This window comes from Mus musculus, chromosome 10 (assembly GCF_000001635.26).
Source record: "Mus musculus strain C57BL/6J chromosome 10, GRCm38.p6 C57BL/6J".
NCBI classification, from domain to species: domain Eukaryota; kingdom Metazoa; phylum Chordata; class Mammalia; order Rodentia; family Muridae; genus Mus; species Mus musculus.
The window spans coordinates 130438816-130510904 of NC_000076.6; the positions used below are offsets into that span (position 1 = coordinate 130438816).

Genomic DNA, 72089 nt, shown 5'->3' on the forward strand with positions numbered 1-72089 from the left:
TCAATCTAATTTGACATTATAGAAGAGGATTAAGAATGCAGAGATATGAAACTAAGGAGAAAGATAGAAAGAAAAAAGACTATAAGATAGAGATTTTTAAAGGGAACCTGTTTTTTTTTTTTTTCTAATACCAGTGCCCTTGAATGAGAGAACAAATTTTCTGATAGTTCCAGAAAATTCTAGAAGGCACCAAGCTTTCTAGCCTAATGCTCACCATAGAAAAATGAAACTTTCAAAGCTGAGAGAACCTTTGTTTTTACTTGTAAGATGTTCACCAACGTTGGTCATCAGTTCACTGTGTAGCAAACAGTGCCTTTGATGAACTTATAGGCCTCCCATATGTTTTCTTCTTACAGTGATTACATGCATTTGGCAACAACTCCACCCAGCTTCCTGAAGAAGACCTATGTGGTTGTGGTTACTGCTGGTTTTCTTCTTATGTGGCTAATGTGTGGGATTGTTTGTTTATATCAAGAAGTACATATGAGAACTGTATAATTGCATGTCATAATCCCTAGGAATGCTTGGGTAGGAGAATTGAATATTCAAGACAAGTATGAGTTCTTGAATTTGAGCCTAAAAGAGGATAGAAGACTTTCTCTTAGGAGAAAAAAAGTAAAACTGTGAACTTTCTCAAAGTATTTTAGTTGTTGTTTCTTGGTTTGGTTTCCCCATTTAATTTAAATCATGTATGTGTTGTGGAAAGACGCACGTCCATGAATGCATGAGGACAGAAGGGGGCAATGAAAACAAAATAATTAGATTCAGGCAGTTGTGAGCCTGGTAACCAAATTCCCTTAAATTCCAAGCTATCTCTCCAGCCCCAAGCACAAAACATTCCAATATATATTCTCATATAAAAGGTAAAGATGCTAACAAATTCCACGTGAGATATAGGATTAGAGAACCTGACTTTGTCTTTATTTTCTGAAAGTCAGAAAATCCCTTCTTGTCTCTGCCTTTCTTTTTTTTTCTTTTTTTTTTGTGATTTTTTTTGTTCCTGTTTTATTAATTTCAACTCTGACTTATCTCTTGACATCTACTCTTTTTTTATTAGATATTTTCTTTATATACATTTCAAGTGCAATCGCTAAAGTTCCCTTTACCACCCCTCCTGCCCTGCTCCCCTACTCACCCATTCCTGCTTCTTGGCCCTGGCATTCCTCTGTAATGGGGCATATAAAGTTTGCAATACCAAGGGGCCTCTCTTCCCAGTGGTGACCAACTAAGCCATCTTCTGCTACACATGCAGCTAGAGACAAGAGCTCTGGGGGTATTGGTTAGTTCATATTGTTGTTGCAGACCCCTTCAGCTCCTTGGGTGCTTTCTCTAGCTTCTCTGCCTTACAATTGAACAAATTAATGTCATGTACCATCGTGTGTTGCTTGATTATTATGTTGTTATTAAAAAGAAATTACTAAAGAAAACACTTCACTCATACTGTTTTGTGCCTAAGATTCACTCCTTGATTTGTATTGAATTAGGCAAAAAGTTACAGCTTGATTTCTCTTGCTGTGCTAAATACTAACAAAAACAACATAGCGATTTTTCAGGTTCCTTTGGCTTCCTGGATATAGTCTGGCATAGAGAAAACCTAGACAGGAAGTGAAGGAGACCATGGAGGAATGCAAATTGCTGGCTTGTCCAGCATGATTTTCTATACTGCCCAAGGCTGACAGGCTAAGGTTAGCACCACCCACATTGGGATGGGTTCTGCTACACTGATCAGTAATCAAGGAAACAGCCTAAAGTCATGTTTTTATTCCCTCCTCTGAAGGGACTCTAATTTGTATCAAGGTGATAAAAACTAACCAGCACAATATTTTGCATATGTCTTACCAAATGAACCTGGGGGGGGGGGGGGCGTGTACATGATGTGCAATTCACAAAGAAGAGATTAAAAGGTAAAAAATTAAATTAAATGGAAATAACTTTGATGAAAAAGAAATTTGTGGATAGATCTTAACAAATAAGCAAAGGATTTGAAAATACTTGTGCCCCATGTAAAAGTTCATCAAAAGTTGACCTTTGCTGAGGATGTGCTCATTAACAAGTACAATTCTCCAAAAAGGTATTCAACACAGAATTCCACCAGACCAACACACTTACCTCATTGCCAGGGAAGTGTGACAGCAGGCAGAAAATGGAGATTGCATGTTTTATATCTCAAGTATAGTTGATCCTTTAATGTATTTCCTGGTACTACCTTGTCTTTGATTAAAGATATTTTTGTTTTCTTTCCTCAGTTTTTTCTAGTGGTGTAACATGAATATAGAGTACATCAATGATAATCATATTTTAAGTTCATGTTAACAAAAGAATGTTCCTTGACAGAAATTGTCATGTATTCTAAATTTATAATGTGTTTGCAGTTGTTCATGTCTCCTTGTTAATACTAGGACACTGTATGACTTGATTATGTACAGATCTTATGAATGCTGAGAAATCTCTTTGGGGTCATAAGATTATCAGTCCTTTTATGTCTTAATAATACTGTTTTGTTGAAGTCACCCAATACCTCTGCCACTTATACTTTTTGACATGCTTTTTCACATAGATTCCTGAACCCTGAGTGCTGTTTATGTTCAATATAAACTAGTAATAAGAAGATAGTCCTGGGCTGGTGAGATGGCTCAGTAGGTAAGAGCACAGGACTTCTCTTCTGAAGGTCCGAAGTTCAAATCCCAGCAACCACATGGTGGCTCACAACCATCCGTAATGAGATCTTACTCCCTCTTCTGGAGTGTCTGAAGACAGGTACAGTGTACTTACATATAATCAAAATAAATAAATCTTAAAAAAAAAGAAGAAGATAGTCCTAAAGACAAACTTTACTTATGTCATTAAATATGAAAAATTTGTGCTGGTCCCCAACTAGAAGCTTTAACTCTAATGACTAGAATTCAAGTTGCTAGAGATTACACTACATGCTACCAGAGGAAATGGTAAAGGAAATTAAGATGACTTAACTTTTTGCAAAATATTTCCTCATCCAAGTTACACAGAAATGTTGGGAGCCATTAAGACAACACAATTGTCCTGATCTCTGAATTGGGCCTCTACCCCCGAGAAGAAAAGGGGGTCAAAAGCGGGCCACCGACACACCGATTCCGAGAACAACCACAGAATGTTCCAGCCCTAAGTCATCGCCGATGTCCTGACCATACCCTGATACCACCAAGTTCCTGCTTCCCTGTGTAGCTGCCAAAAGAAAAAATTTCTATTGCCCCCCTCCCACTGATAAATACTTCTCCTTTTGCTTGTGCAATTCTATTGCCCCACCCCTCCCGCTGATAAGTACCTGTACTTCCCCTTTTGCTTGTGCATTTAAACCTTAGGCCTGGCTAATACATTGGGGTCTTGATGCAGCTCAGAACGTTTCCATGTTGTTATTCGCACAAGGTTCTTGTCTCTCTCTACCTCCTAATTTGGTTCTTAGGAGAAGGTCCCCTCGAGACCCTCGAATAACTGGACCTGCTGGACGGTTCACAGAAATATGAAGAAGATGGTGGGAAAGATCTTGAGAGTCAAAGTTTGAGGAAGTTGGCTGGGAATACAAATATTCTAGAAAGGGAATGGGTAGACCAAAATGTCTTACGAATATGACTCAAATGTACAATCAGAGGAAGGATCACTATACTATGCATACTATTATGGAAGGAAGAATGGTTGCAAAGCTTCTAGCCTATACAGTCATTTACAGAAAACTGTAAATATGGGAATGGGACAGGTTGTCATTGCAAGGGAAGGGAACAAAGATTAGCCATGGAGTAACAATTAATGAGCCATCAGTACATGAATGTATGCAGTTTTACATGGTATCGATTGTTTATATTTCAAAATGTATATGTATATACAAATACATATATGCACTCAGTAATAATGATATAAGGGTCATGTGCATTTTAGAAGTTCATGGTCACAAATGATGTGTTGGAATCAGGAAATAGAAAGAAAAAACAGTTAAAATGTACTCTCAAAAATAAGCTATCAAATAACAGTTCAAAAATAAAGTTACAAACATTACTCTGTAAAAGAATGACACTGTTCTTCAACAACTGATATGCTGAACTAGTAATGTGTATGTGGGGTTTTTTTCCTAAATATATCCTTTTATTGGATCTGGTCTTAAAACTACCTATTAAATGTCCACTGTGAGGAGCTGCCCTCACAGTCGCCGTTACAAGATGGCGCTGACATCCGTTGCTCGTAGTAAAATGTGCGCAGGCGTCAGGGTATCGTTCCATTACCTGAGCCCTGCCTCTCTCGTGGCGTTAACTGACTGATAGTGGGCAGCCAATCCCAGTGGTGCACGTCTCCAACCGTTTTTTGCAGCCTATAAAAGGGAAGGGTTTTCTGCTCTCTGGGTCTCCTCTCCTGAAGCTGATCATCTATCTCTCAAGATGTATTAAAGCTGTACTGCAGAAGGATCCCAGTGGCCTGCGTGCGTTTTGCTGGCGAGACAGTAGCGTGGGTCAGTCCACCTCATTGTGATCCAAAATAAAAACAAGAACAAAGGGCTTACAGCAAAAATCACAGGTGGCTAACTTTTTTTTTTTTTACTTTACATCTAATATCCACTTATAAGTGAGTACATGCCATTTTTATCTATTGGGTCTGCTTTACTTCACTCAGCGTGATCTTTTGTCACTTCATTTATATTTGCGCAAATTTCATGAAGTCATTGTTTTGAATAGCTAAATAATATTCCATTGTGTGAATGCACCACACTTTTTTTTTTTTTGAACTTTTGGTCTTCCAGCTTCCTTCTTCCAAGTGTTGAGATTACAGACTTTCTCCATCACACACAGTCAGTGAATTTGTTGATGTCAGGCAACCATTCTATCAACTGAGCTATACCACAGCCAAGTTTTTCTTCTGTGGTAATATCTAACAGCTTTTGTTGTGTAAATGAAGACTTCCAGTTTTTGTTCACAAGTATTACTTCTATTTCACTGAATTTATTACTGAGTAAAGTTTATTTTCAGTTTTTAGAATTCTCCGATTATCTTAATGTCTTTGAAGAGATCAGCTTGCCTTTTTACTTGCTAACTTTTCCCCTTTCGTTCATGGTGGCTAACATTTTAAACGTGACCTCATCTCTGTTCCTCAGGATACATTAGACAGCAGTTTTTTTAGTCCTTTAACCAGAACTGGATTGTGGTTTTGTGAAATTTTGCTGTGCCACTACCTCAGGATGACATCCTGCATTTTCAGGATTTTCAGAGTCATTGCTCTGGTCTTCCCCTTTTCCGTCTTTTTCAGAAGTTGGACATTCCCCTTTTCCTGAAGTATCAGTAACTGTTTTCTTGGGTGGAGAATCGGATTGGTCAGCAGCACTGTCTTTCTCTGTGTTTTTTGGCTTGGGATCTTCACTGCCAGGCTCTGGACTCCCTTGTCCACCTCCTCCCCAAGCACTCTGGATGCCCCATTTTTTTCCCACTGATTTGCTATTTAAGCAACTAGCTCCTGAGGAAATTTTGGAGTCCTTAGATTTCTTGTGTGTAGAAGTTTGACCACTGGAGCCCGACGCAGGTAGAGTTGTGGTTTTCTGGGCTTTGCATCGCTCTGGCTGTTCTTTCTTAGGTGACCCCAAGATGAAATTCTCTTATGGTGTGTAATGTTTCTGGGCAAATCGCAAGAGCTATCTCCTCTCTCTTCTGTCTCTAATTGTATAAACAAAGTACTCCGGAGCACTCTGCTTAATATTGGGAATAATATTCTCCACTAGAGCCTCGTGAAGAATGAATTTTACCAGAGGAGATTTAAAACTCTCGGCATGGCTTTTAAGAATTCACGTAATTCTTAAATAGTTGTGCTGAGACCATCTGGCTTAAATGGAATTTTGTTCTTATAAAAGCGAAGGTAACTCGAGTCCTTTTGATATCGGATATCTTTGAAGTTTGGGTACTTATGTCCTTGTACAGATCTCTCGCCACATAGAAGCTTCTCTTTGGTTTAGCATTTCCTTCAGTGGACTCGCTGCCCTGCTCCTCGCCCTGCGCCTCTGCGTGGTCCTTGGGCACGGGCTGGCGCAAGGCCGACCTCCAACTCTCTCCGGAGGTTTCTTGGGCTGCTCGGGCTCCGGCTCTAAATCGGTAGGCCAAGTGGAGTCCAGTCCTGCACAGTGGTGTGCTCGCGGAAGCTGACCCCGCCGAGCAGGTTGCCCATTGAAGAGACAGCGGAGGGCGCGGGCTGCAGTAGCATGCTAGGGCCCGGGCATGGCCTCACTCTGCTCGCTCTGGGCACAGGCTGCTGCTCACCTGGCCCACACCTCACAGCTCAGCACAGCCTCAGGCGCTCAGGCCCACAGACCATGTGTGTGTGTTTATGTCTTTGTGTGTGTAATATTAAACTGAATAATCTATAGTTAGTAATATTTTAACAAAATTTATAATGAGATCCTTCATCTAGAGTGATATATGTTCACAAACTTCACTGACCTAAATGTGATATAGGTATTTGTACTACATTATTTTCACTACCGATTTTCCTCACTGAATGAAACGTTTACATCTCATAATGAAATGGTGTTTTCACTTAAAGTTCAAGAGCCTTATACAGCAGGCACAATCTGAACCTCGTACTCTTTTACATATACTATACTCTTAGAAGTATGTTATCTTATATTATGAATATCTTCATAGAACATGGTAAATTTTTCCAACATCCTGGACCTCTGTGATGGCCCTCAACAATATGCAATGCTGTAACTAAGCACGATAAGCTAATAACATTCGATCTTGTTTCTCTTTTCAAATCAGTAACTTTGTTGAATCAATAATCTATGATATTCCAAATCCCAACAAATGCAATTTACCAATTTGCTGATGTCTTAGTTATTGTGGCTATAACAAAACACCATGGTCAAAAGGGATATATGGGAAAGTGTTATTTCTCTATGTACCTTGGTCACAGTTAACTGAAAGACGCCAAGACAAGAAAATGGATGCAGGAACTCAGTCAAAGTCCATGGAAAAATGCTGATTACTGGCTTCATGTCCATCCTATCTACAGTCTTCTTTCATATACCTTCTAGAACAACTTGCTTTGAGTTACTACTGTCTACAGTTAGTAGGGCCACCATATATTAATCATTAATTAAGTACATGTTTTACACACAAAACCACAGGTGAAAATGATGGTAGCCATTCCTCAATTGAGATTCCTGGATCTCAACATGTTCAGGTTTGTGTACTTATTATTGAAATCATTTTCCACCAAACTTTGGTACTAAGTATAACAATAGACAGTGCTGTCCTGTTTGTAAGTTCAAATTTGTATATTACTAAAAAATTATATATGATTAAGTACTTCTTTTGTTAGGAGGACAACGAAAAAGATATGTTGACTATCATGTAACATTTTGATACCATGAAAGTTTCAATAAAGCAATTTACCTTTGAACTTCTGTATATAATTTGAATCTGGCCTAACTAAAATAACATAACACTTTGGGACAAAGATACACCCTAGCAACCCTGCACTAGAAGCCAAGATGGAAAAGACCTCCACAACCACCATGACCTTCCCCCTGGTGCTGTGGTAGACAGGAAGGAAGGTGATCCAGACACTGCAGAACACCAGCATGCTGAAAGTTAGGAACTTGGCTTCATTGAATCTGTCAGGAAGGTTCCTAGCCAGGAAAGCCACAATGAAGCTCCCCAGAGCCAAGGAACCCAAGTATCCCAGGACAACATGGAAGGAAAGGACAGAGCCTTTGTTGCAAAAAATGACAGTCTTCCCATGTTCAGATTGTATATCTCTTTCAATAAATGGAGGAGATGTTAACAACCAGATTCCACAGAGAACAAGTTGGATTAGGGTACAAATGGGAATGACCAACTTAGGTGCCCCTGTCATCATCCCTCTCATCCTTTTTCCTGGAGTAGTGAGCTTGAAAGCCATGACCACAGTTATTGTTTTGGCCAACACTGTAGAAACAGCCACAGTGAAAAATAGTCCAAATGTGGTCTGCTGCAGGATGCAGGTGACCTGGTTGGGATGTCCAATGAAGAGCAATGAGCAGAGAAAGCAGAAAACTAGAGAGATGAGTAGGATGTAGCTGAGAATGCAGTTATTGGCCTTCACAATGGGAGTATCCTTGTACTTCACAAAAGTGACTAGTACTAGAATTGTGATGGCTGTGAAGGACAGTGCCATGCAGCCCAGAGCCATCCCCAATGGATCTTCATAAGCCAGAAATGACACAGCTCTTTGGAGGCAGTGCATTTGCTCTAAATTGGCATATTTATCATCTGGACACCTCACACACTGTTCCATATCTACTGGCGAAAAACAAAAAACCCTTTAAGATACCATAATTGTATAGTTAATAATTGGGATTTGTATTATTCAGAGGATATATCAATAAATAATATTGTTTTGAGCATCTGTTCCATTCATTATTTCTGTAGGAACCACTAACTTAAGATTTTTCTCTATTAACCTCTGCATTGTGAGGGAACAGATCACCATCATAGTAAATGGAACATTAAAAAAATTATTTACTCACCAAAATATACAATGAATAATTGTATGCATGATCTCAGATTATTTAATTCCTCAAACCATAAATTCACTATTCACAGACAAGGGTAGTGTGGAGATGTCGTTATTGATGTCAGTTGATGAAATACATTATGTATTGCTTTGTCGGTTGTGCCCCTTTGTCTCTATCTACACATAAGAACTAGAACATACGGGGCTGGTGAGATGGCTCAGTGGGTAAGAGCACCCAACTGCTCTTCCGAAGGTCCAGAGTTCAAATCCCAGCAACCACATGGTGGCTCACAACCATCTTTAACAAGATCTGATGCCCTCTTCTAGAGTGTCTGAAGACAGCTACAGTGTACTTACATATAATAAATAAATAAATCTTTAAAAAAAAAAATAAAAAAAGAACTAGAACATACAAATCCTCATGCAAATACAGTTTGCATAAATACAGTTTGGAGCTGTATGCCTCATAGACATATGCATGTCCTTCTTGTTGTGGTACAATTTCTTTCTTCACAGCAACACATTCCAAGATACATGGCATGAAGGTAATGGATGTTCACATTCATCCCTCTTTCCTTAGCTAGGTGATGATTGATGATAAGCACTATCACAACTCTTGTTGCATTCTGGACATCTTCACTCTTGGTCTAACTCTTTGACAACCATATAAGCTATATATATATTTGGTTTTTGAGACAGTGTTTCCTGTGCAGTCCTGGAACGCACTCTGTAGACCAGGCTGGCCTCGAACTCAGAAATCCACCTGCCTCTGCCTCCCAAGTGCTAGAATTACAGGCATGTGCCACCACTTCTGGGACTTTAAAATATATTTCATTAAACAACAACTGTTACTCTGAGCATCTGGTCTTTGTCAGGGACTAAGCTGGGTGATGGAGGGAAAGATTATGGACTGATCAGGTGGTCAAGTTTCTTTGTACAATGAAACAAAGAAAAATAACCATATGCATAGATTATGCCTAAAATATTACTTTTAAAAATTGTTAAGCATGGATGTCTCCCGAAACATTTTCTATATAATATAAAATCAGTAACCATCGTGATGTGAGAGAAATGCCTTGTTTGAGGAAGATATTGCAAGTAATTTGCTGGGTCCAAAAGAAGTTGACATTATTTAACTAATTAAGCTCTGACACATGGAGGCTTTAGGCCCTCAGTTTGCATCTAGGCCATATCATATTTCTAGTTTGGAAAGAGAAGATACTCAAATTCAGCACTTTTTCTTTTGCATGCAAGCATGTACCTGTTTCATTGGAAACCTCATTTTCTGGGCACTGAACACAATCAAAGCAGCAGTCTGCTGTTTCTTTCTGATGAATTTTCCTGAATCCAGGAGTACATGTCACACTGCAAATGGAGGAGGGTACCTGAGGCAATGCATAAATATTATAATGAACCATAAATTGATATATTAACATATATGGCTATACATGGTCCTCTGATAACCAGTAAAACTTGAAAAATTTCAGCCACATTATTATTTGTATTACCCTGCAATGCACTGAATGTCACACAATATTTACTACATCATGTAATATTATATATGCAACATTCAGGTTGTAGCAATTTAAAATTTTTTCTTACTAAACTGATTAATCCAAAAGGAATATTTTTGTGTCATCAGTGTTTCTCTCATGATTTGTATTTTTAAAAAGTGAACTGAGTTGTATGGAAAAAGAAGGTAGGGTAAATCAAGGAAGAGTTGTTTGATGAATATGACCAAAATATGTTTTATATAATACTCTCATAAAATTAATGAAGTTTTCCTAAGTGTAAAAGAAAACCTTGAACCTCCATCCCTTCCTCCATTTCCCCAGATTCTATGAGGGATCCCCACTCCTACCCACTCCTGCCTCACCACCCTAGCATTCCTCTATGCTGGGACATCAAGCCTTCAGAGGACAAGGGGACTCTTCTCCCACTGATGACCAATAAGGCAATCCTCCACAAAAGAGGGAAAACCAGGAAGTGGAATAATGTTTGAAATGTAAATAAATAGAAAATACATAATTTATAAATTAAAAAAGTGAAAACCTAGAATCTGGAGAAAGATTTATGTTAATGAATACATGCTATTTTTAATTAGGCTATAAATATGTTCACACAATTAGAAAATTCCATGCTTTATATGTAGTTAAAATTTTTAATTATATGTACATATATATTATACTATAAATTTAATAAATATATTCCTACATTGTGGGTGAATAGGCATGTGGGTGCTATTGGACATGGAATCCAGAGGCCTTTGATGCATTTATGACCAGATTTCATGAAGTTGAGAGTTATCAAATTTTGATGATTGTAACATTTGTGATTGGTCTTTTCGAAGAGTAGCAATTGGTCTTAACCACAAAGCTCTTACTTCAGTGCCTGATACTTTAAATTTTAGATCTCCTGAAAAAACAAAACAAAACAAAACAAAAAAAACAAAAATTGTGGTATACCCACTGATGTTCCTCCTGTGGCCCATTCCAAATCTTCAGATATATGAAGTTGTTGACTCCATGGGAAACAAGGAAAATAGCTTCCTATTTTCACTTTTAATCCAAGGCCTTGTGGAAAATTCCAAATGATGAAAATGTCATACTCTGCACACTGATATTCCCTATGATTCATGTTCACCATTTCTCCAACAGGGTTAGTAAATACCCTAGTTTTCAGCAAGAGAGCCAACTAAAAGAGATGCATGCATACACATGTATATCAAAAAAGGGAATGCAAAATTGAGAGTTTCCCTAATTTCTTAATGGCTTTCAGAAAAGACAGCTGTATTAAAATAACCCCGTGTAGTAAAATACAATATACTTCACAGATAATTGAAAATGTATATACTTCATATTAATATCTGATGATAAAATGTGCTAGAAAAAATGATTACCAAATATCAAGTAACATGGGTGTGTGGGTGTGTGTGTGTGTGTGTGTGTGTGTGTGTGTGTGTGTGAAAATGTTTGTCAAAAATACTTATTAATAAATGAAGCCATGTATGTGGGAATGAAGGGGAAGTCTGGATGTCTGGAAATTCTGAAAATAAAAAATATTTTTGGGTCTTTAATGTACATACAGAATACACATAAAATAAACATAAATTCAATAAAATGTGCGGTCTTAATCCTTTACTTTTGTAAATTGTAATTTAAATGAATATTAAACACAGCACGTGTATCAAGTTTTGAGAAATTATTCTTTAGAAAGGTATTCTAGTCTATTCATCACTTAAGGTTTTTATAATAAAACTCTTGAACACTATTACAAATTTTGAACTCTTTTGGTGAAATGTTGAAACATCTTTTCAAAAAACTCACTGATACTCATAAACGTGTATTGTCTCCTATCAAATGTTATCTTTGGCATGATATCCATCCATATAAAAGATTCATTAGGCAGTTTTGCAGTGTGCAAAGCATTAGACTGAGAGAACAATCTCTAACAAATGTACAATCTTTTCTTTAGGTCCATTTAAAAGATCACATTTAAGGAAAGAGACACTGTCAATAACACAAAAAGGCCACCAACAGACTGGGAAGGGATCTTTACCAATCCTAAATCAGATAGGGGACTGATATCCTGTAGATACATAGATGATAGATAGATAGATAGATAGATAGATAGATAGATAGATAGATAGATTGATAGATTGATAGATTGATAGAACTCAAGAAGAAGGACTGTAGAAACTCAAATAACTCTATTAAAAAATGGGGTACAGAACTAAACAAAGAATTCTCAACTGAGGAATACCGAATGGCTGAGAAGCACCTGAAAAAATGTTCAACATCCTTAATCATCAGGGAAATGCAAATCAAAACAACCCTGAGATTCCACCTCACACCAGTCAGAATGGCTAAGATCAAAAGTTCAGGTGACAGCAGATGCTTGCAAGGATGTGGAGAAATTGTTGAAAACATTGAAATCCATTGTTGTTGGGATTGCAAGCTCGTACAACCACTCTGGAAATCTAGTACTACCAGAAGATCCAGCAATAGTATTCCTGGGCATATACCAAGAAGATATGCCAACTGGTAATAGGAACACATGCTCCACTATGTTCTTAGCAGCCTTATTTATAATAACCAGAAGCTGGAAAGAACCCAGATGTCCCTCAACAGAGGAATGGATACAGAAAATGTGATACATTTATACAATGGAATACTGCTGAACAATTAAAAACAATGAATACATGAAATTCTTAGGCAAATGGATGCATCTGCAGAATATCATCCTGAGTGAGGTAACCCAATCACCAAAGGACACACATGGTATGCACTCACTTATAAGCAGATGTTAGCCCAGAAGCTTAGAATATCCAATCTACAATTTGCAAAACACATGAAACTCAAGAAGAAAGAAGACCAAAGTGTGGATACCTAATTCCTCCTTAGAATAGGGAACTAAATACCAATGGAAGGAGTTACAGAGACAAAGTTTGAAACTAAGACAAAAGGAAAGACCATCCAGAGACTGCCCCACCCAGGGATTCATCCCATATACAACCACCAAACCTAGACACTATTGCATATGCCAGAAAGATTTTGCTGACAGGAACTTGATATAGCTCTCTCTTGTGAGTCTATGCCAATGCTTCGCCAATACAGAAGTGATTACTCACAGTCATCTATTGGATAAAGTGCAGAAACCCTAATGAAGAAGCTAGAGAAAGAACCCAAGGAGCTAAAGGGGTCTGTAACCCTATAAGAGGAACAATGATATAAACTAACCAGTACCCCCAGAGCTGTGTCTCTAGTTGCATATGTAGTAGAGGATGGCCTGATTGGCCATTGGTGGAAGGAGTGGCCCTTGGTATTGTAAAGATCATATGCCCCAGTACAGGGGAATGCCAGGGTCAGGAAGCAGGAGTGGGTGGATTGCAGAGCAGGGCAGGGAGAGGGTTTTGGTGGCTTTGGGGATAGTATTTGAAATGTAAATGAAGAAAATATCTAATAAAACATAAAAGATCACATTGATATATCTAATCATAATGAAATGTAAGAAACTTTACCTGCTGACATTCTGTATACTTTCCTTTGTCTTCCACCATTTTTTGAGACTCTACTTGATGAAGAATGTGTTCATGGTAGGTGTGGGCCACAGCATAAACAGCATTATACAAATTGTAACCTTCATCACTCAGGGCCATGTCATAGTTGTGCAGTGCTGTCAATTCTAATGGGTTTTTGCATGTGAAATGATCCATTTTAATGCTGTTCTTAGAGACTGAACAATTAAAATAATTCCACCTCAGTATTGACTGAGAAATGTTTATTGGGTATTTGGAAGTGTTCATTGTTTGCATAAAATTCTTAAATTTAGCAATCCAACCTTTGTGGTGTGCAAAAGTGACAGTACCATGGAAGAGATCAAGGCTGAAATCTTTTTTATTTGTGATAACATCCCATTGTGAGGTTGTGATCCAGATCCTCCGAGCACCTAAATATACCCATCTTCTAAAGCTAATTTCTAGTGTAGAGTTCATTTCACCATAAATGATAACAACCTTTGCTGAAGATGTCATAATTTGTTTATCATACATATTACCCCTTGTCATGTATATCTTCATGGTTTCTGGGATCACATTCACAAAAGCTAAACAAATACCATGCCTTTGGCTTTCTTCTCTTAAATCTGAATGAAGCTGAATACCCTGGTCATCATCTGAGATGACCAGTCCTATCCAAGTCCATCTAAAATGAAGCATCAAGGAGACCATGCCATGGGACAAATGTGTGTCCTTGGTGGCTATCTGATGGACATTGGGAAAACGGTCATGGTCACTCAGGTTAGGATTAAATGGTCCAAAGAAAACCTAAATGATGTAGAAGAGAAAATGTAACATCCACATGAGATATATGATTATTAGGATATTTGGAATTATATATATAATTAATGCTACCCACCTTTAAGAACTCCTGTTAAGAATTGTAAGAATATTCTATAAGTATCATGTATTATTCCTATTAGATTCTAGGCTATTCCTGACAAGTATGAATTTCCTAGAACACAGTATTTGAGCAGTACATCTATGATATGATTATATATATAATGTGTCTCTGTGTGTGTGTGTGTGTGTGTGTGTGTGTGTGTGTGTGTGTGTGTGTGTTTGGCAGCACACTCATAAATTCATGCTGTCCATTTTTTCTTGTAGGTACCTGTAAATGTAATTTAATATTCTTAACTCATTCAGTGTCACATAATCTTACCGTTGGTGTCCAAGAATCAATTGCCAGTTTTAAGGATGTTTTCCATGATGGTCCTGTAAGGCCTATGGCACATGAATCATCTATGTCACAGACATAATTAACATAATTCAGACTGTCATTTATTAGCATATATTGTATGTCCAGATTTCCCAATGAATCTTGACATTTACCAGCCATGACAGAGAATACCAAAGAGGTGTTTGGTAAAAGATCAGGATTCTTGTTGATCTCATCAGTAGCAAAAAACATTACCAGAACAAACTCATATTCACTTGCTGGTATTCTAAAACAAGGCATAGTGATGATTAAGGAAGATGTTTGAAATATAAAAGTTCATTGCAGTAAAGTTTGTAGAATGAGACATGCTAACTTCTATCTAGATATCTTGAAATTAGCCTCATATATTAGAGATCGTTAGAGCAGAATACATTTTAAGAATTCATAGTTATGGGGCACTACTATATGATAAGTTTTGTAATCGTGAAAATCAATAAAGTTTGTTTTATCTCTCAATGCCATCCTTGAACTAGATTACAGTCCTACTGAGTAAGACTGCTATAAAAAAACCTTGGAGTTTTAATTCCACAGATACATGGAAAAGCTGACTTAAACTATATATGAAATACATAACAGATTCTCCTTAATTATTTTGTTATTTAAATGCAATTTATGAATCAAACATCTTAATAATATTGAGTATTTTCAGAATCAAATAATAAATATAAATTTTATTTAACTTTTATATTCATATCCTTTTGTACCTAAAAATATCATTAATGTGTATTTAATAATGTCCATTACTGAGAATCTTATATCTAATGTTGAGTACTAAATTGTTTCAAATCATACAAAATATTCTTTGGGAATTAAGCATAGTAAAACAGCACAACTTTTTTAAATGCAAATCATTAAGAAACATATTCAAAAGCTCTTATATGACACCACATGACATAATGTGAGAGTTTTCAAAACACATTATATACCTGTGTACATTGTCTAACAATGAGTTTACTTTAAAAAGATTATCAGTGTTTCTCAGAGAGAAATTGTTTTATTGGTAAGAATATTTTACTTATTTCCAAATAGCAAAAACTCTTAAAGCGAATCATTAAGAAAATGCTTATTTCATTCACAGTAAGAAAATTATGAATAATATTTCCATGATGGTTTTAGAACATGCTTTTAATATTTTCAACTGTTAATACCATCAAACAACATAATAATTTTAAGTTAATAATGTTACCTTTTAGTGTGTTGTTACTACGTCATTTTGTAAAAAAATTATCAGATTTCTTTTAAAACCTCAGTCTTCCTACTTCTTTGAGATCCTTTAAATGATACTTGAGCAAAGAGATTTTCTCTCTATAATAAATGTGTTCATCTGCCAGGCATGATTGGCAGTTTATCTGTTACTATTAGCTATTATATCTCATCAGGAGTAAAAACACCAAACATGCTCTAATGCTGAAATTTGCATTTTTCAATTAAGTGGTGGACACTAAGTTTTTCTTCTAATCCAGAATGGTGTATGACACCGTTCATATACTTATAATTTTAAAATTTATTATGTCTTATAAAATTGTCACCAATGAGAATTTCCACTACTTTTCCAATGAGGTGTGGGAAAATGCAGAATACATCAGAAATAAAATTCCTACACACCTAACACAGAAAAGTAATAATGTGAAGCAACCATCACTATCAAAGTATACAGTGTTCTCTGACTACCAATTGAAAAATGTATTCTTTTAATCCCTAAGACATGAAAATTAAATAAGAGATGGAATGAGAGGGAAAGGCAGAAAAGCATAAGAAACATTAGTTTATGAAAAAAAGAAGTCCCAGGCATATTGGTTAGCCTAATCTGAACAATTTCAACACTACTTCATTCGTAAACTGCAGCCACAAATGATAACACTTCACAGAATACAGATTATGTCATTGTCCAGCATTGTGAACTGGAGAACAATGTATTAAAACTAAACTAAACTGTCAACATTTGAAAGTATTAAAATAGTGATTGATGTAATAATTAATTTTCAGTGGTTCCTAAAGTTACAGGGGGTGAAACAGGACAGAACACACAGTTTGTGTACATGGCTAAATATTTCTAATTATTGACATTGACAAAGGAAATAAAGTTAATGACTTACCTAAAATCCAACCTTACATTATAAAAATCATCTTTCATAAGTTTCTTCATTGTCCAAAGGAAATAACCACACTCACTTTGCAAATCTCCATCATTATATTCACTACTTTTTATCCTCCAAAAGCAAATGGGTTCTTTCAAACAACACAAAAGGAGAGAAAACTTCAGAAGCAAAAATGAAATAGTTAAAGCACACATTTTCTTCATGTGTGCTAGAATCTAAGATGGAGCAGTTGTGAAGTCCATTTATTATGGAGACAAATATCACACATATGTAGACCTATGTGTCTGTTTTAAGGATACTGCTGTCTGGAGATCCACTTAATTATATTCAACAGTTCCTTTCCATTCATCCTATGTCATGCTCCCTGGATACATACAGAAAATTCTGGCCTCAAGCTCTACATCTGAGGTCTGAAAACTTTTGATCAACACATTTCTGTTTATATTTTGGACATCATGGTTTCCATCCTCAGATGGCATGATTTCATTAATGTACATTGCATAAATCCCAAGGACAATCTTCTCCTGGACACCTTGGACCAGACCATGTGTCAACAGTCATATGTATGAAAACAATGGATTTCATCAGCGCTTCCATGATAAGACAAGAGTTGAGAAGGTTGTAAATGTTAGGTGTCATTCAAACTTTATGTTTAATCATGAAGTATTATTTCTTCCATCGTCTAGCATAGGGAAGGGCAGTCTCACATTAAACATGAAGCCAGGAGTTGAACTTTCTCTCTGTTGTCCATATATTATTGTTTGCCAGTCACGTTTACAAAATCTCCTCAAACTTCCTGTTATTCCTGTCATTTTGAGAATATGTCATTATGCAAAATCCAAAAGTGCCTGGAATTATGAAGACTCAACACGCAACCTAATATCAGTACCTTTCCAGACATTCACTGAGTTATTATGCTAATCTCTTGCCTGACAGTCAGGGCCATTTGGTGAAACATTTCTTTGCTTGATGTTTGTTCGCACCTCATTAAGAAGTTTGGGAACAAGAATTTAGGTGTCATTTGTGAGAGAGAATTCTATTGCTAATGTTAGTATATACCTTATATTTTTCATTCATGTCTAGTTGGTATTTGTTTTGAAATAGTGCTGCCTTGCATTACATTGCAACAACACAAGTGTTTGTCTGTTATGCTAATTTGTGTAACTTGGTTACATTACAATGAGTTAAACCCATGGAGCATTGAATTTGATTTGTAATTCTTTGAACTACCTTATATTTCTGCCTATAATATTCACACTGACTTAAGTGGAGTCTTTAACTCCATTTTTGGAATGGTAGGTATGTCACTGGCTTATAATAGAATCTTGTTATGGAGTTTATTGTACTATCTTAGTTACTATGAATATACATTTGTTTCATACATTTGTTGAATTATGACTTTATCAGTTTACATTTCTTCAGTATTTTGGAGACCTATATATTGGATAAATTGAGTGTCTTGTTGTGATATCCTATAGTTTTTGTATACTGGATGGTAATTCCACATCAAATGAATTAGGAATGTGCATGGAAGCTGACCCTTCTCTCCATTGTGACTGCTATTGAACTATTGTGATGGTTTGTATATTCTTGGACCAGGGAGTGGCACCATTTGGAGGTCTGGCCTTGTTGGAAAAGGTGTGATCTGGTTGGAGTAAGTGTGCCTCTGTGGGTGTGGGCATAAGATCCTCACCCTAGTTGCCTGGAAGTCAGTCTTCCACTAGCAACCTTTGGATGACAACATAGAACTCTCAGCTCTGTCTGTGCCATGTTCCTGCCTTGATGATAATGGACTGAACCTCTGACCCTGTAAGCCAGTTCCAATTAAATGTTTTTTATAAGACTTGCCTTGATCATGGTGTCTGTACACAGCAGTAAAACCCCAACTAAGACAGAAGTTGGTACCAGGGACTAGGGTATTGCTGTGATAGGCCTGACAATGCTTTTATTTGAAAGAATGTGGATTTTGGAACTTTGGATTTGGAAAGCAGTGGAATGCTTTAAATAGGGCTTAATGGGTCATCCTAGTAGGAATATGGAAGACTTAGTTGCTAGGAGTTACTTGAACTCTGTTGACCTGGCCCAAGTGATTTCAAAGGAGAAGAATTTCAGAATGTGTTATAAAGACTGTTTTTGTGGTATTTTGGTGAAGAATGTGGCTACTTTTTGCCCTTGTCTGAAAAGTCTGCCTGGGGCTAAGGTGAAGAGACTCAGATTAATTGCACTGACAAAGGAAGTTTCAAAAAAGCTCAGCAGAGACTTTGTTCTCTGGTTAAGTCTTATGAAGAGAAGTTTGAACAAGCATAGCAAGCTTAGAAAGGAAAAATATAAGATATGGTTCAAGTATTAAAGGGGTACCAGGAAGTGAAATGGAGCAAAATCTTGTGTTTTAGGAGATAACAGATTAAGGGAGTGGGACCTTGGGGCAAGATCCTACCCAGCTAAATTTAGATCCAGGCATGGTGATACACTTTAATCTCCAGAGACTGGGATGCTGATCTCTGCGTTCAAGGTCAATCTCCAGAGCAAGATCCAGAACAGCCAGTCTTAGATAGTGTAGGAGAAGGGACTACTTGGACAATTGATGCTGGTTACCTGGCGTTAAGAAATTAGTGGTGATTAAGAAGAGACCAGCATCACTGAGGTGAAATCTTCTGGGAAGTGTTTTCTTTGAGCTCATAGAAGCTGTATTCCAGAGATAGCCAAGGTTGTACCTCCTGCTGCAGCTATACTTGGTAATGGGAAAGAGTCACTAAGGTGGAACTGGTTTTGAAAGCATGAAGGGGTTATGAAGAGCAGCTGAGGCTTGGCACTGTGAGAGGCCATGGAAGGCCATTGGTGAAGATGCAGCCTCAGTTGTACTTGATGGCTCAGGACTGAAGAGGTCATGCAAAGGTTTTGAGGCTTGGCACCATGAAGAGAGCCTATGAGAGATGTCAGCCTACTGGAGATATTGTAGATGTCAGTACCATAGGATGATCACCAAGAACAGAAGCCGTAGTAGAGTGGATCAACCTGAACTTAGAGTGCTACAGAGGGCAGAGCTGGGGAAGTGATGCCAGCCCTTAGCAGGAGCCCAAAAGATCAACTGGAATCCCAGACACAGAAACAAGAAGCTGTAACATTGAAAGACTCAAAGATGTTAAAGATGCCAGAGCCATGGGATACATGCTGAGGAAAGCTGCTAACAGGGAGTAGAACCAGCCCTGGAGAAAAAAAAGGAGTGGAGATCTGAAGACTGCTTTGACATCAGCCATGGAGATGCAGAGTTTGGAATTTGCCCACCTGGTTTCCTGTCTTTCTTTGAGGATTACAGTTAAGTGATTGGATGGATCTCAGAAGAGACCTTGAACTTTGGACTTTTTTTTTATTCAAACTACTACAGTGGCCATTTATTATAACAGCCTGAACGAACAAAGAAATACACAGAGAAAATACTAAAAGGGGAAAAGGACAGAAGTCTGAGTAACATAGAGCTGTATAAAGCCAAAGGAGACTCACAAAGCACAAGTGCATAGAGCTGCTCAGTGGTCATCAGGACTGAACCTACAGGCTTGCAAAAGCTAAGCAAATGCAGTAACACTGCAGTCATAGAGTGGTATCTTATTTGGAATTTGTCTTTACTCATTATCATTGATTATTCTGGCTATCATTCATATAAATAGAAATAATTTTAAATTATAGAATTTGTAACACTTAAAGAATTGAAAATCATTGTAAGAGAAGAATAAAGCCATAAGAATGGATTATAGTTCAGATACATACAGAGAGTTTTGCTGTGCACGGAGCACATTTGCTCTTCATACTGACAACTTCATTTACTTACATGAAAGAGGTATGATGAAGTTTAATGACAATGACATTACTCACCACCTAGAACTGTTTCACAATTCCACAATGAAATGAAAACAACAATACACTTATAAAATTGCTCGTAGTACTGGGGAAATAGGAACTGTCAAGATTTTCTGAACAGATCATAAAAAAGATGTTTGCAACTTATTAAATCACCATTGCATTCCTTATATTTATTCATTCTGAAAAGTGTCTTAGAGTCTATGATTTACTTCTGGGTTCTTTTTTTATTACTTATGCCAGATTTATTTGGAATACATTATATTATTTGGAATATATTATATATAACCCAGTGTTTATCTTAGTATGGTGGGTTTTTTCTTTTATTTTTTAATTAAGTATTTTCTTATTTTACATTTCAAATGCTATCCCAAAAGTCCCCCATACCCTCCCACCCCACACTCACCTACCCACCCACTCCCACTTCTTAGCCCTGATGTTCCCCTGTACTGAGGCATATAAAGTTTGCAAGACCAAGGGGCCTCTCTTCCCAATGATGGCCGACCAGGCCATCTTTTGCTACATATGCAGCTCCTTGGATACTTTCTCTAGCTCCTCCATTTGGGGCCCTGTGTTCCACCCAATAGCTGACTGTGAGCATCCACTTCTGTGTTTGCTAGGCACCGGCATAGCCTCACAAGAGACAGCTATATCAGGGTTCTTTCAGCAAAATCTTGTGGGCATAGGCAATGGTGTCTGCATTTAGAGGCTGATTATGGGATGGATCCCCGGGTGCAGCACTCTCTAGATTGTCCATCTTTTCGTCTTAGCTCCAAACTTTGTCTCTGTAACTCCTTCCATGGGTGTTTTGTTCCCAATTCTAAGAAGGGGCAAAGTGACCACACTTTGGTCTTCGTTCTTGAGTTTCATATTTTGCAACTTGTATCTTGGGTATTCTAAGTTTCTGGGCTAATATCCACTTATCAGTGACTACATAGCATGTGAGTTCTTTTGTGATTGGGTTACCTCACTCAGGATGATACCTTCCAGGTCCATCCATTTGCCTAGGAATTTCATAAATTCATTCTTTTTAATAGCTGAATAGTACTCCATTGTGTAAATGTACCACATTTTCTGTATCCATTCCTCTATTGAGGGGCATCTGGGTTCTTTCCAGCTTCTGGCTATTATAAATAAGGCTGCTATGAACATAGTGGAGCATGTGTCCTTCTTACCAATTCTTTGTTTAGCTCTGTACCCCATTTTTAATGGGGTTATTTGATTTTCTGGAGCCCACCTTCTTGAATTCTTTATATATATTGGATATTAGTCCCCTATCTGATTTAGGGGAGGTAAAGATCCTTTTCCATTCTGTTGCTGGCCTTTTTGTCTTATTGACGGTGTCTTTTGCCTTGCAGAAGCTTTGCAACTTTATGAGGCCCCATTTATCAATTCTCGATCTTACAGCACAAGCCATTGCTCTTTTATTCAGGAATTTTTTCCCCCGGTACCCATATCTTCGAGGCTTTTCCCTACTTTCTCCTCTATAAGTTTCAGTGTCTCTGGTTTTATGTGGAGTTCCTTAATCCACTTAGATTTGACCTTAGTACAAGGAGATAGTAATGGATCAATTCGCATTCTTCTACATGATAACCGCCAGTTGTGCCAGCACCATTTGTTGAAAATGCTGTCTTTTTTCCACTGGATGGATTTAGCTCCCTTGTCAAAGATCAAGTGACCATAGGTGTGTAGGTTCAAGGACAGCCTTGTCTAGTCCCTGATATTAGTGGGATTGCTACTTCTTTTAAATGAATACAAATATTTTCAAAGATTCTTTACTCAGGGCTGGACAGATGCTTTGTTTGGTTTTTATTTTTCATTCAATCATTAATTAATGTATATGTATGTATGTATGTATGTATGTATGTATGCATTCACTTTACATCCCATTCACTGCCTCACTCTTGGACTTCTCCTCTCATATATTTAATCTCCCATTACTCCCACTTATCCTATGAGAGGAATGAGTACCCTCTGAGTTTACTACCACCCTGGCACATCAAAACTCAGTGGGGCTACACATATCTACTCCAATGAGGACAAACAAGGCAGGCCAGCCTGTTGATGGTGCAAGCATTGCATCATTAGGAAGGTTAAGAATCACTGCTTTAAGTTATTTAATGACAGATAGGTGTATCTACCAACATCCAAATACAGCTGCATCACAGCTACTGCATCTATAGTTCAGCGAACATCATTGTGGATGTGGTAAAAGAATACCAGGTCACCTACTGTAAAGCATTCTCACCTAGAAAATGATAGCATAAAAAAATCCTGTAATATCAATTTACTTGTGAATATGAAAGGGAACAAATTTTATGGACTTCATGCTCATCCCACACAACAAGCAAAAGACTGTCAACAACTAAGGACAGCTGAAAAAGGAATAGTAACTTCTCCTACAAATTTGGAGTGTCATTAATTGGTTGTAGAATGCAGCATGGTCATCCTTGAAACCAAAAACACACCAACAAGTTATTCTCACTTTATAGCAGTGGTTATCCATCTTTCTAATGCTGTGAATATTTAATATAATTCCTATGTTGTGAAGATTCCTCCCAATAAGTGTTCTGTTCCTACTTCAGAACTGTCTTTTTGCCACTGAAGCACTTGCCCATCTTGGGATCCATCCCATGTACAGCCACCAAACCCTGACACTATTACTGATACCATGTTGTATTTGCAGACAGGAGCCTATCATGGCTGTCCTCTGAGAGGCTCTACCAGCAACAGTCTAAGACAGACGAAGACACTTATAGCCAACTATTGGACTGAGTACACAGACAACTATGAAAGAGTTACAGGAAGGATAGAAGGAGATAAAGCTGATGGAAACCCCATAGGAAGGACTATAGTATCAACTAACCCAGACCACTCAAAGCTACCAAAGTCTTATCACCAGACAAAGAACATACATGAGATGGTCTTTGTCCCCCAGCACATATATAGCAGAGGACTTCCTAGTCTAGCCTCTGTTAGATCAGATGCACCATATCCTGTAGAGACTTGATGACCCAGGCAAAGGGATGCTGGGGAGAGTGATGTTGTGGGTATGGGCGAGGGTCGGGGATGAGTTGGGGAATAAACACTCAAAGTCAAAGTGTAATGGGGATGGGCTGAAGAATTCTGAGAAAGGGGCCAGGAAGGAAGGCAATATTTTGAATTTAAATAAATAAAATACTTTAAGTAAAAACATTTCACTCTGGGGTCATACCCCACAGGTTTACAATTGGTATGTACAGCTTCTTGCCAAAATCTTCAATCTAATTTGACATTATAGAAGAGGATTAAGAATGCAGAGATATAGCTGGGCGTGGTGGCGTACGCCTTTAATCCCAGCACGCAGGAGGCAGAGGCAGGTAGATTTCTGAGTTCGAGGCCAGCCTGGTCTACAAAGTGAGTTCCAGGACAGCCAGGGCTATAGAGAAACCCTGTCTCGAAAAACCAAAAGAAAAAAAAGAAAAGAAAAAAAAAAGAATGCAGAGATATGAAACTAAGGAGAAAGATAGAAAGAAAAAAGACTATAAGACAGAGTTTTTTAAAGGGAACCTGTGGTGTCTTAGTCAGGGTTTCTATTCCTGCACAAACATCATGACCAAGAAGCAAGTTGGGGAGGAAAGGGTTTATTCGGCTTACACTTCCATACTGCTGTTCATCACCAAGGAAGTCAGGACTGGAACTCAAGCAGGTCAGGAAGCAGGAGCTGATGCAGAGGCCATGGAGGGATGTTCTTTACTGGCTTGCTTCCCCTGGCTTGCTCAGCCTGCTTTCTTATAGAATCAAGACTACCAGCCCAGAGATGGTCCCACCCACAAGGGGCCTTTCCCCCTTGATCACTAATTGAGAAAATGTCTTACAGTTGGATCTCATGGAGGCATTTCCTCAACTGAAGCTCCTTTCTCTGTGATAACTCCAGCTGTGTCAAATTGACACAAAACTAGCCAGTACAATTGATCCCTTGTCAACTTGACACACAAAAACATCACTAGTAAGCCTCAACCCTTACAGTCTTATTCATCCCCAAGATCTAAATAACTTTAAAAGTCCCACAGTTTTTACATATTCTTAAAATTTCAATCTCTTTAAAATATCTATCTCTTTTAAAATTCAAAGTCTTTTTACAATTAAAAGTCTCTTAACTGTGGGCTCCACTAAAACAGTTCCTTCAAGAGGGAAAATATCAGGGTACAGTCACAAGCAAAAGCAAAAGTCAATCTCCAACCGTCCAATGTCTGGGATCCAACTCACGATCTTCTAGGCTCCTCCAAGGGCTTAGGTCACTTCTCCAGCCAGGCCCTTTGTAGCACATGCGTCATCCTCTAGGCTCCAGATGCCTGTACTCCACTGCTGCTGCTGCTGCTCTTGGTGGTCATCTCATGGTACTGGCATCTCCAAAACACTGCATGACCCCTTCAGTCCTGGGCCTTCAATTGCAACTGAGGCTGCACCTTCACCAATGGCCTTCCATGGCCTCTCACAGTGCCAAGCCTCAGCTGCTTTGCGTGACCCCTTCATGCCTTCAAAACCAGTACCACCTGGGTGACCCTTACATATTACCAAGTCCCGATGCAGCAGGAGTACAACCTTGGCCATCTCTGGAACACAGCCTCTTTGTGCTTCCAGAAAACACTTCCCAGAAGATGTCACCTCAATGATGCTGGTCTCTTCTTAATCACCGCTAATTTCTTAGCTCCAGCTAACCAGCATCAATAGTCCCAGTAATGCAAAGTTTTTGCTTTGGTAGTTCTGGTATCTTGTTAATCACAGCTGATTCTTCAGCCCCAGCTAACCAGAACTACAGAATCTTCACAATCAAAACAGCAATGGCCCTGAAAAGAGTCTTTAATTTTCCCTCTGAAATTTCACAAACCAGACCTCCATCTTCTGCAGTGTTCTCAACATTATCTTCCAAGCTCCTACACAACATCCGACAGAGCTCTTAACAACGGATGGATCTTCAAGCCCAAAGTTCCAAAGTCCTTCCACAGTCCTCCCCAAAACATGGTCAGGTTGTCACAGGAATACCCCACTCCTGATACCAATTTGTCTTAGTCAGGGTTTCTATTCCTGCACAAACATCATGACCAAGAAGCAAGTTGGGGAGGAAAGGGTTTATTCGGCTTACACTTCCATACTGCTGTTCATCACCAAGGAAGTCAGGACTGGAACTCAAGCAGGTCAGGAAGCAGGAGCTGATGCAGAGGCCATGGAGGGATGTTCTTTACTAGCCTGCCTCTCCTGGCTTGCTCAGCCTGCTTTCTTATAGAATCAAGACTACCAGCCCAGAGATGGTCCCACCCACAAGGGGCCTTTCCCCCTTGATCACTAATTGAGAAAATGTCTTACAGTTGGATCTCATGGAGGCATTTCCTCAACTGAAGCTCCTTTCTCTGTGATAACTCCAGCTGTGTCAAATTGACACAAAACTAGCCAGTACAATTGATCCCTTGTCAACTTGACACACAAAAACATCACTAGTAAGCCTCAACCCTTACAGTCTTATTCATCCCCAAGATCTAAATAACTTTAAAAGTCCCACAGTTTTTACATATTCTTAAAATTTCAATCTCTTTAAAATATCTATCTCTTTTAAAATTCAAAGTCTTTTTACAATTAAAAGTCTCTTAACTGTGGGCTCCACTAAAACAGTTCCTTCAAGAGGGAAAATATCAGGGTACAGTCACAAGCAAAAGCAAAAGTCAATCTCCAACCGTCCAATGTCTGGGATCCAACTCACGATCTTCTAGGCTCCTCCAAGGGCTTAGGTCACTTCTCCAGCCAGGCCCTTTGTAGCACACGCGTCATCTTCTAGGCTCCAGATGCCTGTACTCCACTGCTGCTGCTGCTGCTCTTGGTGGTCATCTCATGGTACTGGCATCTCCAAAACACTGCATGACCCCTTCAGTCCTGGGCCTTCAATTGCAACTGAGGCTGCACCTTCACCAATGGCCTTCCATGGCCTCTCACAGTGCCAAGCCTCAGCTGCTTTGCGTGACCCCTTCATGCCTTCAAAACCAGTACCACCTGGGTGACCCTTACATATTACCAAGTCCCGATGCAGCAGGAGTACAACCTTGGCCATCTCTGGAACACAGCCTCTTTGTGCTTCCAGAAAACACTTCCCAGAAGATGTCACCTCAATGATGCTGGTCTCTTCTTAATCACCGCTAATTTCTTAGCTCCAGCTAACCAGCATCAATAGTCCCAGTAATGCAAAGTTTTTGCTTTGGTAGTTCTGGTATCTTGTTAATCACAGCTGATTCTTCAGCCCCAGCTAACCAGAACTACAGAATCTTCACAATCAAAACAGCAATGGCCCTGAAAAGAGTCTTTAATTTTCCCTCTGAAATTTCACAAACCAGACCTCCATCTTCTGCAGTGTTCTCAACATTATCTTCCAAGCTCCTACACAACATCCGACAGAGCTCTTAACAACGGATGGATCTTCAAGCCCAAAGTTCCAAAGTCCTTCCACAGTCCTCCCCAAAACATGGTCAGGTTGTCACAGGAATACCCCACTCCTGATACCAATCTGTCTTAGTCAGGGTTTCTATTCCTGCACAAACATCATGACCAAGAAGCAAGTTGGGGAGGAAAGGGTTTATTCGGCTTACACTTCCATACTGCTGTTCATCACCAAGGAAGTCAGGACTGGAACTCAAGCAGGTCAGGAAGCAGGAGCTGATGCAGAGGCCATGGAGGGATGTTCTTTACTGGCTTGCTTCCCCTGGCTTGCTCAGCCTGCTTTCTTATAGAATCAAGACTACCAGCCCAGAGATGGTCCCACCCACAAGGGGCCTTTCCCCCTTGATCACTAATTGAGAAAATGCCTTACAGTTGGATCTCATGGAGGCATTTCCTCAACTGAAGCTCCTTTCTCTGTGATAACTCCAGCTGTGTCAAATTGACACAAAACTAGCCAGTACACTGTGGTATTTTTTTCTAATACCAGTGCCCTTGAATGAGAGAACAAATATTCTGATAGTTCCAGAAAATTCTACAAGCCGCCAAGCTTTCTAGCTTAATGCTCACCATAGAAAAATGAAACTTTCAAAGCTGAGAGAACCTTTGTTTTTACTTGTAAGATGTTCACCAATGTTGGTCATCAGTTCACTGTGTAGCAAACAGTGCCTTTGATGAACTTATAGGCCTCCCATACGTTTTCTTCTTACAGTGATTACATGCATTTGGCAACAACTCCACCCAGCTTCCTGAAGAAGACCTATGTGGTTGTGGCTGCTGCTGTTTTTCTTGTTAAGTGGCTAATATGTGGGATTGTTTGTTTATATCAAGAAGTACATATGAGAACTGTATAACTTCATGTCATAATCCCTAGGAATTCTTGGGTAGGAGAATTGAATATTCAAGACTAGTAGGAGTTCTTGAATCTGAGCCTAAAAACAGTGTTTTTGCTGTTTGCTTGTTTTGTTTTTCCCATTTAATATAAATCATGTATGTGTTGTAGAGAGACTCATGTCCATGAGTGCATGAGGACAGAAGGGGGCAATGAAAACAAAATAATTGGATTCAGAGGCAGTTGTGAGCCTGGCAACCAAATTCCCTTAATTTCCAAACTATCTCTCTAGCCCCAAGCACAAAACATTCGAATACATTTCTATTCATATTAAAGCTAAAGATGCCAGCAAATACCACATGAGATCTAGGATTACAGAGCCTGACCTTGTCTTCATTTTCTGAAAGTCAGAAGATCCCTTTTTGTCTCTGCCTTTCAATTGAGCAAATTAATGTCATGTAACATCATGCCTGGCTTGAATATTATGTTGTTATTAAAAAGAAATTACTAAAGAAAACACTTCATTCATACTGTTTTGTGCCTAAGATTCATTCCTTGATTTGTATTGAATTAGGCAAAAAGTTACAGCTTGATTTCTCTTGCTGTGCTAAAAACTAACAAAAACAACATAGCAATTTTTAGGGTTCCTTTGGGTTCCTAGATATAGTCTGGCATAGAGAAAACCTAGGCAGGAAGTGAAGGAGACCATGGAGGAATACAAATTGCTGGCTTGTCCAGCATGATTTTCTAAACTTCCCAGGGCTCACAGGCTAAGTTTAGCACTGCCCACATTGGGAAGGGTTCTGCTACATTGATCAGTAATCAAGAAAACAGCTTAAAGTCATTTTTTCATTCCCTCCTCTGAAGTGACACGAATTTGTCAACCAGCACAATATTTTGCATATGTCTTACCACATTAACCTGTGTAGGGGGCAGTGTACATGATGTGCAATTCACAAAGAAGAGATTAAGAGGCAAAAATTAAATTAAATGGAAAAAATAAATTCGATGAAAAAGACATCTGGGGAAGAAATTTGTGGATACATCTTAACAAATAAGCAAAGGATTCGGAAATACTTGTGCCCCATGTAAAAGTTCATCAAAAGTTGACCTTTGCTGAGGATGTGATCTGTAACAAGTACAATTCTCCAAAAAGGTATTCAACACAGAATTCCACCAGACCAACACACTTACCTCATTGCCAGGGAAGTGTGACAGCAGGCAGAAAATGGAGATTACATGTCTTATATCTCGAGTGTAGTGATCCTTTAATATATCTCCTGGTACTACCAAGTCTTTGATTAAAGATATTTTTGTTTTCTTTCCTCAATTTCTTTTTCCAGTGATGTAAAACGAATATAGAGTACATTAATGATAATCATATTTTAATTTCATGTTAACAAAAGAATGTTCCTTGACAGAAATTGCCATGTATTCTAAATTTATAATGTGTTTGCAGTTGTTCATGTCTCCTTGCTAATACTAGGACACTGTATGACTTGATTATGTACAGATCTTATGAATGCTGAGAAATCTCTTTGAGGTCATATGATTGTCAGTTCTTTTGTGTCTTAATGATACTGTTTTGTTCAAGTCACCCAATACCTCTGCCACTTATACTTTTTGACATGCTTTTTCACACAGATTCCTGAACCTTGAGTGCTGTTTTTGTTCAATATAAACCAGTAATAAGAAGATAGTCCTAAAGACAAACCTTACTTATGTCATCAAATATGGAAAATTTATGCTGGTCCACAACTAGAAGCTTTAACTCTAATGACTAGAATTCAAGTTGCTAGAAATTACACTACATGCTACCAGAGGAAATGGTAAAGGGAATTATGATGACTGTAACCTCTTGCAAAATTTTCCCTCATCCAAGTTACACAGAAATATGAAGAAGATGGTGGGAAAGATCTTGAGAGTCAAAGTTTGAGGAAGTTGGCTGGGAATACAAATATTCTAGAAAGGGAATGGGTAGACCAAAATGTCTCACGAATAGGACTCAAAAATACAATCAGAGGAAGGATCACTATACTATGCATACTATTATGGAAGGAAGAAATGTCACAAAGCTTCTAGCCCTCACAGTCATTTACAGGAAACTGTAAATATGGGAATGGGACAGGTTGTCACTGCAAGAGAAGGGAACAAAGATTAGCCATGCGGTAACAATTAATGAGCCATCAGAACATAAATGTATGCAGTTTTAAATGGTCTACAGTTTATATTTCAAAATGTATATGTATATACAAATATATAAATGCACTCAGTAATATAAGGGTCATGTGCATTTTAGAAGTTCATGGTTACAAATGACATGTTGGAATCAGGAAACAGAAAGAAAAAAACAATTAAAATACACTCTCAAAAATAAGCTATCAAATAACAGTTCAAAATAAAGTTACAAACATTACTCTGTAAAAGAATGACACTGTTCTTCAACAACTGATATGCTGAACTAGTAATGTGTATGTGGGGTTTTTTTCCTAAATATATTCTTTTATTGGATCTGGTCTTAAAACTACCTATTAAATGTCCAACTCATTGTGATCCAAAATAAAAACAAGAACAAAGGGCTTACAGCAAAAGTCACAGGTGGCTAACATTTTAAATGTGACCTCATCTCTGTTCTGCAGGATACATTAGACAGCAGTTTTTTTAGTCCTTTAACCAGAATTGGTTTGTGGGTTTGGGACATTTTGCTGTGCCACTACCTCAACACAACAACCCGCATTTTCAGGATTTTCAGAGTCTTTGCTCTGGTCTTCCCCTTCTCCATCTTTTTCAGAAGTTGGACATTCCCCTTTTCCTGAGGTATCAGTAACTGTTTTCTCTGGTGGAGAATTTGATTGGTCAGCAGCACTGTCTTTTTCTGTGTTTCTTGGCTTTGGGATCTCCACTGCCAGGCTCTGGGCTCCCTTGTCTGCCTCCTCCCCAGGCTCTCTGAATGCCCCCCCTTTTTTTCCCACTGGTTTGCTATTTAAGTGACTAGCTCCTGAGGAAATTTTGGAGTCCTTGGATTTCTTTTGTGTAGAAGTTTGACCATTGGAGCCCGACGCGGGCAGAGTTGGGGTTTTCTGGGCTTTGCTTCACTATGACTGTTCTTTCTTAGGTGGCCCCAAGATGAAATTCTCTGATGTTGTGTAATGTTTCTGGGCAAATCTCAGGAGCTTTCTCCTCTCTCTTCTGTCTCTAACTGTATAAACAAAGTACTCCAGAGCACTCTGCTTAATATTGGGAATAATATTCTCCACTAGAGCCTCGTGAAGAATGAATTTTACCAGAGGAGATTTAAAACTCTCGTATCCAAGCTCGCCAAGGCTTTTAAGAATTCGTGTAATTCTTAAATAGTTGTGCTGAGACCATCTGGCTTAAATGGAATTTTGTTCTTATAAAAGCGAAGGTTGCTCGAGTCCTTTTGATATCGGATATCTTTGAAGTTTGGGTACTGATGTCGGTACTTGTACAGATTTCTCGCCACATAGAAGCTTCTCTTTGGTTTAGCATTTCCTTCCGTGGACTCGCCGCCCTGCTCCGCGCCCGCCGACTCCGCGTGGTCCTCCAGCACGGTCTGGCGCGGGGGCCCCCATCCAGCGCTCTCCGGAAGTTGCTTGGACTGCTCCGCCTCATTATGCTGCTGGCCCTCGCCACCGCCTGCCGGCCCCAGCTGCTCGGACTCGGGCTCTGAATCGGTAGGCCAAGTGGAGTCGCAGATCTCCACGGTGGTGGGCTCGCGGAAGCTGACCCCGCCGAGCAGGTTGCCCATTGAAGAGGCGGCGGCGGGCGCGGGCTGCGGCAGCAGGCTAGGGCCCGGGCATGGCCTCACTCTGCTCCCTCTGGGCACAGGCAGCTGCTCACCTGGCCCACACCTCACAGCTCAGCACAGCCTCAGGCGCTCAGGCCCACAGGCCATGTGTGTGTTTTTATGTGTCTTTGTGTGTGTAATATTAAACTGAATAATCTATAGTTAGTAATATTTTAACAAAATTTATAATGAGATCCTTCATCTAGAGTGATATATGTTCACAAACTTCACTGACCTAAATGTGATATAGGTATTTGTACTACATTATTTTCACTATCGATTTTCCTCACTGAATGAAACGTTTACATCTCATAATGAAATGGTGTTTTCACTTAAAGTTCAAGAGCCTTATACAGCAGGCACAATCTGAACCTCGTACTCTTTTACATATACTATACTCTTAGAAGTATGTTATCTGATATTATAAATATCTTCATAGAACATGGTAAATTTTTCCAATTTCCTGGGCCCCTGTGATGGCCCTCAACAATATGCAATGCTGTAACTAAGCACGATAAACTAATAACATTCGATCTTGTTTTTCTTTTCAAATCAATAACTTTGTTGAATCACTAAACTATGATATTCCAAATCCCAACCAATGCAATTTACTAATTTGCTGATGTCTTAGTTTTTGTTGCTATAACAAAACACCATGATCAAAAGGGATATATGGGAAAGTGTTATTTCTCTATGTACCTTGGTCACAATTAACTGAAAGAAGCCAAGACAAGAAAATGGATGCAGTAACTCAGTCAAAGTCCATGGAAAAATGCTGATTACTGGCTTCATGCCCATCCTATCTACAGTCTTCTTTCATATACCTTCTAGAACAACTTGCTTACAGGTGCTACTGTCTATAGACAGTAGGGTCACCATATATTAATCATTAATTAAGTACATGGCTTACAGACAAAACCACAGGTGAAAATGATGGTAGCCATTCCTCAATTGAGATTTCTGGTTCTCAACATATTCAGGTTTGTGTACTTATTATTGAAATCATTTTCCACCAAGCTTTGATACTTAGTATAATAATGGACAGTGTTGTCCTGTTTGTAAGTTCAAATTTGTATATTACTAAAAAATTATATATGATTAAGTACTTCTTTTGTTAGGACAAAGAAAAAGATATGTTGACTATCATCTAACATTTTGATACCATGAAAGTTTCAATAAAGCAATTTACCTTTGTACTTCTGTATAAAATTTGAATCTGGTCTAACTAAAATAACATAACACTTTGGGACAAAGATACACCCTAGCAACCCTGCACTAGAAGCCAAGATGGAGAAGACCTCCACAACCACCATGATCTTCCCCCTGGTGCTGTGGTAGACAGGAAGGAAGGTGATCCAGACACTGCAGAACACCAGCATGCTGAAAGTTAGGAACTTGGCTTCATTGAATCTGTCAGGAAGGTTCCTAGCCAGGAAAGCCACAGTGAAGCTCCCCAGAGCCAAGGAACCCAAGTATCCCAGGACAACATGGAAGGCAATGACAGAGCCTTTGTTGCAAAAAATGACAGTCTTCCCATGTTCAGATTGTATATCTCTGTCAATAAAGGGAGGAGATGTTAACAACCAGATTCCACAGAGAACAAGTTGGATTAGGGTACAAATGGGAATGACCAACTTAGGTGCCCCTGTCATCATCCCTCTCATCCTTTTTCCTGGAGTAGTGAGCTTGAAAGCCATGACCACAGTTATTGTTTTGGCCAACACTGTAGAAACAGCCACAGTGAAAAATAGTCCAAATGTGGTCTGCTGCAGGATGCAGGTGACCTGGTTGGGATGTTCAATGAAGAGCAATGAGCAGAGAAAGCAAAAGACTAGAGAGATGAGTAGGATGTAGCTGAGAATGCAGTTATTGGCCTTCACAATGGGAGTATCCTTGTACTTCATAAAAGTGACTAGTACTAGAATTGTGATGGCTGAGGAGGACAGTGCCATGCTTCCTAGAACCATCCCCAATGGATCTTCATAAGCCAGAAATGACACAGTTCTTTGGAGGCAGTGGGATTGCTCTAAGTTGGCATACTTATCATCTGGACACCTCACACACTGTTCCATATCTGCTGGCAAATGTCAATAAACCCTTATAAGATATCATGATTACATAGTTAATAACTGGGGACTTGTATTATTCAGAGAATATATCAATAAATAATTTGGTTTTGAGCATCTGTTCCATTCCTTATTGCTGTAGGAACCACTAACTTAAGATTTTTCTCTATTAACCTCTGCATTGTGAGGGAACAGATCACCATGATAGGGAATGGAACATTAAAAAAAAATATTTACTAACCAAAAAATACAATGAATAATAATTTGCATGATCTAGGATTATTTAATTCCTGAAACCATAAATTCACTATTCACAGACAAGGGTAGTGTGCAGACATCGTTATTGATGTCAGTTGATGAAATGCATTGTGTACTTTGTTTGCTTTGTCGGTTGTGCCCCTTTGTCTCTATCTACATATAGGAATCCGAACATACTGTGGGAAGCCACATGTGCCGTTGCAGAGTGGCACTGACTACTGCTGGCCACCACGCATAAGTTTGGACAAACAACTAATGTGTACATATGCAGTAAAGTTTTTTGCAAAGACACTGCCTGGCCCGGGCATGATAATGAGGCTTTGAGAGTATAACCAATCAGATGTGAGACATGCAAATGAGGTATGATAATGAGGCTCTGTGAGGTACAGAGAGAGAGAGAGTAGCCAATCAGATGAGGAACATGCAAATGAGGCGTAGTGCATAACCAATCCGGTGTGAGACACGCCTCTCCTAGGCTTATATAAGCAGCACCAGTTCTGGGCTCGGTGTCTTTTCGCCTCTGCAATCAAGCTCTCCCAATAAACGTGTGCAGAAGGATCCTGTTCTTGCTGGTCGAGTCCGGTGTGCGCAAGACATACAATCCTCATGCAAATACAGTTTACACAAAGGCATTTTTTCATGCTTGGAGCTGTATGCCTCATAGACATAAGCATGTCCTCGTTGTGGTACAATTTCTTTCTTCACAGCAACAGATTCCAAGTTACATGGCATGAAGGTAATGGATGTTCACATTCATCCCTCTTTCCTTAGCTAGGCAATGATTGATGATAAGCACTATCACAACTCTTGTTGCAATCTGGAAATCTTCACTGTTGGTCTAACTCTTTGACAGAAAATTCTTAATTTTTTTTAGTTTTTTTTTGTTGTTGTTGTTGTTTTGTTTTGTTTTGTTTTGTTTTTTGTTTTTTGTTTGTTTGGTTTTTTTTGTTATTCGAGACAGGGTTTCTCTGTACAGCCCTGGCTGTCCTGGAACTAATTTGTTTTTGTTTTTGTTTTTTTGTTTTTGTTTTTGTTTTTTTGTTTTTGTTTTTTCAGACAGGGTTTCTGTATGGCTCTGGCTGTCCTGGAACTCACTTTGTAGACCAGTCTGGCCTTGAACTCAGAAATCTTCCTGCCTCTGCCTCCCAGGTGCTGGGATTAAAGGCTTATGACACCATGCCCAGCGAAATTCTTAATTCTTTAAGCCATCTAAGCTCTTAAACTATGTTTCATTAAACAACAGCTGCTACTCTGAGCATCTGGTCTTTGTCAGGGACTAAGCTGGGTAAAGGACGGGAAGATTATAGACTGATCAGGTAGTCAAGTTTCGTTGTACAACGAATCAAAGAAAAATAACCATATGCATAGATTATGCCTAAAATATTACTTTTAAAAATTGTTAAGCATGGATGTCCCCTGAAACATTTTCTTTTTTTTTTTTTTTCCATTTTTTATTAGGTATTTAGCTCATTTACATTTCCAATGCTATACCAAAAGTCCCCCTTACCCACCCACCCCCACTCCCCTACCCACCCACTCCCCCCCTTTGGCCCTGGCGTTCCCCTGTACCGGGGCACACAAAGTCTGTGTGTCCAATGGGCCTCTCTTTCCAGTGATGGCCGACTAGGCCATCTTTTGATACATATGCAGCTAGAGTCAAGAGCTCAGGGGTACTGGTTAGTTCATAATGTTGTTCCACCTATAGGGTTGAAGATCCCTTTAGCTCCTTGGGTACTTTCTCTAGCTCCTCCATTGGGAGCCCTGTGATCCATCCATTAGCTGACTGTGAGCATCCACTTCTGTGTTTGCTAGGCCCCGGCATAGTCTCACAAGAGACAGCTACGTCTGGGTCCTTTCAGTAAAATCTTGCTAGTGTATGCAATGGTGTCAGCATTTGGAAGCTGATTATGGGGTGGATCCCTGGATATGGCAGTCTCTACATGGTCCATCCTTTCATCTCAGCTCCATACTTTGTTTCTGTAACTCCTTCCATGGGTGTTTTGTTCCCACTTCTAAGGAGGGGCCTAGTGTCCACACTTCAGTCTTCATTTTTCTTGAGTTTCATGTGTTTAGGAAATTGTATCTTATATCGTGGGTATCCTAGGTTTTGGGCTAGTATCCACTTATCAGTGAGTACATATTGTGTGAGTTCCTTTGTGATTGTGTTACCTCACTCAGGATGATGCTCTCCAGGTCCATCCATTTGGCTAGGAATTTCATAAATTCATTCTTTTTAATAGCTGAGTAGTACTCCATTGTGTAGATGTACCACATTTTCTGTATCCATTCCTCTGTTGAGGGGCATCTGGGTTCTTTCCAGTTTCTGGCTATTATAAATAAGGCTGCTATGAACATAGTGGAGCATGTGTCCTTCTTACCAGTTGGGGCTTCTTCTGGATATATGCCCAGGAGAGGTATTGCTGGATCCTCCGGTAGTACTATGTCCAATTTTCTGAGGAACCGCCAGACTGATTTCCAGAGTGGTTGTACAAGCCTGCAATCCCACCAACAATGGAGGAGTGTTCCTCTTTCTCCACATCCTCGCCAGCATCTGCTGTCACCTGAATTTTTGATCTTAGCCATTCTCACTGGTGTGAGGTGGAATCTCAGGGTTGTTTTGATTTGCATTTCCCTGATGATTAAGGATGTTGAACATTTTTTCAGGTGCTTCTCTGCCATTCGGTATTCCTCAGGTGAGAATTCTTTGTTCAGTTCTGAGCCCCATTTTTTAAGGGGGTTATTTGATTTTCTGAGGTCCACCTTCTTGAGTTCTTTATATATGTTGGATATTAGTCCCCTATCTGATTTAGGATAGGTAAAGATCCTTTCCCAGTCTGTTGGTGGTCTTTTTGTCTTATAGACAGTGTCTTTTGCCTTGCAGAAACTTTGGAGTTTCATTAGGTCCCATTTGTAATCAGTAACCATCATGATGTGAGAGAAATGCCTTGTTTGAGGAAGATATTGCAAGTAATTTGCTGGGTCCAAAAGAAGTTGACATTATTTAACTAATTAAGCTCTGACACATGGAGACTTTAGGCCCTCAGTTGCATCTAGACCATATCATATTTCTAGTTTGGAAAGAGAAAGTACTCAAATTCAGCATTTTTTCTTTTGTATGCAAGCATGTACCTGTTTCATTGGAAACCTCATTTTCTGGGCACTGAACACAATCAAAGCAGCAGTCTGCTGTTTCTTTCTGATGAATTTTCCTGAATCCAGGAGTACATGTCACACTGCACATGGAGGAGGGTACCTGAGGCAATGCATAAATATTTTACAATATTTTACAATATGTGTGTGAATGTGTTTATGTAGTTCATGTATACATCTTATGAATAATGAACCATAGATTGATATATGGAACATTAACAGATATGGCTATACATATTCCTCTGATAACCAGTATAACTTATAAATTTCAGCCACATCATTACTTGTATTACCCTGAAATGCACCGAATGTCACACAATATTTACTACATCATGTAATATTATATATGTAACATTCAGGCTGTAGCAATTTAATATTTTTCCTTACTGAACTGATTAATCCAAAAGGAATATTTATGTGGCGTCAGTGTTTCTCTCATGATTTGTAACTTAAAAAAAACAAAAGTGTTCTGAGGTGTAAGGAAAAAGATGGTAGGGTAAGTCAAGGAAGAGTTGTTTGATGAATATGACCAAAATATGTTTTATATAATACTCTCTTAAAATAATGAAGTTTTCCTAAGTGTAAAAGAAAACCTTGAACCTCCATCCCTTCCCCTATTTCCCCTGATTCTATGATGGAGCCCCCCTTTCCCACCCACTCCTGCCTCACCACCACTAGCATTCCTCAATGCTGGGACATCAAGCCTTCAGAGGGCCATGGAACTCCCCTCCCACTGATGCCAGATAAGGCAATCCTCCACAGAAGAGGGGAAGCCAAGAAGTGGAATAATAATAATAAATAATAATATTTGAAATGTAAGTAAATACAAAATACAAAATTTATAAATTAAAAAAGTGAAAACCTAGAATCTGGAGGAAGATTTATGTTAATGCTAATTTTAATCAAGCTATAAATAATTCACACAAAATCAGAAAATTCCATGGTTTATATGTAGTTTCATTTTCAATTAATTATATGTACATATACATTATACTATAAATTTAATAAATATATTCCTGTGTTGTTGGTGACTAGGCATGTAGGTGCTATTGAACATTGAATCCAGAGGGCTTTGATGCATTTATGACCAGATTTACATGAAGTTGAGAGTTATCAAATTTTGGTGATTGTAACATTTGTGGATGGTCTTTTGCAAGAGTAGCAAATGGTCTTAACCACAAAGCTATTACTTCAGTGCCTCATATTTTAAAATTTAGATATCCTGAAAAAAAAACGAAAATTGTGGTATACCTACTAATGTTCCTCCTGTGACCCATTCTAAATCTTCGGATATATGTAGTTGTTGACTCCGTGGGAAACAAGGAAAATAGTTTCCTATTTTCACTTTTAATCCAAGGCCTTGTGGAAAATTCCAAATGATGAAAATGTCATACTCTGCACACTGATATTCCCTTTGATTCATGTTCACCAGTTCTCCAACAGGATTAGTAAATACTCTAGTTTTCAGCAAGGGAGCCAACTAAAAGAGATGCATGCATACATCAATAAAGGGAATGCAAAATTGAGAATTTCCCCTAATTTCTTAATGGCTTTCAGAAAAGACAGCTGTATTGAAATAATCCCGTGTAGTAAAATACAATATACCTCATTGATAATTTAAATTTATATACTTCAAATTAATGTTTGATGAAAAAAAATGTTAGAAAAAATGATTACCAGATACCAAGTAACATGGTGTGTTTGTGTTTGTGTGTGTGTGTGTGTGTGTGTGTGTGAACAAGTTTGTCAAAAATACTTTTTGATAAATGAATCCATGTATGTTGGAATGAAGGGGAAGTCTGAATATCTGGAAATTGTGAAAATAAAAAATATTTCTGGGTCTTTCATGTACATAAAGTATACACATAAAATAGGTATAAACTCAATAAAATGTGTGGCCTTAACCATTTATTTTTGTAAATTGTTAATTTAAAAGAATATTAAACAGCACATATATTAATTTGAGAAATTATTCTTTAGTAAAATATTCTAGTCTATTCATCTCTTAAGAATTTTATGATAAAACTCTTGGCTACTATTTTAAATTTTGAACACTTTTGGTGAAATGTTGAGACATCTTTTCAAAAAACTCACTGATATTCATAAAAAATGTATTGTCTCCTATTAAATGTTATCTTTGGCATGATTTTCATCCACATAAAGATTCATTATAGAGTTGTGCAGCATGCAAATAGTTCCATTAAGAGAATAATCTCTAACAAATGTACAGTTGTTTCTTTGGGTCCATTTAAAAGATCACATTGATATATCTAAGCATAATGAAATGTAAGAGACTTTACCTGCTGACATTCTGTGTATTTTCCTTTGTCTTCTGCCATTTTTTGAGACTCTACTTGATGAAGAATGTGTTCATGGTAGGCGTGGGCCACAGCATAAACAGCATTATACAAATTGTAACCTTCATCACTCAGGGCCATGTCATAGTTGTGCAGTGCTGTCCATTCCAATGGGTTTTTGCATGTGAAATGATCCATTTTAATGCTGTTCTTAGAGACTGAACAATTAAAATAATTCCACCTCAGTACTGACTGAGAAATGTTTATTGGGTATTTGGAAGTGTTCATTGTTTGCATAAAATTCTTAAATTTAGCAATCCAACCTTTGTGGTGTGCAAAAGTGACAGTACCATGGAAGAGATCAAGGCTGAAATCTTTTTTATTTGTGATAACATCCCATTGTGAGGTTGTGATCCAGATCCTCCGAGCACCTAAATATACCCATCTTCTAAAGCTAATTTCTAGTGTAGAGTTCATTTCACCATAAATGATAACAACCTTTGCTGAAGATGTCATAATTTGTTTATCATACATATTACCCCTTGTCATGTATATCTTCATGGTTTCTGGGATCACATTCACAAAAGCTAAACAAATACCGTGCCTTTGGCTTTCTTCTCTTAAATCTGAATGAAGCTGAATACCCTGGTCATCATCTGAAATGACCAGTCCTATCCAAGTCCATCTAAAATGAAGCATCAAGGAGACCATGCCATGGGACAAATGTGTGTCCTTGGTGGCTACCTGATGGACATAGGGAAACCGGTCATGGTCACTTAGGTTAGGATTAAATGGTCCAAAGAAAACCTAAAGGATGTAGAAGAGAGGATGAAACATCCACATGAGGAATATGATTATTAAAATGTTTGGAATTATATATACAATTAATGCCACTCACCTTTCAGAACTCCTGTTAAGGATAGTAAGATTATACTATTAATATCACATATTAATCCTATTAGATTCTAGACTATTCCCGACAAGACTGAATTTCCTAGAACACAGTATTGTCTGTTTGCCCAGTAGATCTATGATATGATTATTTAATTCTGTAATATATGTGTATATATATGTATACATATATATAAGTATACATATATATACATACATACATGTGTATATATGTGTGTATATATATAGTGTGTGTGTGTGTTTGGGTGGGTGGGTGTGTGTGGGTGTGTGGGTGTGTGTCAGCACACTCATAAATGCATGCTGTCCAACTTTTCTTGTAGGCACCTGTAAATGGAATTTAATGTTGTTAACTCATTCAGTGTCACACAATCTTACCTTTGGTGTCCAAGAATCAATTGCCAGTTTTAAGGATGTTTTCCATGATGGTCCTGTAAGGTCTATGACACATGTATCATCTGCTTTACAGACATAATTAACATAATTCAGACTGTCATTTATTAGTATATATTCTTCGCCCAGAAGTCCCAAAGAATCTTGACATTTACCACCAATGACAGAGAATACCAAAGATGTGTTTGGTAAAAGATCAGGATTCTTGTTGATCTCATCAGTAGCAAAAAACATTACCAGAACAAACTCGTATTCACTTGCTGGTATTCTAAAACAAGTCATAGTGATGATTACAAGAGGTGTTTGAAATATAAAATTTCATTGCGGGAAAGTTCATAGTATGAGACATGCATGCTAAATTTCTGTCTAAATATCTTGAAAATAGCCTCTTATATTAGAGATCTTTAGAGCTGAATACAATTTAAGAATTCATAGGCATTGGGCACTATTATATGATAAATTTTGTATTTGTGAAAATCAATAAAGTTTGTTTTATCTCTGAATGCCATCTTTGAACTAGATTACAGTCCTATTGAGTAAGACTCCTATAAAATAACCTTGGAATTGTAATTCCACAGATAAATGAAAAAGCATGACTTAACCTACATGTGAAATACATAACAGATTCTCCTTAATTTTTTTATTACTTAAATGCAATTTATGCATCAAATATCTTAATAATATTGAATATTTTGAGAATCAAATAATACATCTATATTTTGTTCAACTTTTATATGCATATCCTTTTGTACCTTAAAATATCATTAATGTGTATTTAATAATATCCATTACTGAGGATCTTATGTCTGTTGAGTACTAAATTGTTTCAAACCATAGAATATATTCTTTGGGAATTAAGCATAGTAAAACAGCAAAAAGTTTTAAAAAGTGAATCATTAAGAAATATATTCAAGGCCACCCCTGGGCCATCTTAGAGGGCCCTAAGGTCCCCAGAGGACTTTGCATGCTGCAGGCACCCTAGCACACCCAGGTCCTTGAGATCATTGGTGAGTGGAATGTAACACCAGTTCCAAAAACCCCAGAGGGTCTTGTGCTAGCAGGAAAAGGGACAAAGGACAAAGGCAGGCCCTAGCACACCCAGAATCTTGGGATCACTAAGAACAGTCTATGCAGGAGAGCATGTGGGTGGCAGAAGCAACAGAGCTTCTTGGACAGGGTCCCTTCGGGCCTTCATCTTCAGCCAGAAGACAGAGCTGAGACCCAGACCCCTGGACACCTTCCCTGACAGAGGAGAGTCGGCCTTCAGGGAGGTCTCTGACCCCAGGAATCAGGAAGTGGATCTGAGCTCCAGACTTCTGTGCACCTAACTGCAAGAGGAGAGCTTGCCTGCAGAGAGTATTCTGACCACTGGGACAGAGGAAAGAGTTGGTCTTCCAGGAGTGCTGACAGAGGCTAAAGAATCACAGGAGGAACAAGTTCCAACCAGAGACATCTAGAACATCTAACACCAGAGATTACCAGATGGTGAAAGGCAAACAAAAGAATCTTACTAACAGAAACCAGGACCACTGGGCATCATCAGAACCCAGTATGCCCATCACAGCGAGTCCTAGATTACCCAACACACCCAAAAAGCAAGATTCAGATCTAAAATCATATCTCATGATGGTGGTAGAGGATTTTAAGAAGGGCATTAGTAACTCACTTAAAGAAATACAGGACAACACTGCTAAACAGGTAGAAATCCTTAAAGAATTACAGGAAAACAGGGAGAAGTCCTTTTTGAGGAAACACAAAAATCCCTTAAAGAATTACAGAAAAACACAACCAAACAGGTAATGGAATTGAACAAAACCATCCAAGATCAAAAAATGGAAGTATAAACAATTAAAAAAAAACCCAAAGGGAGACAACTCTGGAAATAGAAATCCTAGGAAAGAAACCAGGAACCATAGATGCAAGCATCAGCAACAGAATAGGAGAGATGGAAGAGAGAATCTCAGGTGCAGAAGAGTCCATAGAAAACAGGACACAACAATCAAAGAAAATGCAAAATCCAAAAAGATGCTAACTCAAAACATATCCAGGAAATCCAGGACACAATGAGAAGACCAAACCTACGGATAATAGGAGTAGATGAGAATGAATTATCAACTTAAAGGGCCAGTAATATCTTCAACAAAATTATAGAAGAAAACTTCCCTAACCTAAAGCAAGACATGCCCATGAACATACAAGAAGCCTACAGAATTTCAAATAGACTGGACCAGAAAAGAAATTCCTCCCAACACATAATAATCAGAACAACAAATGCACTAAATAAAGATAGACTATTAAAGGCAGTAAGGGAAAAGGGTCAAGTAACATAATAAGGCAGGCCTATTAGAATTACATCAGACTTCTCACCAGAAAATATGAAAGCCAGAAGAGCCTGGACAGATTTCATACAGACCCTAAGAAAACACAAATGCCAGCCCAGGCTACTATACCCAGCAAAATTATCAATTACCATAGATGGAGAAACCAAAGTATTTCATGACAAAACCAAATTCACACAATACCTTTCCACAAATCCAGCCCTTCAGAGGATAATAATGGGAAACCATCAACACAAGGATGGAAACTACGCCCTAGAAAAAGCAAGAAAGTAATCCTTTAACAAACCTAAAAGAAGGCAGCCGCAAGAACAAAATCCCAACTTTAACAACAAAAATAAGAGGAAGCAACAATTACTTTTCCTTAATATCTCTTAATATCAATAGATTCAATTCCCCAATAAAAAGAAATAGACTAACAAACTGGGTACACAAACAGGACCCAACATTTTGCTGCTTACAGGAAACCCACCTCAGGGAAAAAGACTAGAAAAAAATTTTCCAAGCAAATGGTCTGAAGAAACAAGCTGGAGTCGCCACTCTAATATCAAATAAAATCAAATTCCAACCCAAAGTTATCAAAAAAGACAAGGAGGGACACTTCATACTCATCAAAGGAAATTTTTTCCAAGATGAACTCTCAATTCTGAATATCTATGCTCCCAATGCAAGAGCATCCATATTCATTAAAGAAAGTATAGTAAAACTCAAAGCACATATTACACCTCACACAATAGTAGTGGGAGACTTCAACACCCTACTCTCATCAATGGACAGATCCTGGAAACAGAAACTAAACAGAGATACATTGAAACTAACAGAAGTTATAAAAGAAATGGATTTAACTGATATCTACAGAACATTTTATCCTAAAACAAAAGGATATACTTTCTTCTCAGCACCTCATGACACCTTCTCCAAAATCAACCATATAATTGGTCACAAAACAGGCTTCAACAGATACAAAAATATTGAAATTATCCCATGCATCCTATCAGATCACCAGAGACTAAAGTTGGTCTTCAATAACAACATAAATAATAGAAAGCCAACACTCTTGTGGAAGCTAAAGAACACTCTACTCAATGATACCTTGGTCAAGGAAGAAATAAAGAATTTAAAGACTTTTTACAGTTTAATGAAAATGAAGCCACAACATACCCAAAATTATGGGACACAATGAAAGCATTCCTAAGAGGAAAACTCATAGCTCTGAGTGCCTCCAAAAAGAAACTAGAGAGAGCATACACTAGCAGCTTGAAAGCACCCCTAAAAGCTCTAGAACAAAAGGAAGCAAGTTCACCCAAGAGGAGTAGATGGCAGGAAATAATCAAACTCAGGGATGAAATCAACCAAGTGGAAATAAAAAGAACTATTCAAAGAACCAACCAAACCAGGAGCTGGTTCTTTTGAGAAAAATCAACAAGATAGATAAACCCTTAGCCAGACTCACTAGAGGGCACAGGGACAGTATCCTAATTAACAAAATCAGAAATGAAAAAGGAGACATAACAACAGAACCTGAGGAAATGCAAAACATCATCAGATCCTACTACAAAAGGCTATACTCAACAAAATTGGAAAACCTGGATGAAATGGACAATTTTCTAGATAGATACCAGGTACCAAAGTTAAATCAGGATCAGATTAATGATCTAATCAGCCCCATATCCCCTAAAGAAATAGAAGCAGTCATTAATAGTCTCCCAACCAAAAAAAGCCCAGGACCAGATGGGTTTAGTGCAGAGTTCTATCAGACTTTCAAAGAAGACTTTATACCAATACTCCTCAAACTATTCTACAAAATTGAAACAGAAGGTACTCTACCCAATTCATTCTATGAAGCCACAATTACTCTGATACCTAAACCACATGAAGACCCAACAAAGACAGAGAACTTCAGACCAATTTCCCTTATGAATATCGATGCAGAAATACTCAATAAAATTTTCGCTAACCGAATCCAAGAATACATCAAAACAATCATCCGTCATGATCAAGTAGCCTTCATCCCAGGGATGCAGGGATGGTTTAATATATGGAAATCCATCAACATAATCCACCATATAAACAAACTCAAAGACAAAAACCACATGATCATCTCTTTAGATGTGGAGAAAGCATTTGACAAACTCCAACACCCCTTCATGATAAAAGTCTTGAAAAGATCAGGAATTCAAGTCCCATACCTAAACATAATAAAAGCAATTACAGCAAACCAGTAGCCAATGTCAAAGTAAATGAAGAGAAGCTGGAAGCAATCCCATTAAAATCAGGGACTAGACAAGGCTGCCCACTTTCTCCCTACCTATTCAATATAGCACTTGAAGTCCTAGCCAGAGCAATTAGACAACAAAAGGAGGTCGAGGGGATACAAATTGGAAAGAAAGAAGTCAAAATATCACTATTTAGAGATGATATGGTAGTATATATAAGTGGTCCTAAAAATTCCACCAGAAATCTCGAGGGACCTGAGACTGCATTAAGGAAGCAGATAACCCTGCCTGATCCAGGGCTCAAGTCCCTTCCAGCCCACTGCAGCACCGGGGTCCCTGGCCTGGGGAGTCTCCGTACACCCGCAAGGACCCACACAGGATCCACCACGGGATCCTAAGACCTCTGGTGAGTGGAACACAACTTCTGCCAGGAGGCAGGTTCAAACACCAGATATCTGGGCACCTTCCCTGCAAGAGGAGAGCTTGACTGCAGAGAGTACTCTGACCACTGAAACTAAGGATAGAGCTAGTCTTCCAGGTCTGCTGATAGGGGCTAACATAATCACCTGAGGAACAAGCTCTAACCAGAGACAACTATAACAACTAGTTCCAGAGAATACCAGATGGCAAAAGGCAAATGTAAGAATCCTACTAACAGAAATCAAGACCACTCACCATCATCAGAACGCAGCACTCACACCCCACCTAGTCCTGGGCACCCCAACACAACCGAAAAGCTAGACCCGGATTTAAAAGCATATCTCATGATGATGATAGAGGACATCAAGAAGGACTTTAATAACTCACTTAAAGAAATACAGGAGAACACAGCTAAAGAGTTACAAGTCCTTAATGAAAAACAGGAAAACACAACCAAACAGGTAGAAGTCCTTATAGAAAAACAGGAAAACACATCCAAACAGGTGATGGAAATGAACAAAACCATACTAGACCTAAAAAGGGAAGTAGAAACAATAAAGAAAACCCAAAGTGAGGCAACGCTGGAGATAGAAACCCTAGGAAAGAAATCTGGAACCATAGACGCGAGCATCAGCAACAGAATACAAGAGATGGAAGAGAGAATCTCAGGTGCAGAAGATTCCATAGTGTGGGGAGCGGGTGTGGCGGCAGTCCCAAAGGCGCCAGGGACTGCAGCTAAGTCATATGACTTGCACCTGACTTCCTCATATAAGACACAAACATCTTGAGTGCTGCGCAGGTGTACCAGGATACAGGTGAATCCAATTTGGTGGAGATTTGCCCCTGATGCCCTGATTAGCTGAAGCTGCGTGCCTGGTGAAGTGGTGTGGCCTGCTGTGCGTGGATGGGAACTGAGAGTATATAAGAGTGAGAGGCCCGGGTTAGAGGGAGGATTATTATTCGAGAGAGGATTACTATTAGGGGGGAGATATAAAAACAAGGGAGATATAAACAAGGGAGATATAAAAACAAGGGAGATATAAACAGGGGAGATATAAACAGGGGAGATATGAACAAGGGAGATATAAACAAGAAGAAACAGGACTGAATAAACGTGTTAGAAGGACTGGTGGTCGCGTCGTTCTTGCTGGCGAGTTGGGGGCGCGCGCAACAGTTGGTGCCGAAACCCGGGACAAGAAACATCTTCAGGCATGAGTGAAGACCCCCTGCTACAGGGAGGATTCAGAACTGCATAACGGGGAAGAAGGGGTTAATAAAGGTTCCCGTAAAACAGACTGTTGAGAAGGATCCGGCGTGGATTCAGAACTCTTCAGCTGGGGAAAGGTACTGATGAAGAGAAAGAAGAGAGATGAAGACTGAATAAACTGCTGTTAGAAGGACTGGTGGTGGTTCTTGCTGGTCGAGAGCGGGCGCGACAATTGGTGGCCCGTACGGGGAACCGACTCCCCCACCGAGTTCAGAACTTTCAGCAGTCAGTGGTTGCTGGCAGCGTAAGTTCACGGTGAGTGAAACTTGCGACCCCAGGAGTTTGGGAAGGACCTCGGATAAAGTAGAGGTGAGCATAAAGTTGCCAGGAAGTAGGCATAAAGTAACCCAGGAGTTTGGGAAGGACCTCGGATAAAATAGAGGCAAATATAAAGTTGCCAGGAAGCAGGCTTTGGGACAAGTTAAGGTTCCTGGCTTTGGGACAAGATAAGGTTCATGGTTTGGGGACAAGTTAAGGAACTATGATAACCTCAGTGTAGTGATCAAGAGATCCTCGCTGTGTAGTTATGCTTTTTTCTCCTATTGACCCTTTGTGGGTAGGTCTGATAGTTTTGGTCTTGTTTGTTCTGATATATGGACTCTGTTACTGTTTGAAACTGTGTGTAAAGGTAGTCAAGACAGGTCAGAAAATCCTTACAGAGCAACAAGAAAGTATGTCGGAAAAGGAGAAGGGCTTAAAAAGAAAAAGGAAAAAGAAGACACAGTAAAATCAGGTGAACAGAAAGGACGAAACAAAAGAGCCGAGGCGGAGGAGGAAGGCGAATTAGCTTCTGTGCCTCCTCCCTATGCCTCCTCAGCAGTGAAAACTTGACTTTCATATTGACTTCCGAGATGGACACACAGGTGATTGAGTTTATGGTCTCATCACCACGAGGTATTGTGTCCATCCCCCCTGGGGATCGAGTAGATCAGGTGTTGACTTGGGCGAGAAGGTCTGTTTGTGTTTCCACAGGACCAGACAGAACCTCTTTGGGTGCCGGAGAGATTGGTGAGACGCTACAAGAATGAGGCTCCTGATCCAGTTGCCCCTGTGGATGTGGTGGATGATCCCACAAGCACAAACGATGGAGCCGAGATGGGAGATCCTTTCGGTGTTCCAGAAGCCGATACCAGCTCAACATGACATTCAAATTTTTCCACGCTTTTTGATCCCTGAATTCCCCTTAAAGAAATAGCCCCGCTGGCTATCTATCCCTTGCTTCAGGGAAGATGAGCGGGGATGAGAGCCCTGGGATGTATGCTTGTTATAGTGTGTGTGTGTTTTGTGTTTGGCACATGTGTTAGGTGCAGAGTGTGCGGGTCCGCACTTTCGCCATGGTAGCATAGGCTTTTGCTGCAGTGGAGGCGGGACAATCTCCTCAGATTCGGTTTGCCACTCTAAAAGAAATTATGCTGCGTTATGCCGTGGGGTGCGAGGCTAAGCACTGCACAGAGGATAGCTTGCTGTTGGCATCCTGTGGAAGGCACGTCTGATTGCATGAAGGTTCAGTGTCCTAGTTCCCTTCCCCCAGGAAAAACGACACGGGAGCTGGCCAAGACCTCTCTGGGTGATGAGCCTAAGGGATGGTTTTGTGTAGGGCCCCTATGCTTGCACACTGGGGATCAGACCTCTACCTTCACCCATGAGGCTTGCTTGCAGCAATTAAGATCTGGCCATAAGTTAATTAACATCCTGGCCTTTGATGCACCTGCCACAAGCAAAACACAATCTCCCCAGGAGTGGCTTGGCATGATAGAGAGGTAGTCAGTGATAAGACTCCCTGGGCATGTCACCAACCTAAGACAGGGATCAAACCAATGCTGTTTGTCACCCAAGGACGGGTAAGGGGCATGGCTGCGGGGGGCTATCTACAGACATTCTCTCTGCCAAAAAAGAAAAAAGGGGGAATTGTGGGGAGCGGGTGTGGCGGCAGTCCCAAAGGCGCCAGGGACTGCAGCTAAGTCATATGACTTGCACCTGACTTCCTCATATAAGACACAAACATCTTGAGTGCTGCGCAGGTGTACCAGGATACAGGTGAATCCAATTTGGTGGAGATTTGCCCCTGATGCCCTGATTAGCTGAAGCTGCGTGCCTGGTGAAGTGGTGTGGCCTGCTGTGCGTGGATGGGAACTGAGAGTATATAAGAGTGAGAGGCCCGGGTTAGAGGGAGGATTATTATTCGAGAGAGGATTACTATTAGGGGGGAGATATAAAAACAAGGGAGATATAAACAAGGGAGATATAAAAACAAGGGAGATATAAACAGGGGAGATATAAACAGGGGAGATATGAACAAGGGAGATATAAACAAGAAGAAACAGGACTGAATAAACGTGTGCAGAAGGATCCTGTAGCAGCGTCGTTCTTCCTGGCCTGTTGAGCGCGCGCAACACCATAGAGAACATCTGCACAACAATCAAAGATAATACAAAACGCAAAAAGATCCTAACTCAAAACATCCAGGAAATCCAGGACACAATGAGAAGACCAAACCTACGGATAATAGGAGTAGATGAGAATGAAGATTTTCAACTTAAAGGGCCGACAAATATCTTCAACAAAATTTTAGAAGAAAAATTCCCAAACCTAAAGAATGACATGCCCATGAACATACAAGAAGCCTACAGAACTCCAAATAGACTGGACCAGAAAAGAAATTCCTCCCGACACATAATAATCAGAACAAAAAATGCACTAAATAAAGAGAGAATATTAAAAGCAGTAAGAAAGAAAGGTCAAGTAACATATAAAGAAAGGCCTATCAGAATTACATCAGACTTTTCACCAGAGTCTATGAAAGCCAGAAGAGCCTGGACAGATGTTATACAGACACTAAGACAACACAAATGCCAGCCCAGGCTACTATACCCGGCCAAACTCTCAATTACCATAGATGGAGAAACCAAAGTATTCCATGACAAAACCAAATGCACACATTATCTTTCCACGAATCCAGCCCTTCAAAGGATAATAACAGGAAAAAACCAATACAAGGACAGAAATCACACCCTAGAAAAAGCAAGAAAGTAATCCCTCAACAAACCAAAAAGAAGACAGCCACAAAAACAGAATGCCAACTCTGACAACAAAAATAAAAGGAAGCAACAATTACTTTTCCTTAATATCTCTTAATATCAATGGACTCAATTCCCCAATAAAAAGACATAGACTAACAGACTGGCTACACAAACAGGACCCAACATTCTGCTGCTTACAGGAAACCCATCTCAGGGAAAAAGACAGACACTACCTCAGAGTGAAAGGCTGGAAAACAATTTTCCAAGCAAATGGTCTGAAGAAACAAGCTGGAGTAGCCATTCTAATATCGGATAAAATCGACTTCCAACCCAAAGTTATCAAAAAAAGACAAGGAGGGACACTTCATACTCATCAAAGGTAAAATCCTCCAAGAGGAACTCTCAATTCTGAATATCTATGCTCCAAATGCAAGGGCAGCCACATTCATTAAAGACACTTTAGTAAAGCTCAAAGCACACATTGCACCTCACACAATAATAGTGGGAGACTTCAACACACCACTTTTATCAATGGACAGATCGTGGAAACAGAAACTAAACAGGGACACAGTGAAACTAACAGAAGTTATGAAACAAATGGATCTGACAGATATCTACAGAACATTTTATCCTAAAACAAAAGGATATACCTTCTTCTCAGCAACTCGCGGGCCCTTCTACAAAATTGACCATATAATTGGTCACAAAACAGGCCTCAACAGATACAAAAATATTGAAATTGTCCCATGCATCCTATCAGACCACCATGGACTAAGGCTGATCTTCAATAACAACATAAATAAGGGAAAGCCAACATTCACGTGGAAACTGAACAACACTCTTCTCAATGATACCTTGGTCAAGGAAGGAATAAAGAAAGAAATTAAAGACTTTTTAGAGTTTAATGAAAATGAAGCCACAACATACCCAAACCTATGGGACACAATGAAAGCATTTCTAAGAGGAAAACTCATAGCGTTGAGTGCCTCCAAGAAGAAACTGGAGAGAGCACACACTACCAGCTTGACAACACATCTAAAAGCTCTAGAAAAAAGGAAGCAAATTCACCCAAGAGGGGTAGATGTCAGGAAATAATCAAACTCAGGGATGAAATCAACCAAGTGGAAACAAGAGGAACTATTAAAAGAATTAAACAAATGAGGAGTTGGTTCTTTGAGAAAATCAACAAGATAGATAAACCCTTAGCTAGACTCACTAGAGGGCACAGGGACAACATCCTAATTAACAAAATCAGAAATGAAAAAGGAGACATAACAACAGATCCTGAAGAAATCCAAAACACCATCAGATCCTTCTACAAAAGGCTATACTCAACAAAACTGGAAAACCTGGACGAAATGGACAAATTTCTAGACAGATACCAGGTACCAAAGTTAAATCAGGATCAAGTTAACGATCTAAGAACAGTCCCATATCCCCTAAAGAAATAGAAGTAGCCATTAATAGTCTCCCAACCAAAAAAAGCCCAGGAACTGATGGGTTAGTGCACAGTTCTACCAGACCTTCAAAGAAGATCTAATTCCAGTTCTGCACAAACTATTCCACAAAATAGAAGTAGAGGGAACTCTACCCAACTCATTCTATGAAGCCAGAGTTACTCTGATACCTAAACCACAGACAGATTCATCAAAGATAGAGAACTTCAGACCAATTTCCCTTATGAATATCAATGCAAAAATACTCAATAAAATTCTCGCTAACCGAATCCAAGAACACATTAAAGCAATCATCCATCCTGACCAAGTAGGTTTTATTCCAGGGATGCAGGGATGGTTTAATATACGGAAATCCATCAATGTAATCCATTATATAAACAAACTCAAAAACAAAAACCACATGATCATCTCGTTAGATGTGGAAAAAGCATCCGACAAGATCCAACACCCATTCATTATAAAAGTCTTGGAAAGATCAGGAATTCAAGGCCCATACCTAAACATGATAAAAGCAATCTACAGCAAACCAGTAGCCAACATCAAAGTAAATGGTGAGAAGCTTGAAGCAATCCCACTAAAATCAGGGACTAGACAAGGCTGCCCACTTTCTCCCTACCTATTCAACATAGTACTTGAAGTCCTAGCCAGAGCAATTCGACAACAAAAGGAGGTCAAGGGGATACAAACTGGAAAGGAAGAAGTCAAGATATCACTTTTTGCAGATGAAATGATAGTATATATAAGTGACCCTAAAAATTCCACCACAGAACTCCTAAACCTGATAAACAGCTTCGGTGAAGTAGCTGGATATAAAATTAACTCAAACAAGTCAATGGCCTTTCTGTACACAAAGAATAAACAGGCTGAGAAAGAAATTAGGGAAACAACATCCTTCTCAATAGTCACAAATAACATAAAATATCTTGGTGTGACTCTAACTAAGGAAGTGAAAGATCTGTATGATAAAAACTTCAAGTCTCTGAAGAAAGAAATTAAAGAAGATCTCAGAAGATGGAATGATCTCCCAGGCTCATGGATTGGCAGGATCAACATTGTAAAAATGGCTATCTTGCCAAAAGCAATCTACAGATTCAATGCAATCCCCATCAAAATTCCAACTCAATTCTTCAACGAATTGGGAAGGTCAATCTGCAAATTCATCTGGAATCATAAAAAACCTAGGATAGCAAAAACTCTTCTCAAGGATAAAAGTACCTCTGGTTGAATCACCATGCCTGACCTAAAGCTTTACTACAGAGCAATTGTGATAAAAACTGCATGGTACTGGTATAGTGATAGACAAGTAGACCAATGGAATAGAATTGAAGACCCAGAAATGAACCCATACACCTATGGTCACTTGATCTTCGACAAGGGAGCTAAAACCATCCAGTGGAAGAAAGACTGCATTTTCAACAAATGGTGCTGGCACAACTGGTTGTTAACATGTAGAAGAATGCGAATCGATCTATTCCTATCTCCTTGTACTAAGGTCAAATCTAAGTGGATCAAGGAACTTCACATAAAACCAGACACTGAAACTTATAGAGGAGAAAGTGGGGAAAAGCCTCGAAGATATGGGCACAGGGGAAAAATTCCTGAATAGAACAACAATGGCTTGTGCTGTAAGATCGAGAATTGACAAATGGGACCTGATAAAGTTGCAAAGCTTCTGCAAGGCAAAAGACACTGTCAATAAGAGAAAAAGGCCACCAACAGATTGGGAAAGGATCTTTACCTATCCTAAATCAGATAGAGGACTAATATCCAATATATATAAAGAACTCAAGAAGGTGAACTCCAGAAAATCAAATAACCCCATTAAAAAATGGGGCTCAGAGCTAAACAAAGAATTCTCACCTGAGGAATACCGAATGGCTGAGAAGCACCTGAAATAATGCTCAGCATCCTTAATCATCAGAGAAATGCAAATCAAAACAACCCTGAGATTCCACCTCACACCAGTGTGAATGGCTAAGATCAAAAATTAAGGTGACAGAAGATGCTGGTGAGGATGTGGAGAAAGAGGAACACTCCTCCATTGCTGGTGCGATTGCAAGCTTGTATAACCACTCTGGAAATCAGTCTGGCGGCTCCTCAGAAAATTGAACATAGTACTACTGGAGGATCCTGCAATACCTCTCCTGGGCATATATCCAGAAGATGTCCCAACCGGTAAGAAGGACAAATTCTCCACTATGTTCATAGCAGCCTTATTTACAATAGCCAGAAGCTGGAAAGAGCCCAGATGCCCCTCAACAGAGGAATGGATACAAAAAATGTGGTACATTTACACAATGGAGTACTACTCAGCTATTAAAAAGAATGAATTTATGAAATACCTAGGCAAATGGATGGACCTGGAGGGCATCATCCTGAGTGAGGTAACCCAATCACAAAAGAACTCAAATGATATGTACTCACTAATAAGTGGATATTAGCCCAGAAACTTAGTATACGCGAGATATAAGATACAATTTGCAAAACACATGAAACTGAAGAAGAACGAAGACCAAAGTGTGGACACTTTGCCCCTTCTTAGAATTGGAAACAATCACCCATGGAAGGAGTTACAGAGACAAAGTTTGGAGCTGAGACAAAAGGATGGACCATCTAGAGACTGCCATATCCAGGGATCCATCACATAATTAGCCTCCAAACGATGACACCATTGCATACACTAGCAAGCGTTTGCTGCAAGGACCGTGATATAGCTGTCTCTTGTGAGACTAGGCCGGGGCCTAGCAAACACAGAAGTGGATGCTCACAGTCAACTAATTGATGGAGCACAGGGCCCCCAATGGAGGAGCTAGAGAAAGTATCCAAGGAGCTAAAGAGATCTGCAACCCTGTAGGTGTAACAACATTATGAACTAACCAGTACCCTGGAGCTCTTGACTCTAGCTGCATATGTATCAAAAGATGGCCTAGTCAGCCATCACTGCAAAGAGAGGCCCATTGGACAGGCAAACTTTATATGCCCCAGTACAGGGGAACGCCAGGGCCAAAAAATGGGAATGGGTGGGTAGGGGAGTGGGGGGTGAGGGTGTGGGGGACTTTTGGGGTAGCATTGGAAATGTAATTGAGGAAAATACGTAATAAAAAAAAAACTGCAAAGGTAAACCAAAAAAAAAAAAAAATTCCACCAGAGAATTCCTAAATCTGATAAATAGCTTCAGTGAAGTAGCTAGATATAAAATTAACTCAAACAAATCAATGGCTTTTCTCTACACAAAGGATAAACAGGCTGAGAAAGGAAGTAGGGAAAAAACAATAGTCACAAATAATATAAAATACCTAGGTGTGACTCTAACGAAGTGAAAGATCAGTATGATAAGAACTTCGAGTCTCTGAAGAAAGAAATCAAAGAAGATCTTAGAATATGGGAAAATCTCCCATGCTCATGGATTGACAGGATCAATGTAGCAAAAATGGCTATCTTGCCAAAAGCAATCTACAGATTCAATGCAATCCCCATCAAAACTCCATCTTAATGCTTCAATGAATTAGGAAGGGAAATTTGCAAATTCTTCTGGAATAACAAAAAACCTAGGATAGCAAAAACTCTTCTCAATGATAAAAGAACCTCTGGTGGAATAACCATGCCTGACCTAAAGCTGTACTAATGAGCAATTGTGATAAAAACTGCATGGTACTGGTAGAACAACAGACAGGTAGATCAATGGAATAGAATTGAAGACCCAGAAATGAACCCACACACCTATGGCCACCTGATCTTTGACAAGGGAGCTAAAATCATCCAGTGGAAAAAAAGACAGCATTTTCAACAAATAGTGCTGGCACAACTGGCAGTTATCATGTAGAAGAATGTGAATTGATCCATTCTTATCTCCTTGTACTAAAGTCAAGTCTATGTGGATCAAGGAACTCTACATAAAACCAGAGACACTGAAACTTATAGAGGAAAAAGTGTAGAATAGCCTCAAAGATGTGGGCACAGGGAGAAATTCCTGAACAGAACAGCAATGGCTTGTGCTGTAAGATCGAGAATTGACAAATGGGACCTCATAAAACTGCAAAGCTTCTGTAAGGCAAAAGACACTGTCAATAAGACAAAAAGGCCACCAACAGATTGGGAAAGGATCTTTACCAATCCTAAATCAGATAGGGGACTAATATCCAATATATAAAAAGAACTCAATAAGATGGACTCCAGAAAATCAAATAACCCTATTAAAAAATGGGGTACAGAGCTAAACAAAGAATTCTCAACTAAGGAATACCGAATGGCTGAGAAGCACCTGAAAAAAAGTGTTCAACATCCTTAATCATCAGGGAAATGCAAATCAAAACAACCCTGAGATTCCACCTTACACCAGTGTGAATGGCTAAGATCAAAAATTAAGGTGACAGCAGATGCTGGTGAGGTTGTGGAGAAAGAAGGACACTCCTCCATTGTTGGTGGGATTGCAAGCTTGTACAACCACTCTGGAAATCAGTCTGGCTGTCCCTCGGAAAATTGGAAATAGTACTACGGGAAGATCCAGCAATTCCTCTTCTGGGCATATACCCAGAAGATGTTCCAACTTGTAATAAGGACACATGCTCCACTATGTTCATAGCGGCTTTATTTATAATATCCAGAAGCTGGAAAGAACCCAGATGTCCCTCAACAGAGGAATGGATACAGAAAATGTGGTACATTTACACAATGGAGTACTACTCAGTAATTAAAAACAATGAATTCATGAAATTCTTAGGCAAAAGGATGCATCTGGAGGATATCATCCTGAGTGAGGTAACCCAATCACAAAAGAAGTCATTAAATATGCACTCACTGATAAGTGGATATTAGCCCAAAATCTTAGAATATCCAAGATACAATTTGCAAAACATAAGAAAATCAAGAAGACATATCCACCAAAATGTGGATACTTCATTCCTCCTTAGACTAGGGAACAAAATACCAATGGAAGGAGTTACAGAGACAAAGTGTGGAGCTGAGACGAAAGGATGGACCATCCAGAGACTGCCCCACCCAGGAATCCATTCCATAATCAGCCACCAAACGCAGACACTATTGCATATGCCAGCAAGATTTTGCTGAAAGGACCCTGATATAGATGTCTCTGGTGAGGCTATGCCAGTGTCTGGTAAATACAGAAGTGGATGCTCACAGTCATCTATAAGATGGAAAACAGGGCCCCCAGTGGAGAAGCTAGAGAAAGTACCCAAGGAGCTGAAGGTGTCTGTAACCCTATAGGTGGAACAACAATATGAACTAACCAATACCCCCAAAGCTTGTGTCTCTAGCTGCATATGTAGCAGAAGATGGCCTAGTTGGCCATCATTGGGAAGAGACGTCCCTTGGTCTTGCAAACTTTATATGCCCCAGTACAGGGGAACGCCAGGGCCAAGAAGTGGGAGAGGGTGGGTAGGGGAGCAGGGCAGGGGGTGGCTATAGGGGATTTTCAGGATAGCATTTGAAATGTAAATGAAGAAAATATCTAATAAAAAATTGAAAAAAGAAATATATTCAAAAGCCCTTATATACCACCTGATATTATGATACCACCTGATGAGAGTTATCAAAACACATTATATAACTGTTTACATTGTGTAACAATGAGTTTATTTTAAAAAGATTATCAGTGTTTCTAGGAGGGAAATTATTTTATCAGTAAGAATATTTTACATATTTCCAAATAGCAAAAATTCTTGAAGCTAAACATTAAGAAAATGCTAATTTCATTCACAGTAAGAAAATTAGGAATAATATTTCCATGATGTTTGTAGAACATGCTTTTAATATTTTCAATTGTTAATACCATCAAACAGAATAATAATTTTAAGTTAATAATGTTACCTTTTAGTGTGTTGTTACTATGTCAATTTTGTAAAAATGTTATCAGATTTTTTTAACACCTCAATCTTCCTAATACTTTGAGATCCTTTCAATGATATCCGAGCTAAGGGATCTTCTCTATATATGAAATGTGTTCATCTGCCTGGCACGATTGGCATCATCTGTTATTATTAGCTATTACCTCTCATCAGGAGTAAAAACACCAAGCATGCTCTAATGTTGAAATTTGCATTTTTCAATTGAGTGTTGGGCACTAACTTTTTCTTCTAATCCCGAAAAGTGTATGACACAGTTCATATATTTATAATTTTAGAACTTATTATGGCTCTAAAAAATTGTCACCAATGAGAATTTCCACTACTTTTCCAATGAGATGTGGGAAAATGCAGAATACATCAGAAATAAAATTCCTACTCACCTAACAGAGAAGGAGAAGAATGTGAAGCAACCATAACTATCAAAGTATAGAGTGCACTGTGGCTACCAATTGAAAAATGTATTCTTTTAATCCCAAAGACATGAAAATTAAATAAGAGATGGAATGAGAGGCAGAGGCAGAAAAGCACAGGAAACTTTGGTTTATGAAAGAAAGAAGTCCCAGGCACATTGATTAGCCTAAGCTGAGTGATTTCAACACTACTTCGCTCATAAACTGCAGTCACAAATGATAACACCTCACAGAATCCAGATTATCTCATTGTCCAGCATTGTGAACTGGAGACCAATGTATAAAGACTAAACTAAACTGTGACACATTTGAAAGTATTAAAATAGTGATTGATGTAATAGTTAATTTTCAGTGGTTTCTAAAGTTACATTGGGAGGAACAGGACAGAATCCACAGTTTGTGTACACAGATAAATATTTCTAATAATTGACATTGACACAGGAAATAAAGTTAATAACTTACCTAAAATCAAACCTTACATTATAAAAATCATCTTCCATAGGTTTCTCCATTGTCCAAAGGAAGAAACCACACTCACTTTGCAACTCTCCATCATTATATTCACTATCTTTTATCCTCCAAAAGCAAATGGGTTCTGTCAAACAGCACAAGATGAGAGAAAACTTCAGAAATAAAAATGAAGTAGTTAAAACACACATTTTCTTCATGTGTGCTAGAATCTAAGATGGAGCAGTTGTGAAATCCATTTCTTATGGAGAAGTATATCACAAACACATTTATACCTATGTGTCTGTTTTAAGGATACTGCTGTCTGAATATAATTACCACTTAATTATATTCAACAGTTCCTTTCCATTCATCCTATGTCATGCTCCCTGGACACATAGGGAAAATTCTGGCCTCAAGCTCTACATCTAAGGTCTGAAAACTTTTGATCAACATGTTTCTGAAAACATATTTTGGACATCATGGTTTCTATCCTCAAGTGGCATGATTTCATTCATGTACACTGCATAAATCCCAAGGACAATCTTCTCCTGGACACCTTGGAACAGACCAAGTGTCAACAGCCATATGTATGAAAACAATGGATTTACTCAGAACTTCCATGATAAGACAAGAGTTGAAAAGTTCGCAAATGTTACATATCATTCAAACTTTGAGTTTATTCAGGGAACATTATGTCTCCCATTGTCTAGTGTAGGGAAGGGCAGTCTCACATGAAACAAGGAGCCAGGGTTGAACTTTCTCTCTGTTGTCCATATATTATTGTATGCCAGTCATGTTTATAAAATCTTCTCAAACTTCCTGTTATTCCTGTCATTTTGAGAATATGTCATTATGCAAAATCCACAAAGTGCCTGGAATTATAAAGATTCAACACCCCACCTGTCCAATATCAGTATCTTTCTAGACATTCACCGAGTTCTTTTGCTGATCTCTTGCCTGATAATCAGTGCCTGGCAGTCAGTGCCATTTGGTGAAACATTTCTTTGCCGATGTTTATTCACACCTCATTAAGAAGTTTGAGAACAATTTCATATATGATAATCAAAGGAAAGAATTTTGGTGTCGTTTGTGAGAGAGAATTTTATTGCTAATGTTAGTATATACCTTATATTTTTCATTCATGTCTAGTTGGTATTTGTTTTGATATAGTGCTGTCTTGCATTACATTGCAACAACACAAGCATTTGTCTGTTAAGCTAATTTATGTAATTGGTTACATTACAATGAGTAAAACAGATGGAGCATTGAATTTGATTTGTAATTTTTTAAATATTTATTTATTCATTACATGTAAGTACACAGTAGCTATCTTCAGACCCTCCAGAAGAGGGTTCCAGATCTCGTTATGGATGGTTGTGAGCCACCATGTGGTTGCTGGGATTTGAACTCAGGACCTTCGGAAGAGCAGTCAATGCTCTTAACTGCTGAGCCATCTCTCCAGCCCTGATTTGTAATTTTTTGAACTACATTATATTTCTGCCTATAAGATCCACACTGACCTAAGTGAAGTCTTTAACTCAGTTTTTGGGATGGTTGGTATGTCACTGGCTTATAATAAAATCTTGCTATGGAGTTTATTGTACTATCTTAGTTACTATAAATATATATTTGTTTCATACATTTGTTGAATTATGACTTTTTCAGTTTACTTTTTTTCAGCACTTTTGGAGACCTATAGATTGGGTAAATAGAGTATCTTGGTGTGATATCCTATAGTTTTTGTATACTGGATGGTAATTCCACATCAAATGAATTAGGAATGTTCATGGAAGCTGACTCTTCTCTCCATTGTGACTGTTATTGAACTACCATCCAGGGCTATGGTAGTCTTTTGGAAGTTATTTGCTGAACATGAGTTTTGGACTGAGATCCATACCATACTCATTATATCAAGACTACAGGTCAAACATTCAGTTCCTTCAATAATCTTGAATTTACTTTTGCCAAAATTTAGAGGTGAGGCTCCATGTGGTTTTCTACAAAGACATTCTCCATGTTGTTTGGAACACAAATAGTATTTCTTGAAATGTCACTTCTTTTTGCCTAAAGCTAGGAAAGAGTGCACACCACACACCACCATGTCCTTCCTGATTATCAAGAGAATATTTGGTTTCTTTTTCCTTTAAGTTATTCCGATGGATGGCAATATTAAAATATTCACTACAGTACTTTATGGGTATATAAAATATAATTGTCCCCCATGTTTCACAGATAATAATCCATGGCTTCCTTCCAGGTTGTTGTCCCATTATTTCTCATCTAAATCAGATATCCAATTCAGTGTTGTGCTATGTGGAGCATGTGATAGCCTCTATTCAATTTTCATTTCACAGACTAATCTTAGAAGTATTGGTGCTGTGTTTTCATTAAATGTTTGATATCATTTATTATTAAAACCCTCTTGTCCTTTTTTTCCCATTAATAAGATACTGATTTTTGTTTCTTCGGCCACTTGAAAGAAGGTTTGATACATCACAGAACTAACATTTATTAAAGCATTGAAGAGTTTTTGAGTATCTGCACTAATCACTCTACATGGATGGAAAGATTTCCTCTTTCATGACTAGGATATGCAATAGCAAATATTTTATTCATTAACTACAGATATTTGCCAGACAATTTGGTGTTCATTCTACATCCATGCACCAATAAAAATAACTTCACTTTCTTCATTACAAAGAACATCTCAGTCAATTATAATTGCCAGGATTTATGTAGAAAATTCCACTTAATCTATTGAAACTAAATCTGACAGTTTAGAGCTTTAATACAAATAGGATTTTAACACAAAGCATTGTAATTGGCATGACATATTACTTCAATAACTCTCAAAGTACATAGTCACGCAGGTTTGCTGATGATTCTTCCAAGTTGTCCCCTTAAAACCTTTAAACCATAAAACTCAGCCTACAATAAAGAGTTTTATATTCCCTTCCAAGCTTCATTTTCCCATATACTGAACCATACTAATATGAAATACCAAAAAAAGAATTTTAATATTTTATATAAATTTTTCAGGTGAAGAACCTCTACAGGCTGAACTTAAGAAAGCCAGGTGTACTTCCCACCCCTAACAGCCTACCTGCCTAACAGTAGGTCTTCCATAACTAGAAGCATAGGTGAGACCCTTGGCTAAATACCCATACCATTTGGGACTTCCACAGAGACCAGCACATGTGGTATCTATCGAGCACTTCCTGAGCCACATTGTCCTTCCAGTCTGCACCTCCAGCAAAGTATGGCAGATCAATATGCCTGCAACAGACCCCAAAGCCAACCTGGCTTCCCAGATGTCTGCCTTAACCAGAGACACAGGGATACATGATGACTGCACTAAATAGGGAAACTGAAGGCCTGCCCTAACCAGAGACAACACTGCCTGACTCCCAGGAGGCCTGCTCGAATCCAGGTCACAGGGCTCTACCTGTCTCCAAAGAGTCCTGCTCCAGTCTGAGACACCCAGGTAAGTTAACAACAGAAATGACCAGGTAGTGAAAGAAAAATGCAAGAACATAACCAACAGATGCCAATGTAATTTGGCATTATCAGAATCCAGTTCTTCTGCCCTGGATATCCAAACACACCTGAAGAACAAGATTCTGACCTACAATAGCAACTCATGAAGATGACAAATGCCTTTAATGAAGATAAAATAATGCCTTTAAAGAAATGCAGAAAACCACAGGCAAAGAGGTAGAAGCCCTTAGAGAAGAAACAAATAAATCACTTGGAGAAATACAAGAAAATATAATTTAAAAGGTCATGGAATAGAACAAAACAGACCAAGACCTAAAAATGGAAACTGAAAAAAATAAAGAAATCACAAACCTCTTCTGCACATGAATCAGACTCCAGACCCTTACAGGTAAGTTTCCCTTGCCCTACCCATCTTCCCTGACCTTAACAAGAGAAAATATATGATTTCCAACTCTCCTCTTATTTATTCAATATAGTACTTGAAGTTCTGGACAGAGCATAAGACAACTAAAGGAGATCAAGGGGATACAAATCAGAAAAGAGGAAGTCAAACTATCACTATTGACAGATGCTATGATAGTATACATAAGCAACCACAAAAATTCTACCAGAGAATTCCTACAGTTGACAAACACCTTCATCAATGCGTCTGGGTACAGAATTAACTCAAACAAATCAGTAGACCTCCTTTATGCAAAAAATAATCAGGGTGAAAAAAGCATTAGGGAAACAACATCCTTTATAATAGCCACAAATAATGTAAAATATCTTAGTGTTACTCTAACCAAGAACTGAAAGATCTGTATCGCAAGAACTTCAAGTCCCTGAAGAAAGAAATTGAAGATGATATCAGAAGGTGGAAAGATCTCCCATGCTCATGAATAGGTAGGATTAACATAATGAAAAGGACCATCTTACCAAAAACAGTCTACACATTCAATGCAATCCCCATCAAAATTCCAACACAATTCTTTACAGATTTTGAAAGATCAACTCTCACCTTCAAAGGGAAAAATAAGAAGCTTAGATAACCAAAACAATCTTGAATATTAAAGGAATTTGGGGAGGAATTGCTATGCCTTACTTCAAGCTGTACTAAAGAAAAATAGGAGTTAAAAACTGCATGCCAGGCTGGTCAATGAAAAAGAATCAAAGACTCAAAAATAAACCAACAGACCTATGTACACTTGATTTTTGATAGAGTAGCTGCAATAATACAATGAAAATGTAAAGCATCTTCAATAGATGCTGCTCTATGAACTGGATGTCTATAAATAGAAGAGTAAAAATGGATCCCTATTTATCATAATGCACAAAACTCAAGTCTGAGTGGATAAAGGAACTCAAAATAAACCTAGATGCACTAAATATAATAGAAGAAAAATATATATGAAGGCATTGGTGCAGGAGACCATAACAGAATACCAATTGCTCAGGGTCTAAGATCAACAACTGACTAATAGTACTTCATGAAACAGAAAAGATTCTGTAAGGTAAAAGGCATGGTCAGTAAGTCAAAACCAAAACCTACATATTGGGAAAGGATCTTCACCAAACCTACATCTGACAGAGAGCTAATATCCAAAATTTATAATGAATTCAAGAAGGTAAAGACCATTAATGCAAGTAACCCATTAAAATGGAATACAGAAGTAAATAAGTAACTGTTTTTAATTTAAAAAATGGGGTACAAACCTAAACAGAGAATTCTAAACAGAGGAATCTTGAATGGCCAATAAGTACTTAAGGAAATGTTCAAAGTTCATATTCATTAGGGAAACTCAAATAAAAAAGGTTCTATCTTTCAATCATCAGATTTGCTAATATAAGAAATTCAAGAGATAGCATATGCTGGGGAAGATGCAGAGCAAGGTGAGCAATCCTTCATTGCTGGAACTTTTACAACCACTTTGGAAATTGACTTGGCACTTTCTCAGAAAACTAGAAATAGAGAAAACCTCAAGACCTAGCTATACTGCTCCTCTATCACCAAAAGATGTTCCACTGTGCCACAAGAACACTATGTCCATAGTAGACTTATTCGTAATAATTAGAAGGTAGAAATAACCCAAGGGTCACTCAACCCAAGAATGGATACAGAAAATGTGGTTCATTTACACAATAGAATACTATTCAGCTATTAAAAACGGACTTCATAAATTTTGCGGGTAAGTGGATGGGAGTAAAAAATATCATCCTGAGTGAGGTAAAGCCAATCCAAAAGGATATGCATGATATGTACACAATTACTCATGCAAATATTATTTTCATAAAGTTTTAGAGCTGTATGGTTCATAGACTTATGCATGCACTCCTCATTGTGGTAAGTGTGGAAAGCCGTGAGCAATTGCCATCATGAGCCTCCACTGTGCCTAACTGGTAAACAAGTAATGTGCGCAGGTGCAAGAGTAAATTCGTGCCAAGTCACTGCCCATCCCAGGGCGTGGTGGTGAGGCTCTGGGAGAGCAGTCAATCGGGTGTGGACACGCCACACTAAGGTGTATATAGGCGGCGCCTTTTTGGTGCTTGGGGTCTTCCTCTTCATGTTGAAACTGGTATAATAAAGTTGCTGCAGAAGGATCCGGTTTCTCACGCGTGTGTTCTTGTTGGCGAGACAATAGCGCGTGTGAGAGGTAAGGTCTCTTTTTTCTCAACTACATAATCCATGCCAGGTGGCATGAAGATTATGGATATTCACATTCATCCCTCTAATGTTAATTATCCGGTGATTGCTAATGAACTCTATCACACCTTTGGAGAGAATCTTGATATCTCCACTCTTGTTCTAATTCTTTGACAGCAAATAGTTCATCCTATAAGCCTTAAAATATATTTCCTTTAAAAATAGAACTATTAACAAGAGGAAGATCCACTCCCAGGCACTCTAACAGGCCCAAGATCATAGGATCAGATGTGAGGAGAACACAACATCTGCCCCAACGGCGGATTAACTGGGACCAGCGGGACCCAAACATCCAGCAACTCCACGCAACCAGTGGCACATGTTCCTTCCAGGCTGAACTGATGCCCTTTGCAGACCTTGAGCAGCAACTCTACAGCCAGTCCCACAATACCCAGAAGAAGCTCCACTCCCAGGTGCTCTAACACAGCCAGGACCACAGGATACTAGGATACCAGGAGCTTGGTCAGACCAGGATCTCAGAGTCCCACAGGCAGCTTGACTCCCAGGAGCTCTGACACATACAGGATATCAGGATCACAGAGCTAAACTCTGAGGAGTTCTGACACAACCAGGATCACAGGAAGGACAGGCTCCAGTCAGATATTGCAAGGGCAGGTATCAATAGAAATAATCAGATGATGGGAGGCAAGCTTAAGAATATAAGCAAGAGAAACCAAGGTTACCTGGCATCATCAGAACCCAATTCTCCCAACATAGCAAGTCCTGGATACACTATCACACTGGAAAAACAAGATTTGGATCTAAAATTACTTCTCATGATGGTGATAGAAGACTTTAAGAAGCACATATATAACTCACCTAAGGAAATACAGGAGAGCATAGATAAAGAGCTAGAAGCCCTTAAAGAGTAGACACACACACACACACACACACACACATCCCTTAAAGAATTACAGGAAAACACAATCAAACAGGTAAAGGAAATGAACAAAACCATCCAACTAAAAATGGAAATAGAAACAAAGGGAAACAACCCAGGAGTTAGAAAACCTAGGAAAGAGAACAGGAGTCATAGATGCAAGCATCACCAACAGAATACAAGAGATAGAAGAGAGGGTCTCAGGTGCAAAATATACCATAGAAAACATTGACACAGCAGTCAAAGAAAGTGCAAAAAGCAGAAAAACTCCTAACCCAAAACATCCAGGAAATCCAGGACACAATGAGAAGAACAAGCCTAATGATAATAAGTATAGAGGAGAGCAAATATTCCCAAATTAAAGGGCCAGAAAATATCTTCAACAAAATTATAGAAGAAAACTTCCCTAACCTAAAGAAAGATATGCCTGGGGAACATACAAGAAGCCTAGAGAACTCCAAATAGACTGGACCAGAAAAGAAATTCCTCCTGTCACATAAAATAATCAAAACAACAAATTCATTAAACAAAGAAAGAATATTAAAAGCAGTAAGGGACCTCCCCTTGACCTGGATCCCACTTTGTGCCTGTCACTAGACCTTCTTTTCCTCAGGCCCCTCTCCATTTCCATCCCTGTAATTCTTTCAGACAGAAACAATTATGGGTCAGTGGTGTGACTATGGGATGGCAACCACATCCCTCACTTGAGGTCTTGTCTTCCTGCTGGTGGTGGGCTCTATAAATTCCCTCTCCCTAGGGTTGGACATTACATCAAAGGTCCCTCCATATGAGTCCTGGGAGTCTCTCACCTCCCAGGTCTCAGGTGCACTCTGGGCAGTGCTCCCAATCTCCTATTTCCTAAGGTTGCCTGTTTACATTCTTTCTGCAGTCCCTCAGGACTTCAGTCCTTTTCCCTCACCCAATACCAGATTAGGCTGCCTCCTCCCATCCACTTTCCCTCCCAAGCCCCTTCCTCCCTCCCCACTTATGATTGCTTTCTTATCTCTCCCAAGTGGGACTAAGGTGTTCTCACTTGAGCACTTCAGCTTGTTGAGCCTTCTGTGGACTGTATCTTGTGTATTCTGTATGGTTTTTTTGGGGGGGTGGCTAATATCCATTTATTAGTGAGGTCCCAAGGCATGACACTATTACTGAGCCTATGGAGCACCCACAAAAAGGGATCTATCATGACTGCCCTCTGAAAGACCCAAAAAGCAGATGAAAGAGTCAGATTCAGATATTTTCACCCAACGATTGGAAAGAAGCAGCTGACCCCTGTTGTTCAATTGAGGAAGGTTGAAAGAATCTGAAAAGGGCAATCCTATAGGAGGACCAGCAGTCTTAATTAATCTGGACCCCGGAGATCTTTCAAATACTGGACCACCGAACAGACAGCAGCTGATAAGAGGCCTCCAACACACATACATTAGAGGACTTCCAGTTCTATGTTCATTCAGAGATGATGCACCTAACCCTCAATAGACTAGAGGCCCCATGGAGTTTAGAGTCAGGTAGTGTAGGGGTTGGGAGCATAGATGTGGAGATAGGTGGAGTGGGGAGGAGGGATGGGATGTGAAGCAATTGGAGGGTTGGAGGGGAGGGGCAGGGAATGGAATATGGAGTCTAAAAAAATAAATAACAAATAAAATTAAATGTACAAAAAAAAAACAGTAAGGGAAAAAGGTCAAGTAACATATAAAAGCAGACCTATCAGAATTATCCCAGACTTCTCACAAGAGACTATGAAAGCTAGAATATCCTGGGCAGATTTCATACAGACCATGAGAACACAAATGCCAGCCCAGGCTACCATACACAGCAAAACTCTCAATTACCATAGATGGAGAAACCAAGATATTCCATAACAAAACCTAATTTACACACTATCTTTCCATAAATCCAGCACTACAAAGGATAATAAATGGAAAACACCAGAAGGGAAACTAAACCCAGAAAAAGCAAGAAAGTAACCTTTCAACAAACCCAAAAGAAGATAGCCACAAACATAATTCCACCTCTAACAACAAAAACAACAGGAAGTACCCATCACTTTTCCTTAATATCTCTTAACATCAATAGACTCAATTTCTCCCAAATGACATAGACTAACAAACTGGGTATGTAAAGAGGACCCAGCATTTTGCTGCTTAGAAGAAATGAACCTCAGTGAAAAAAGCAGATATTACCTCAGAATAAAAGGTTGGAAAACAATTTTCCAAGCAAATGGTCTGAAGAAACAAGCTGGAGTAGCCATTCTAATATCAAATAAAATCAACTTTCAACAAAAATTTATCAAAAAAAGATAATGAAGGACCCTTCATACTGGTCAAAGAAAAAAATCTACCAAGATGAACTCTCATTTCTGAACATCTATGCTCCAAATGCAAGGTCACCCACATTCATAAAAGAAAGTTACCAAAACTCAAATCGCACAACGCACACCACACAGTAATAGTGGGAGACTTCAACACTCTGCTCTTACCAATGGACAGATCATGAAACAGAAACTAAACACAGACACAGTGAAACTAACAGAAGTTATAAACCAAATGGATCTGACAGATATTTATGTAACGTTTAATCCTAAAACAAAAGAATATACCTTCTTCTCAGGACCGTACAGTACCTTATCCAAAATTGACCATATAATTGGTCACAACACAGACCTCAACAGATACAGGAAGACTGAAATAATCCCATGTACCCTATCAGATCACCACGGACTAAGGCTCGTCTTAAATACCAACAAAAACAACGGAAAGCACACATACACATAGGAGCTCTACTCAATGATAAGAAATAAAGAAATTAAAGGCCTTTTAGAATTTAATGAAAATGAAGGTACATTATACCAAAACTTATGGGACACAATGAAAGCTGTGCTAAGAGTAAAATTCATAGCTCTGAATGCCTCTAAAGAGAAACTGGAGAGAGCATACACTAGGAGCTTGACAGCACACCTGAAAGCTCTAGAATAAAAAGAAGCAAATACACCTTAGAGCAGTAGACAGGAGGAGATAATCAAACTCAGGGCTGAAATCAACCAAATAGAAACAAAAAGAACTATACAAAGAACCAATAAACCAGGAGCTGGCTGGTAGATAGATAAACCCTTAGCCAGACTAACCAGAGGGCACGGAGATACTATCCAAATTATTAAAATCAGAAATGAAAAGGTAGACAGAATAAAGAAATATATCTTAAAGTCATTATTCTGTCTGTGGAATATTAAGAGTTGAAAATATTAAAATCATGTTATACAAAAGAAAGAAAGAAAGAGAGAGAGAGAGAAAGAGAAAGAGAGAGAGAAAAAAAGAGAGAGACAGAAAGAAAGAAAGAGAGAGAGAGAAAGGAAGGAAGGAAGGAAGGAAGGAAGGAAGGAAGGAAGGAAGGAAGGAAGGAAGGAAGGAAGGAAGGAAGGAAGGAGAAAGAAAATTTTAAAAAACTACATATAGTTTTTCTGACTGCTAGTAACCTAAGTTTGATCTAAGAATTTTTTATTTGTTTGCATTTTGAGACAAGGTTTCTTTGTGTAGTCCTAGCTGTCCTGGAACTCGCTCTGTAGATCAGGCTGGCCTCAAACACACAGCAATCCCCCTGCCTCTACCTCCTGAGTCCTGGAATTAAAGGCATGTGCCACCACCACCCAGTAAGAGATTTTTATGGGCATTTAAAGAATGTGTAAGTAGAGGTTTAGTGAAACTTTTACTGAAAGATTCGACTTAATGATGGAACAATGCTAACTGTGATGTTGTGTAATCTGTCTTTATTCTTTTCATTTATTAAATGAGAATCATAAAGTCTAAAAATTGAATAAATAAATACATGAATAAAATAAAAAGGAGAAAAAAGAAAATATTAAAAAATGCCTTTACAGCTGATTCTTTTTTTTAATTTTTTTTATTACGTATTTTCCTCAATTACATTTCCAATACTATCCCAAAAGTCTCCCATACCCTCCCCGCCCCCCCACTTCCCTACCCACCCATCCCCATTTTTTGGCCCTGGCATTCCCCTGTACTGGGGCATATAAAGTTTGCCTGTCCAATGGGCCTCTCTTTCCAGTGACGGCCGACTAGGCCATCTTTTGATACATATGCAGCTAGAGTCAAGAGCTCCGGGGTACTGGTTAGTTCATAATGTTGTTACACCTACAGGGTTGCAGATCTCTTTAGCTCCTTGGATACTTTCTCTAGCTCCTCCATTGGGGGCCCTGTGCTCCAACCAATAGCTGACTGTGAGCATCCACATATGTGTTTGCTAGGCCCCGGCCTAGTCTCACAAGAGACAGCTATATCAGGGTCCTTTCAGCCATACAGCTGATTCTTATGGAGGCATTTTCACAATTAAATTCTTTCAGACTCCTTTATCTTATGTTGAAATGAAATGAACAACAAGCAAAACTAGCAAGCACAAATAGTTAAATTAAAAAAATTAGAAGATGGTCTATATTTTCTTTTTATAGAAAAATTTATGTAGTACTAGTGTTATTTCTACTTTGAAGATCTGCTAGAACTCTATGCTAAATTCTTCTGGCTCAGGGCTTTTTGGTTTGTTTATTTGTTTTGTTTTGTCTTAGAGTGCAGTTTGTTAAATCATATCCATCTCATTGGCTGTTATATGACAGTTTACATTATTTACTTAGTCTTAGTAAGAATTGATTAACCCATACACACATACACACACATGTTCCCATTTCTTATACATTTTCCAATTTAGTGGACTTCAGATTATTAAAGTTATATCCTTAAGACTTTGAATTTCTTGTGTCTATGGTAATGTTTTTCTTTTCTTTTTTCTTTTCTTTTCTTTTCTTTCTTTCTTTCCTTCTTCTTTTTTTGTTTGGAAGGTAAAGGTTTATTTCATTTTAATTTCCACAAAACACTTCATCATTAAGGTAACTCAAAGCAGAAACATGTAGGCATAAACTTAGACAGGGACCATGGGAAATACTTTCATGCAGGTCTGCTCACATTTAGCTACCTGTATTATGTATCCCAGAACCCAGGGAGAGTACCACCCACAATAGCCAGACTTCCCCAAATTAAATCACTAATCAAGAAACTACCCCCACTGCCTTGCTACAAGCCAGTCTAATGGTGGCATTTTCTCAGTTCAGATTCTTCTTCCCAGATAATTCCAGCTGTGTCAAATTGATAAAAAGCAAGCAAACAAAACAAAACTAATCAGGACACTATCTATGTATGATGTTTACATTATTTCAAAATTAGAAAACATAATTAAACTGATAATTCTATAAGTCTAAGCAGATATAAAATTGATTTTAAATTTAACCTAGGGAGACATAATCTAATTTTAAATGATGAAGAGATGTACTTTGAGCTAGGGGATAGTGGCACTCGCCTTTAATCCTAGCACTTGGAAGACAGAAGTAGGCAGATTTCTGCAAGTTTAAGGACAACCTGTTCTGAGGCAAACTCTAGGGCACCCAAGGCTAAAAGTTTAGAGGGACTCTGTCTCAAAACACAAATCAAACAAAATAAAAAAGAAAGAAAAAAAAACAAAATTCAGACAGACAGACATACAGATGGAAAGAAAGAAAGAAAGAGAGAGAGAGAGAGAGAGAGAGAGAGAGAGAGAGGAAGGAAGGAAGGAAGGAAGGAAGGAAGGAAGGAAGGAAGGAAGGAAGGAAGAGAGAGAGGAAGGAAGGAAGAAAGAAAGAGAGAGAGAGAGAGAGAAAGGAAGGAAGGAAGGAAGGAAGGAAGGAAGGAAGGAAGGAAGGAAGAGAGAGAGGAAGGAAGGAAGGAAGGAAGGAAGGAAGGAAGGAAGGAAGGAAGAAAGAAAGAAAGAAAGAAAGAAAGAAAGAAAGAAAGAAAGAAAGAAAGAAAGAAAGAAAGAAAGAAAGAAAGAAAGAAAATATGTACTTTGCTTTGACCTGATAAGGCCTGGACTTTTTTCTGTTCATCCTAATTCTCCAATATTGGGAGCTTCAATATAAAACCTAGAGAATTCCAGGCCACCTCTCCTTAGATGACTCTGTGTCTCTGTAAGCCAGTGTTTATGTACATTGTTGCTGAGAGCTTAGCTTAACTCTACCTCCTCTGAACCATAGTTGATTAACTTATGATACTAGAAGAAGAGAATCGGGCTTGCTATTCTGGAGTTTGATCTGGAGGAATTTTTTCTAGGGATTTCTCTCTGCCCTTATAATTATCTGGGTACATCTATTAAAAATAGTTTTAAAACATTTTCTAGCTCATCTTATAGCTTTGAGCTTATAGTAAAATTAGCTCAAATAAACTAACTGACTATTTTTTTTTTTCAAAAATAAGTTTACTGATTTGGATCTTCTCTCTGTTTGGGAGGAGATACATCAAATTTATTAATCTTTTCAAAAATTATCTGTTTTACTGATCCATTATTTTTTATTGTATTTCCATATCAATAATTTCAGACTTGATTTTAGTTATATTTTGCTATCTACTTTTTTTTTCCTTTTCCATTTTTTATTAGGTATTTAGCTCATTTACATTTCCAATGCTATACCAAAAGTCCCCCATACCCACCCACCCCCACTCCCCTACCCACCCACTCCCCCTTTTTGGCCCTGGCGTTCCCCTGTACTGGGGCATATAAAGTTTGCATGTCCAATGGGCCTCTCTTTCCAGTGATGGCCGACTAGGCCATCTTTTGATACATATGCAGCTAGAGTCAAGAGCTC

General features: G+C 38.8%; 2 protein-coding genes and 2 pseudogenes across 2 annotated transcripts; all 4 read right to left on the reverse strand.

Moving 5' to 3' along the window:
- On the reverse strand, positions 5147 to 6171 carry Gm18754 (predicted gene, 18754; annotated as a pseudogene).
- Positions 7384 to 17079, reverse strand: Vmn2r86 (vomeronasal 2, receptor 86). The gene is made up of 6 exons (NM_001103365.1): positions 16874 to 17079; positions 14721 to 15003; positions 13523 to 14326; positions 10972 to 11196; positions 9764 to 9887; positions 7384 to 8288 (listed from the first exon to the last, which is right to left on the reverse strand). Exons 1-6 carry the CDS (start codon positions 17077 to 17079, stop codon positions 7384 to 7386), a joined length of 2547 nt encoding a protein of 848 aa, NP_001096835.1.
- On the reverse strand, positions 30698 to 31794 carry Gm18755 (predicted gene, 18755; annotated as a pseudogene).
- Positions 33006 to 58564, reverse strand: Vmn2r87 (vomeronasal 2, receptor 87). Its single transcript, NM_001103366.1, has 6 exons — positions 58359 to 58564; positions 40892 to 41174; positions 39608 to 40411; positions 38563 to 38787; positions 37287 to 37410; positions 33006 to 33910 (listed from the first exon to the last, which is right to left on the reverse strand). The coding sequence occupies exons 1-6, from the start codon at positions 58562 to 58564 to the stop codon at positions 33006 to 33008; spliced, it is 2547 nt and encodes an 848-aa protein (NP_001096836.1).
- Between the last annotated feature and the right edge of the window lie 13525 nt (positions 58565 to 72089).

Bases quoted from the DNA above. Each gene is read 5' to 3' on its own strand.
- Vmn2r86 (NM_001103365.1), bottom strand. From the start codon at position 17,079: ATGAAGAAAATGTGTGCTTTAACTATTTCATTTTTGCTTCTGAAGTTT. The intron at 9,888-10,971 runs GTGGGTATACCA...GCATTGCCTCAG, and splicing joins GGGCCACAGGAGGAACATCA to GTACCCTCCTCCATTTGCAG. The intron at 8,289-9,763 runs GTACATGCTTGC...GTTTTTCGCCAG, and splicing joins TGAGGTTTCCAATGAAACAG to TAGATATGGAACAGTGTGTG.
- Vmn2r87 (NM_001103366.1), bottom strand. From the start codon at position 58,564: ATGAAGAAAATGTGTGTTTTAACTACTTCATTTTTATTTCTGAAGTTT. The intron at 41,175-58,358 runs GTAAGTTATTAA...GACTTGTTTTAG, and splicing joins AATGTAAGGTTTGATTTTAG to AATACCAGCAAGTGAATACG. The intron at 33,911-37,286 runs GTACATGCTTGC...GACATTTGCCAG, and splicing joins TGAGGTTTCCAATGAAACAG to CAGATATGGAACAGTGTGTG.